A 69443-nucleotide genomic window follows, 5' to 3' on the forward strand; every position below is an offset into this window, starting at 1 on the left:
CACACACACACACACACACACACACACACACACACACACACACACTACTTCTCTCTGGCATTTTCAGTTGCATGTGGCGTTGTCTAATTTAGGCTTACGGGAGGATACTGAGGCAGAGATGATGAGGTGATGGAGAGTAGGGGCAAGGGCGGGGATGGGTATGTCCAAGATCACGTGGCAGACTTCTCCCTCTAAGGGCGGGGCCCCGGATAAATGGGGTGTGTGTGTGTGTGTGTGTGTGTGTGTGTGTGTGTGCGCGCGCGCGCGCGCGCGAGCACGTGTCTCCGGGGAGGGGATAGTCCTGGGAGCTGCCACCTCCCTTCTCAGCCAGAGGAAGAATGGGACTTTGAGAGGATCTTAGGGTCGCGCTTGGAGACAGGATACGACCCTCTCCCGAGATCTTTTAGTAACTCCTGACAGCTCCAGTCTTTTAGGGTTGATGCCGAGGAGGGACTATGGACAGCTCCTCGGAAGCCTCGCGCTCTGCTGAGGGACTCTGTACACCCAGCAGGCGGCGCTGTGGAGCCCGGGAGGAGTGCACTCCCCAGCCTTTCCGCAACTCTCGGGACCCACTCCCGGAGCCCATCTCTGCGCAGTCCTTGCCTCAGGGACTAGTCTCACTCCTCGACCCAACAGAAGGAAAGAGGGACTCCACCCTTCCCTCTTCATCAGCCTTCAGGGAGAAGGGAATTAGAGAGGAAGCCCGGAAGTGGAAGGAGGGGGGTCTCGTAGGGGTCTCCCTCCCCACACTCCTGTCTTTTGGAGTTTGGAGAGGGGGTTGAGCAAGGGCGGGATGGAGCGAGAGCCGAGTTTGTAGCTGCGGAAAGGAACAGATGGCTGGGAAGGGGAAACTGTGCGTGGGGAGGGGGAGGGAGTGCGGGGGCCGGAAAATGAGGAACGCGGAATTTCGACGCCCAGCGTCTCCCAGGAGAAACCCCCTCCTCCATCTCCACCCTCCCTGAAAAGATGAGTGGGTCGGGCCGTCTAGCATCCACCTAGGAGGCATCGCTAAGCGCCGCCCCACCCCTCCTGCCCCAACCTTTTGGGATCCCCCTACCCTACCCACACGCTCTGACTGACTCCTTGAGAAACAAACCTCTTATCTGCGTAAAGATTTCGCAGTCATACGTTTGAGCTTGGAAGTTTAGCTCGGTGTGACCTTGGGGGTGTCGTTTCCCTTCCTCCAGGCCACAGTTTTTTCATGTAAACTGTGGGGGTTGGACTAGATCATTTTCGAGTTCCTTTCTAGCTCTGAACCCTATGATCCCATTGCCCTCGAGGCGGGCACCAGGTCAGCGAAGCCAGCAGCAAGTTCAAAGGCCCAGGAACTGAAGGGTTAATGGGGCCGGCCTGGGAGGTGGGGGCTGTGGGTGGGAAGCTGGCTTACTGAAGCTGGGAACCAGCTCAGGGATCGCAAATAGCAAAAGGAAAACGTGTTAATTGGAACTTTATGCAGATGAATCGGAGCTAAGAACTGGGGGGGGGGGGGGGGGGGGGGGGAAACAGGCAGAAGAAAATATGGGGGGTGGGGGAGAGGTCAGATGGGAGGGGAAAGGGGCATGTGAAGGGGGCGTGTATCTCTCTCCAGGAGAAGTGAGTCTGAAGGTGGTCAGTTTTCCGTCCAGCGGAGTGCGTGTGTGTGTGTGTGTGTGTGTGTGTGTGTGTGTGTGCGCGCGCGCGCGCGCGCCGTCTTTAACTCTATAGACACATAGGCATGTAGCTGGGGACGTGTGATACCATACATATACATAGTAAATGAGATTATGGGAAAGCGGTTTGTAAACTGTAATGTGTTATATAAATGCAAATTAAAGCTCTGTGTACATAGTGTGACCATATATGATCTGTGTGAGAATATGTATATGGGTGTGAGGGCTGATTCCACCACCACCACCATCGATCCTTACTCCCCTCTGAGTCCTCCCTGCTGACGGACCTCTTCTGCCCCAAGGCCCAGTGACTGAATGAGAGACTGATTCAGCTGGCAGCACCCCACCCCTCTGGTTGCCTTTCTTCTCTCTGCCACCATGTTTCTTTTTGCCTCCTCTCAGCCGCTTTTTCTTCTGTCCATCATTTCCCTAATTTTTTTTCATTCTCCTGAGTCTTTATTTCATAATCCAACACACCCCCCCAAGAACTCCACCTCTTTTCACTCCGATATTAATGGTCCCTTTGTTCTTCTCAGTCCTGTCTAACTCCTTACCCCATTTGGGGTTTTCTTGGCAAAGATACTGGAGTGGTTTGCTGTTTCCTTCTCTAGCTCATTTTACAGATGGGGAAAATGGCGGCAAACAAGGTTAAAAGACTTGCCCAGAGTCACACTGGCTAGGAAGTGTCTGAAGCCAAATTTGAACTCAGGAAAATAAGTCTTCTTGATTCTAGGGCTGACACTACCCACTGCAACACCTAGCTGCCCCCAACAGACCCTAGAAAGTTGAAATAGGAAACCAGGACCGTCTTCCCCAGTTTGTTCTCTCTGATTCTCCATTGCTCCCAGAGGCCATCCCACCTGGGAATGTGGAGACAATCAGCCTACTCTTTCCCAGTTATCCATGGATCCCAGAGGCCATCCAGTCCAGTATCATATCCAGTATCACAGTATCAGAAATTTAAAGTTCAAGGAGACCATATAGTTCAACTCTCTCACTTTACAGATAAAACTGAGGTCCAAAAAGGTTTAAGTCACTTGCAAAAAGTCCCACAGGTAGTAAGTGACAGAGCTGGGATTCCAACCCTGGTTCTTGCCTCTTTGCTCTTGGCTCTGTGCTGGCATCATCCTTTCCCTGGTGCCTTTCATCCTCTGCCTGCTGGTGACTCTCTCTGTCTGCTTGTTGGTGTGTCTGTCTGTCCCTGGCTCTGTTCTTTGCCATCTGTTTCCATGGGCCTTCCCCTCCCCCCTTTCTTGCTTTCTTTTTACTCTCCAAACTCCCTTCCCCTACATCTCTTTTTCTTTCTTTCATTGCCAATCCTTGATATCTTTCCCTAGTTTCTCCCTTCTCCTACTCCAACCTTCTTCTTCCTGAATCACAGAGCAAAAAGGGAGCAGGGAGTCATGCCCTGAGCTGCCTGCTCAGCCCTGGGGGTATCTTTTGGGGGGCACCTCACCTCCCTTCTTCTCTTTCCCAGAGGCCACTTTTAAGGGAGGGAGGCAGGCAGGACTTGAACAGGAGGTAACAAGAACGGCAGAGATTAGAGAGTACTCTAGAACTGAGAGGGATGGGGGGTGGGGGAAGAGGAGGGCAGGGAATCTGGAAGACAGCTGCCCTAGTCAGATCCAAAGCAGATCTCCTGAAACTCCTTAATTTTAGGTCACTAGGTAATTCTCAAGGTCAGTTCTGCTCCCTCCCCCTTTCCCTGCCTGCTCCTCCTTCTCTAAAAATATACACCCCCCCCCAAAGTACGAGTTACCCGCAGATGTCTTCTGGTCCTTAGGGACTCTTTCATACCCCACCCCACCCCCTTCAAAGGTCATACCTATACAAAGACACAGAGCTGGGCTCAAGTTTCTGGAACATCTGACAGGCCTGGGTGGAAGCATGAAACATTTATGTAGAAAGATAACCCCAGCCTAGCCCCAGGGCCACCACCTGTGCTGCTCCTAAACTAGTGTTACCTTTCACAGCAGAAGCATGAGTTTTTCTCCATTGATAATCTGGGAGCCACCAGCCCTTCCTGCTGTCTTTGGGTTTCAGAGTAGGGAAGGGACGCATGCGTGTATGTGTGTGCATGTTGGTTCTTGATGATGTGTGGCCCTCAGCAATTAATTTTTATTCTTTCAGATTTCACTTTTCCATATCTGTAAAATGAGTAGTAATATTTTAAATTGTGAGACTATGCATGTGCAGACTTGCAGAGTTGAGCAGTGTTGGGCATTCATCTGGTTTCTGGGTGTAAGAATCCCAGGAAGGGGACCAAAGGAGGCCCTCATCTCTCTGTGGATGTCTAATAGCCTGATAGGTTTAAGAGCTCAGCCGAGTAAGCTGGTTTATCTCTCAGTCCTGACTTCTTATGCTGTGGGTGCCTCCAACAGATGCTCGCCCTCAGCCTTAGTGTCTGTGTAGGGGACAGGAGTCTGGATTCTTGTCTTGGGGCTGCAGTGGGGAAGTTAGGAAACACTGCTCAGGCGTGTGACAGCACACACTTTGTGTAGGTTTGAAGTCCAGAGATTGTTTTTTGAGAATTGATTCAGTTTCAGAGATCTGTTGTCAGGAAGTAGAAAGAGAGGAAGAGCCCCCTAGCAACAAGGGGTGAGTGGGTAGTTGGAGGGTAGGGCCTTTTGGGGAAAGGTGAAAGTTAGTGGTATTCGTGGGATATTTGGACCTATCCCAAGCATAGAACAGAGGGTTTGCAGTGGGAGATAAGGTTAGAAAGGCAGATGGTATTATGGCCTTGAATGCCAGGGTAAGTGGGCTTTACGCTACAAACAAAAGGGAATCATTGTCATTTCTTAAGTGATAATGAAAATGTCTCTTTTAAAATTCTGTGACTGATGCTTCTAGAACAGGTGTGGGGAACCTGCGGCCTCGAGGCCACAAGTGGCCCTGTAGGTCCTCAGGGGCAGAGAATCCTGTCAAAGGGCCAAACTTGTGGCCTTGAGGCTGAAGGTTCCCCACCCCTGTTCTAGAAGCCAAATCTGATTAGGAAGAGTAGGGGATATATATTACTCTTCTTTCCCACTTAGGCAGCTAGATGGTGCACTGGACAGAGTACTGGACCTAGAGCTAAGAAGACCTGAATTCAAACCCAGCTAGTTGTGTGACCCTAGGTAAGTCACTTAACCTTTGTCTGCCTCAGTTTCCTTAATTGTAAAATGGAGATAATACTAGCACCAACCTCCCAGGGCTGCTGTGAGGATCAAATGACATATTCATAAAGTGCTTAGCCTAGCACAGTGCCTGGCACAGAGTAGGAGCTTAATACATGCTTATTTCACCCCCCTTTTATTAGAAAGGTGGAAGACCATGGGTATGGAGTGTTGAGTATACTGCCCAAAGATATCAATGTGTCTGTTTCACTTAACTGTGATTTTTTTTTCCTTCTTACAAAGAGAAACTCATGGTTGGGGGAGGAGGAAATATAAATGTGTATCCAGAAATTATTTTGATGTGAAAACAAAAGGCATTATATTTTTAATAGAAAAAAAAGATTGATCTGGTTATTAGAATTATTTGTTTCTGTGTCTCACCCCCCCAACTTGACTGGGAGCTCCTTGAAGTCGGGGCCATTTTAGCGAAGCATTGGCTATCCCCCCCAGTGCTCTGAACACACACAATGCCAAATATTTGTCAGTGGATGAATGAATGAATTAATGAAAGGTGGTGAACAGGATGAACTGGAGATGGAAGAGTCTGCTGGTGAGATGAGGAGACTAGTAAACGTCCTGGAGCAGGATGGTGAAAGCCTTGGAGCAGAGAAAGGGATTTTAGTGCACTGAAAGAGCTGGTCTTGGCACTGGAAGACCTAGTGTCCAGACTCATCTCTGCTAAGTGGCTGGATGACCTTGAACAGCTCACTTCCCCCCTCAGCCGTAAAAGGGGGGAGGGGGGAGAAGGAGGCTGGACTAGAGCTCTATATTAAATGCACGCTTCCATGGTGGAGGCTGTGGCTGTGAGTCTTCCACAGGGGTGGGGGTGGGGGTGGAGGTGAGGATATGGGTGGGACTAGGAAGCTGGGAGCCGGTGTGTTCCCATTGTAGCTTTGCACGTAGATGTGGGTGCAGTATCTCTGGGTGTGGTCTCTGCTTGGATATGAGAGCAGCTGGTGGGGGTGGGTATGTGTGTGATTTGGGGGATGCATATTTTTTGTGCCCTCTTGGGGGTCTATGGGTTTACATATGTGCTATGGGTCATCTCTGGGAGTGTTTCTATGTTTGGGCACATGCCACAGCCCATTATGGGTGTCTATGTGTCCGTCTGTGCTGGTTGTGTGGGGGTGGGCTGGGGAGCCAATGCCTATAGTCTCCTTCCTGAAACTGTCTTGCTCACTCATCTTGCTCTCACGGCTGTTCTGAAATAGCATCTGGACTGAAGGCCCATGAATTTTTCACAAGGATAATTACATGGCCTGGGAAGGCTGGCTGTGATTTACCAGCACCTGCCCTCCCCTGGTCCATGGTGCAGCCCACCAACCTCATACCTACCCATCTCCATCTTGAGCCCTCCCTCCCCCAAATGCCTGCACTATTCATGGTCCCAGGTTCAGGATTCATTTCCATTCACAGCCTGTCAGCCCTAAAGCAAACCAAACATCAATCTTAGATAGCACTCTAAGATAACCTTCTCAGAGAAAGTTCTGGAGTGGCAGTTGGAATATCTGGGTTTTCTGCCTTTAACTTAACTCACTGTGTGACCTTTGATATGTCATTTCCCTTGATCTCCAAGGTCCCTCACAACATGTTCTTCTTTTTCACTTCTAAAGTCTTTTCTAGCTCTGATATTTCATGTTCTAAGTTCCCTTCCAGCTCCAACATTGTAGGCTCTTTGTTTTAAAATCCTCTCTGGCCCTAATAGTCTATATTCTATGTTCAAATGCTCCATTCAGACCTGACATTCTGGATTCTGCGTTAGAACTCTTCTGTCTCTCAAATTCTATATTCTAAGAGCCTTTCTAGTCCTAACATTCTGGGTTCTGTGTTAGGAGAACTCTCCCATCTCTCATATTCTATGTTCTAAGATCCTTTCTAGTCCTAACATTCTGTGTTCTATGTTCAGCATAGCACTGTGTATTCCAGCAGCCCAAATGAAAGTCTAGGTCATGAGGATCTGAGCTAGGAGCCAAACTTGATCTATTTCTCAACCCTGAGCTCTCCCAGCTATAAGCTTCTTCCATCTCTAGGTTCCTACCTTATCCCTACTCACTCTTCTTAACTCAACCTCAGCACCCAACCCTCAATTTCTATCCTTAACTTCTGTTTAGCTAAATCCTAATCCAGCAACAACACAGTCCACATTAACCCAGGGCTACAACCCCCTAATCCTCCTTCTTTTAGCTGCATCAATCAGAATATCTGACTCCTATTCTCTCAAACTCTAAAAGTCTCCCCTCCCCCTCTTCCAACCACCAAGTTCAAAACTTTCAGGACTGGGAGTTTCTTCCATGTGAATGTTCTATTCTCTTAGCCATTGACACATAAATCACAGCTTCTTCACACCTTAGTATCTGGTCTTGGTGAGTGGCTGGGGCCCAAAGACCCCTTGTCACCCTTGTGACAAGCTCCTCTGGTTGTCAGCTGAAGGGCACACGATCCTTAACTAGAGTCATACTATTAACCTTTCCATCTTAGTTATGGCCTTCCAGAACCAAGGGCTGTGCTAGGAACCAATGGCCACTTCCTTGCGATCTATGAGATACTTCCCTGGCACTTCCCCAAAACCAAGATCAATCCTTAAAGATAGACTAACCCTAACCCTAACCCTTCAGCCTTCCACACCAAGACAACTCTCAGTCCTAGTTTACCACCTTTGATGTCCTTAACACAGGGCAAGATTTCTTGTGTTAACCTCCTTCCCAATGATGCCTCTCGTATCACACACTCTGACACCCCAAAATCTCACGGTTCTTGTTCTTGGACCTACATGGTAGGTCAGAGTGGACAAGAGGAGGCCTAGGCCATCATGCAAATGGGAACTGCTCTCCAACCCTTAGTCTGGTGGGGGAGAAGGATCTGGGGTCCTCTTGCCACTCTTGATTATTGCTCTCTTCATCCACCAAGGGATTTTAACCTAGGGTCCAGGAATTTGGGTTTTTAAAACTCTTTCATCATTAATTCAATATAATTGGATTTTTTGTAATCCTATATATTTTACTTAATGCCTTTAGAAATATGATTCTGTGAACAGGTCCATAGGCTTTACCAGACTGATAGTCAAAGGGGTCTATGAGAGTGAAAAGGTTAAAAACCCTTGGTCTAGCCTGTCCAATCTGGTCTGTCTTTTAGTACTACCCACCATACAAGAAAACCTAATCATGGCCTGATCAAGGGAGCTTTGCAGTAGCCTCAACACTGCCTTCCTGCTTCCAGGTTCTGCCCTCTGCACCAGGCTCCCAACAGTCAAATGTCATCTCCTTGAGGGAAGTTGCTGCTAAATTTTACCTTTAACCCCATTGCTTAGCACAGTGCCTGGCACACAGTCAGAGCTTAATAAATGCTTGGTTAATTGTTGAATGGAATGATGAGAAACACAAGAATGGCATTTCTGCCCATACTCCATTATAGAGGATTTCTCTATTATATATAGTTATATATTTAGTTATTGCTTATAGCAGAAGGGTCAGGCATTGGAATATGAGAAAAATTATTCTTAGCCAGCTGCCTTCCTCAGCCTTACCTCCTTGGTAGAACACAAGTTCCTTGAGGACAGACATGGCTTTACTTTTGCTTTTGTATTGTCAGGGCCTAGTAAGGTTCCTGGCACACAGTAGGTGCTTAATGAGGCTTCTTGATTGTTCATTTGTGTCAGGTATCATGGGCTGATGTAGGACTTGGCATCTTCAATGCAAATCGATATAAAGAAGGAGGATTTTAAGGAGGAAGCTTCCCATGTGTTGGGAGAACTACTCTGACTTCATTCCCCCACCCCAGAGTTGGGAAATACATTCATCTCTTATGGCCTCAGCCCCTACCCTTTTGTGGGCATCAGCTCCTCAGTCACCAACCAAGCTTAATGTCTAGATACTAAAGATTTTCTTCCCGTTCTCTAAGTCTTCCTGGCTTTAGTAGCATCTTTGCTTGCTTGGAACTACTGTAAGCTTTGGATATAGAGTCACAGAACATGGTTTCAGTCCTAGCTTATTTGCCCCCTATGTGACCCTAGATCTGAAGTGGTCTTTACAATAGCTCTAGATTCTGAGAGGACCCTGGATTCAGGGCCTGACCTGACTTTTACCACTTGTGAGAACTTCAAACAATCCCTTTCTTTCTTGGCCTGTTTCCTCATCTGTAAAATGAAAGGGTAGAGTAGATGATCTAGAAATGTCTTTGTAGCTCAGAATCTGAGGATTTAGGGATCTATGACATTCTACCACTTGGGAACTAAAAGTGAAGGAGTCCCATAGACATATCTAAAATAATATAATTTTTTAATAAATTTGTTTTCAAACCATTTTTTTTGTTCTTTGCCGCATGGGGGCATGGTGGAGAAGAAAGGTCTCCGGGGGGCCCCTCACCTCCAAAAAATGTCCAGGAGAGATGGATGAGGAAAAATTCCTTTCCTTCTCAGGGGTTTGGGGAGGGCCAGGAGAAGCTGGGGCCTTAGGGGTCATCCCTTGCTAGGATTAGAGTGGCCTCATTTGGGGTACTTCCCCATAGTGTTCTTTGATGGGGAGCCAGGGCAGATCTTTGTCCAGCTTGTAGGTGCACTAGGAACCCTAATCCACTGGATATATCCAGCTGACAGAGACAGCTGTGAAAACTAAATATGCTCTCCCTCAAGTAATATTCTGGCCCCTGAAGGGCCCAAAGGTAGATTTGTGATCAGCCTAATCCCAGCCCTGGGAAGAGGAGGGAAGAGCCAATAGCTGGGGATAGGGGTGAAGACTGGGGAGGAATGCCCATATTAAGCATTCTGGGGTTGAGACTAGGGAATGGAGGAATGACCCTGTCCCTTGAAAGAGTGTCCTGGAAGGGGCAGGGACAGGAAATGAGTGAGAAGGTAGCAGCAGAAAGGAGTGTAGTAATCTCTGAAGGGATGGAGGCAGGAGGTCATCTAGACCAACATTACCTCTTAGCCTCCATCCTTGGCTGCCCTCCTGCCACTTGCTACCCTCTTAAGTATAAACCTGCCCGTCAGGGGCCATAGGGGACCAGCAACAAGAGGCAGAACAAAGGGGTGGGCAAACCATGATGTTGGGAAGGGCCTCCAGAGTCCAGCGAGGTGGGGCAGGCTGGGCCAGGGCACACCTCTCCCCTCCTCCGGTCCTCACCCCCATAGCCACCCCAATAGTCTTCTTCCGTGGGTGTGTCACCACCTTGGGGCCCTCTGGGGTCTTCAGCCGGCAAGTCCCGGTATAAGGTAGAGGGATCCACAGGGGGAGCTCCCCCAGCTTCTCCCACTCCGTACAGGTGGTTGGAAGAACTGTTGCCACGGGCACGGCCACCTGGTCGGGTTGGAGCAGCAGGGGGACAGGCCTCAAAGTCCGATTCCCGTAGAGCCCGCAGGTCACGGCCCTGGCGCTCAGGAGGGGTGGCACACGTGACATCTGAGCTGGAGACCCGGGCCCTCTGAAACCAGGCCCAGAGAGGGCGGGCACGGCAGTCACATGCCCAGGGGTTGTCATTCAGCCTCAGAAACTCCAGGGCAGGTAGGTCAGCCAGTGCCTCTCCGGGCAGCGATGCCAAGCTGTTGTTGAATAGATAGAGGATGGTGAGGCGGGCCAGGCCCCGGAAGGCCGCTCGGTGGACACCTTGCAGTCGGTTCCCATGCAGTAGCAGCCGATCCAGCCCTGCCAGGCCCCTAAAGACGTGTTCGGTGAGCAGTCGGAGGCGATTCCCATGCAGGAAGAGGTGACTCAAGTTGGCCAAGTCAGCAAACAGATCATCCTGGGGTGGCAGGAGATGGGAAAGAAAAAGAGTGGGTGCAAAAGATGTAATGGGTGGGGGGTGGCAGAATCCTAGAACTGGGAAATAGCTCCTGGAGGCCCATAACTAGAGGGAAGAAGTTGCTGTTTAGTTATCCAGAAGTAACATTGGTACAAGGTAAAGACTGATGGATTTGGAGTCAGAGGTCCTGGGTTCAGGTTCAGTCAAGGCTGCCACTTATTGTGTGTGACAAAGGGCAAAAGTCATTTTACTCTATGGACCTCTGTCCTCCAATGAAAAATGAGAGGGTTGGATGAGGTGATCAGTCCTCTTGTTGTTTCATCCAAACTCCCTTCTCACTGGGTGCAAACCTCAACTCTTCCTTTGAGACCTTGGCCAAGTTACTTAGCCTCGGTTTTCTCGTCTGAAAAATGGCTAGATGATCTTCAGGGCAGCATGGTACATGGTGATGGGTTTAGAGTTAGAGGACCCAGTCTGAACTATAGCTTTATCACTTACTACCTGTATGGCCTGGAGCAAGTTACTTTATTGTTCTTGTCCTCAGTTTTCTCATTTGTATGGGAAATGAGGTCAGGAGAGAATCCTCTTTAAGGTCCCTTCCTGCCCTAAATCCTCCGATCCTCTGATGCTCTTGGCTTGTCACCTTCTGGCCATGTGATTGCTCTTCTCCCAGAGAAAAGAGGTGGAGAGAGCCCCAAGCCAGCTGTTTGGGATATCATGAGGATCGCTTCCCCGGAGATCAGGACCTTGGAGAGAACCCAAGTCTGAAGGGAGTTGGGGAAGCCCCCAAGCTCGCCTGGGAGGGGGCTTTAGAGAGTGGAAGGACCTCACTGAGACCAAGTTCTCATTTTCCAGATGAGGTCCCTGCGGAAAAGGACTCTCCCTAGGGACTTCCACAGGGACTCTCAGGAAGTGTCTGAGACAGGTTGTGAAAACAGCATTTCCTGCCTCCACACCTAGTGCTCTTTCTACTGCACCTCCCAGCTACATGACCCTGGGCAAGACATTTGATCTCTCTCAGCCTCAGTTTCTTAATGTGTAAAATGAAGATAATAATAGCACCTGCTTTGGAGGGTTGTGATTAGGACTCAGTGAGATCATGAATGTAAAGAGCTTTGCAAACCTTGAAGAGCTATGTAAATGCTAGCTAATATATGTATATATATGCATACATATATATCATATGTATGTAATTATGTATATATGTGTATCTAGAATTCACATTTTTATTAGGCTTTAAGGTTGACAAGGCAATTTCCTTACAATAACTCTTCAAGGAAGACAGAGCAACGATGACTCCTCCCATTTTATAGGTGAGGAAGCTGAGGCTCAGTTAGGATAAATGACTTGCTCAGAGTGATTTAGTTGGTTAATGCCAAAGCTGGGATTTGAACTCAGCTCTCTCCTGACTTCCAGTTCGGTGTCTGACTTGATCCTATATCTGCCATTTACATACCTCTTACCAGGGGCTGGGTTGGGGAGAGAAAAGAGAGTTGGGTTTTTCCCCAGCATCCAAGACAAGTGTTTGTGTCTGTGTGTGTGTGTGTGGGTGATGCTTCTCTAGAAGACCAGGACTGGAGAAGGGCAGGAAGGAACAGGATATAGTGGCAAGTACACTGGCTCTGGAGTCAGAGGACCTGGCTTCAAATCCTACAGTATATTACCTGCGTGACCTGGTGCAGGTCACTTAATTGTTCCTTAGCTTGCTCATCTATAAAATGGCGGGGGCGGGGGTGGAGGGAGAGGGACTGAGATTTTTTTTTTTCCATCTGGAAATCTATGATCCTAATCTATAATCTGGATGAACTTGGAGTGTCCCTTGGGGGCATAGCTGGTAAGAGATACACATCTGGGCTTGTAATAGGGGGCTCTGAAGCTTTGAGAACTAGGTTGGTGGTTCTTGAGTGAGAGTCAATGAGCCTTCATCTCTGGTGTTAAACCCAACCGCAGCCTATATAGGAGAGGTAGTCCTTGGCGAAGGGCAGGGTTTCATGGCCCCCAGCCCTAACTCTTCTTTCAGAGAAGGCAATCTTTGCCCCCAAGAAATCCCATTTCCCTGAAGTCTGGTTTGAGAAGTTTGGGTGGGGAGAACCTCAACTCCCAGCCTCCACTTCCTGTCCTCCTGCTTTCTCCTCGCCCCCCTCCCATCTGGCAGGAACCATGCTTGCCAAGATCTCCTCCTCTTAACCATATCCAACCCCCTCCCCCTCCCCCTCTCCCTTGCCTCTGACACTACAGAGCTTTCCTCTCTTCAGCCTTGGAGTTTTCCACGGCTCTGTCCTCTTCTCCCCTTACAGCTCTGACCTCTCTGTTGTTGCCTTCAGCTGTTTCTGACTCTTCATGACCCAATTTGGAGTTTTCCTGGCAAAGATACTGGAGTGGTTTGCTGTTTCTTTCCCTAGCTCATTTTAGGATGAGGAAACTGAGGCAAACAGGCTTAAGGGACTTGCCTGGGGTCACACAACTAGGACATGTCTGAGGCCAGATTTGAACTCAGGAAGTTGAGTCTTCCTGATTCCAGGTTCATCTGACTTCTCTGCATCTGATCGATTGTCTACTCACACTCGTTTCTGATTCTTCTCTTTATCAGTCTTTTTTTTCCCCATCATCTCTCTGCCCATTAAGCTCACCCCATGAATGGTTGGTTACTGGATCTCTTCCCCTGTGCTCCATCTTCTACTAATTATTAAGCAGGTTGTATTATCTCAGAGGACACTGAAGAAGCTGAGTGGCATTTTTAGCAAAAGGTACTGGCTGTAGGGCCAGAAGATCTGGTTTAGAATGCTGGCTCTGGAACTTAGTATGTGTGGCCTTGGATAAGATACTTCACCACTCTGTGTCTCAGGTTCCCCATCTGTGAAATGGGATAGTAATGCTGACACTTGATGCTTCACCACAGGGCAGTCACGCTGGACAAATTCCTTTGGAAACCATAGAAATACCATAGGATTGGTCAGATAATGGATGGGGTAGCGGCAGGGAAGAGCTGTGGCCTGAACCCCTGGAAATTCTGCCAAGTCAACTAGGATCAAGGGACTCCATATAGTTTTTGGGGGGCAGGGGTGTAATAGTTCCTAATTATCTGATTCTTCCCTGTCCCCTTGCATGTCTGCAAGAGACCAGTCTCCATCTAACACATAATCTTGGGGTCTGAAGTTGGAACACCTCCCCGCCCCCCATTCAAGCTGTTGCCCAAATCCTGTATCTTCTACCACGCCTCTAAAATCCGCTCCTTCCTCTCCCCACTGCTAAAACCTCTCTCTCTGCATTAATCAGCTCTTGACTTTCACAGCCCTCTCTTCCCCCTTCCTCCCCCTTCCCCCCTCCACTTCCTGGCTTGAAAGCTTTCAATCATCTTCCATTTCTACAACCACATTTTCCTGATCTCCCTCAGTCCCCTCCCCCAACTGGTTCATTGTTCCCCACATCCATTTAAAATCTCCATTCTGCATTTCTCCCTCTCTGACTAAGTTCCTTCCCCCACCTCAAACTGAATTGTTTTTCCTTTGCTGCTTCCCAGCTCCAGTCTCCTTTTCTATCCCATTTCAGCTTCTTCCACACCTGAAACACCCTCCTCACCCTCACCCCCACCCTTGCCTTCCTCAAATAGCTCCTTTCGACCCACTGCTGTAGGGGAGGAAGGTGTCCATCCTAAGCCACACCTGCCCCCAGTGGGTGTCACCCCAGCGCTCAGGCTTCCTCACCTGCCTGTGACTTGGGTTGGCCTAATTCAGACAATCAGTTCCCAGGAAGAAGCTGCCTTTCTCTTTATTCCACATAAGACAAAAAGGCAAGGTATGGGTCCCTGAGGACAAAGATCATCACCTGAGGTCCCAGGGAGTTCCCTTGCTCTGCCTCCTAATTCCTATACCCGAGGATGGAGCCCCATGGACCTCCCTTGTCTTGTGTCTTAGAGACAGACTTTAAGCATTATATGGGAACAGGAATAGATATTAGACCTGTGATTTTGCTGGTATAAGGGTGTCCCAAAGAGAAAACTACTATCAATTCAGGCTGGCACCCTACTGCAACTATGGTCTTAGAGATTTGCCTAGGACACTGAAAAGTTAAGAAACTTGTCCAAGGTGACACAGACATATGCATCAGAGGGGTAAACGTATACTAATATGTACCACTTTCAGGTTTGCAAAGCACTTCAACCTGGGAGAAAGGTGCTGTGATTACTATTCCCATTTTATAAATGGGGAAACAAACTGAGGCAGAGAGGTTAAGTGACTTGCCCAGGGTCATACAGCTACTAAGTATCTGAGGCAGATTTTGAACTCAAGTCTTCCTGATTCCAGGTCCCATGGGCTATCTACTGTGCCACCCAGCTGCTTCTGAGCTCAGAGCTCTAAGTGCATCAGTGGAATTCAGGTTTTCCTGGCTCCAAGGCTGGTTCTCTAGCCAGTACTCTGCGCTGCCCCTCAAAACACTATATTATCCCAAGTTCACTCTCCCAATCTTTTTTTGGTGGCGGGAAGACACAGAAATGGTCCAAGGACAAGTTGCTGTCCCGCTATAATGCTTTTGTATTTAGTGTTCTGCAAACTATTTTGCGAGTATATAAAATGACATTTTTGTAACCAAATGAAGCTGTTAGGATATTGGCTTCTGAAGCCTTACTGGAAACATAGTAGTATTACTATGAGTAGAATGGCTTAAGCGTTGGCCTTGAAGTCAGAAAGTCCTGGCCAGAAGTCCTGCCTCCGATCCCTCCTGGCTCTGTAGGGATTTCAGTGCTTTGAACAAGGCATTTCACATCTCACTCTAACTCTCTAGAATGGTAAGTTGCATTGTGGGTGTCAGTCTGTACTGATGGAAGGAGTTTCTTCACCTGGAAGTTCCTCATACCACTGAAATCAACCGATCTGGTTAAGAAAAGTATTCCGAGGGACTGTGATTTTATCCCCTTCCCAACAGAGAGCAGCCAAGCTGGCAGTGAGCCTCCCTGAACTTGGCTGGGGTGAGTGCTGGAGGATAGACACACCGTTTGTCACCAAGCCCATACTGGAAGGCTTTCCAGTTTGGGAGAAAGGGCCAGTGCTTGCTATGCTCTGGCCTCACCTTTGAGAGCCCAAAGGTGTGTCCATGGTCCAGTGGGGCACTGGTAGAGGGGGTTACTCTAACTGTCCTTTGATTCTTATCTTTTGTGAGGGGCTTCATGTAGAAATGGCCTGAGGATCAAGCCTTGCCCAGTTTGATAAAATAGCTGCTTTTTGTAATTGAATAAGAGTACTGGGATCATCATCGCCATCATTACTACTTTTTGGCCATGCTTATGATTTCCCTGGCTTAGGAAACCCTGGTTAGGGGAATTCCCCCCCACCAATTCAGAGTTGCAACTCATAGACTTAGAAAGTGCCTGGGGTGCTGAGAGGTCAAGCCACTTTCAAGGGCCTACCCAGAAGGTAATTAGGGACTAGCCTGGAACCTAGGTCTTAGATTTAGAGCTAGAACAGACCTCACAGGCTATCTAGTGCAGACCCTCGTTTTATAGGTAGGAATGTTAGGTCACTAGGTATGTTAGGTGACTTGTCCAAGGTCACACAAGCATCAAAGGTGGGGTTTAAACCCAGGTCTCAGAGTTCTTTTGATTCTCTCCCACTGCCTTCCTCACTTGAAAGCCAGCTCTTTCTCACTATGCTACTCTGCTTTAGTAATTATTATGCCAATTGTTATTCTAATTAATAATTTAATTAAACATTAAAAATAATAATGCAAGATAGTACAACTATGAGAGTAATTACATATTATAAGAATCACATCAGAGCCTGTGTGGCATAATGAATAGAGTGGGCTTCAGAGTCAGGAACACATGGGTCCAGGGTTGTGTGACCCTGGGCAAGTCACTCAGCTTTTCAACAATCCAGGCAGCAACCTGAGACTGTCAGTGGTAGAGATGTTGGGGATAGAGGAACTTTCCTCATCAAGGTGCTTCCAATATTGATGGAATCCCAGGTCTGGACTAAAAAGAATCTCGATGGTTGACATGAGGGAGTAGAGTGTGTGTATGTCAATGATTCTACTTCCGGCCCGAGGAGAGGATTATGACTTAGGTTTCTATGGTCTGGGAGGGAGGTGGGGAGTGAGAGAGAATTTTTAGGGCACCCAGTCCCCTTCTGTGAGGGTGCATGTAAGGGTACAGGGTCATAAGAGCTGGAAAGGACCTAAAAGAACCTCTAATCCAAGCCCCTCATTTTAGACATGAAGAAGCCAAAGCAGAGGGAGATTGGATGACTTGCCCCAAGTCCATGCAGGACATAAGTGGCATCTAGACTTAAAATCTGGAAGCCTTGACTTACTCTTGTCTTTGGCGTCCATAGCTTATAAGCAAGCCTGCCTGATAGAGGAGGCCTCTTCCGTATATCAGTACTAACTTCCCTTGGAAAGAGTCCAAGACAGGCCCTGCATTCTATTAAGTGATGCTCTGCCGCAGCCTCCATTATATGGAGATGGCCTGTGTGGTCATCGATGGCACCAATCCCTTGAGCCTCTGCCCCAAAGATGGGAGGCCAGGCTGGGCCCTTTGTAGAAAATCCCTGCATGGATTCATACAGTACTGGAATGATTCAGTCCCTCCCACCCCCAACCTCCCTGCTGCCAACATACCCTCAAAAGCAGCAACCTTTCAGAATTTTGTTTCCCTGGGCGTGGTTTTAGGGGGTGTGTTGTGACTTCAGGGAGGGGAGGGGGTGGACAGAATGGGGAAAAAAATGAGGTTGAAAAGAAACATTAATCATTCTTGATAATAATATTATTAATAAAACTAATAATAGCTGTCATTGCTACCCCTTCAATCTCCATAGCAGCATTCTCCCAAAAGCTCACCACCATTCTAGTTTTAATTCTTAATCCTACCACCAAGACAGGATGGGCCCTAGAATGATTCTCTGCCCATTTCACAGAGCAAAAACTGAAGCATATGAAGGGCAAAGGGCTTAATACCCCACCCCCCTCCCCAAGTTACCCAGCAAATCTGAGGTGGGAAGAGGCCTTTGATGAGATCATCCTTTTCATTTGCTCTGCCCACCTCCCCACCCTACTCCCATATTCCATGTGCCAATCTCTGAAGAATATATGAGAGGGGAGAAACTATCAAAGGATTTTTGTGATGCAACCAGAGGAGAAAGGGAGAATGAAAAGAAAATTGGCATGTTGGAGGAGGAAGATAGTAAGGCACTGAGAAATACAGAAAGAAATGGGAAAGGCAAGAAGGAGTGAAGGAAAAGAGAGATGGGAAGAAGAGGAGAGAGGGGAGGGAGGGGAGGGAGAGGAGAGAAGTGGAAGGAGAGGAGGGAGGGGAAGAAAGAAGGAGAGAAGAAAGGAAAGGGGAAGAGAGGGGAGGGAGGGAAGGAAAGGAGGGAGGGAGGGGAAGAAAGAAGGAGAGAATGAAGGAAAGGTGAAGAGAGAGAAGGGAAGAAGGAGAGAAGGAAGGGGAGGAGGAGAGAGGGAAGGTAAGAAGGAGAGAAGGAAGGGGAGGAGGAGAGAGGGAAGGAAAGGGGGAGAAAGGGAAACAGAGATGGAGACAGGGATGGGAACAAGGACAGAGAGAAAGAAAGAGGTAGAGGAGACAGAAAGGAGAAGGAGAAAAGGGAAACAAGTCTAAGGAAAAAAAGATTTGAAAAGGTGAGGAAAAGGAACAGAGAAAAAGATGCAGAAAGAAATAAAAAGGGAGAGGAAAGGATGGAAGCAAAGGGGAGAAAGTGGCTAGTGAATGGAGATGGGAGAGAGACAGGCAAGGAAAGGAAGGGTGAGCTAATAAAGACAGAGATAGAGAAAGAGCCAGAAAGGAAAAGTTCAGGATGAAGGTGCATCCTCAGAGGAGTAGAGGCAGAGACCAGGAGAGCTGTGGAAAGGTAGAAAGGGCAGGGAGGCAGGGAGACAAAAAGAGACTCAATACTAAGACGAAAAGAGTGGGAGTTGGGGAGCGAAGGGCAGGGCAAAGGGGGCTCACCTGGAGGTGGAGCAGCTGGTTTTCCTGCAGGTAGAGGTACTGCAGGCTGACCAAGCCCCGGAAGATGTTGCTGGGCAGACTGCTGAGCTGGCAGCGGTACAGGTGAAGGGATTGTAGCCGTTCGAGGCCCTGGAAAGTGTCAGGGTCCAGGGAACGCAAGTGCCGGTTGTCCCCGAGGTCCAGCTCCTCTAGGGCCTGCAGGTGTCGGAAGGTGCCAGGGTAGATGGTTGAGAGATTGTTGGAGAAGAGCCAAAGGGTGAGCAGGCTGCTGCCAAAGGTGCCGGGCCGCAGGGAGCGGATGAGGTTGTTCTGAAGGAAGAGGCGCTGGGTGTGGGGGGGCAGTACCAAGGGCACTGCCGAGAAGTTGTTGGCCTGGCAACTGACGGTTGGTGGGGAGAGGTAGCAGGTGCACAGCATGGGACAGGTAGGGGCCACTAGAGGCAGAGCCAGCAGCAGGAGCAGCAGGCAGGCTGAGGCAGGACCTGTAGGGAGACAGAGGTATGGACTGGCAGGACTCCAGAGGTGTCGTGTCCCCTGGCCTGCACCTGCTCACAGAAGACCTGGATTCATATCCCACCCGTTCACTAACTGGGTAACCTCAGGCAGGTTACAACACCTCTCTGGGCCTCAGTTTCCTCATCTGCAAGGTTCCTTCCATCTTTAGGTCCACTCTTCCATTCCCTAGTGGCTCCCTGGCTGGTCCTGGAACGAGGTGTGACTACACCACTTCTCTTTCATTCACCAGGGATTAGTGGGTGCCCTCACCCACGGATCTAGAAATGATACCCATTTCTTTAGCACATTAAGGTTTATGGAGCACTTTACTCCCAAGAGCCCTGTGAGGAAGGGCAGCACATTGGACTTGCAGTTAGGACAGACTTGCATTTGTGACACTAGCTTTGTGACCTTGGGCAAACCATTCCACTTCTCTTCCTTAATCTTTAAAATGGGGATGAGGAAGATAAAAAAGTAATAGTAAAGGAGGCATCAAGGTGGCATCAAGTGGATAGAGCCCTGGACTTGGAGTCAGGAAACTCCTAGTTAAAATCATCCAGCCGTGATCTGCTTATTAGCTATGTGACCCTGGCTGAGTCACTTAAGTTCCCTCAGTTTCCCCATCTGTAAAGTGGGGGTAATAATATCTGCTTCTTAGGGTTGTTGTGAGGCCTTCGATGAAATAACATATGTATTGCATCTTGCAATACATAAATAATGTAGCTAGTAGTAGTAGTAGTAGTAGTAGTGGTAGTAGTAGCAGCAATCACTTCGAGGCTTTCAAAGTGCTTTCCATACACCATCTCATTTGATCTTTGCCACAAGACTCTGAGGTAGCACTTCTCCCTTTCTCTATTTCCTACTTCACAGAGGGGCTATAAGGATCCAGTCAGAAAATGTGTGCAAAACTTTTTACAAATCTTAAAGCCCTATTGCTTTGTCTTCTTGTCTCCATTTTTTCAACGAAGACACCGAGTCACCACACAATGAAGTGACTTGCCCAGGGTCACACAGGATGCAAGTTTCGAAACTAGGACACAGACCCTTCTCATTGCCTCATTCTACCTCTCTGAGGTTGTGTTCCTAGGAGGTTATCTGGATCATCGTGTATTGGTGTGAATTTGCAAATGCCTCCATGGCTGATGGAGGAAGGATGTTCCCATCATCACCATCACCACTACCACCACTATCATACATTCACATGAATGTAGTAGAGATTTTAGGTACTTGGTTTGCCACTTCATATGTGCACATATTTGTGGTCTCTCCTGGCCCACTTGTGCCAGGTATACCATCAAGGTGTACATATTTGCCATCTATGATGTTGCCAATCCAGCCAGATGTCTATCTATGGCATCACCCACCCCCAAGTGTAACCTCGCAGGTCCTCATCCCGATTTATCAGTGACATGGTGGAGCACCATAGGATGAGGAGTGTGTGAGACATCAGTGCTCCAGGCTTGTGGATCATTGAAGGTAGGGGTCCATGGCCGTTGGACAATGTACCTGGATAGGATCCAGCACCTGCGTTGGAGCCCCACTAGGGGTCCATGCCCATACATGAGTGTGCATGTTCTGGATGTCCCCCATCATCCCCCCTCGTGTGAGCGAGTGCTGGGCCCCGTGTGTGTGTAGGCAGGGGTGTGATGTAATACTCAGTGACACAGGCGGCGGCTGTTCCATTCCTTCACACCACCTCCGCGCTTCTCGGCCCTTCTCACCCCTCCCCCGAGCAGCGTTTCACGATCACTTTCTCCTCCCCACTTCTCCTGAGCCGAATGGGGTGTGTTGGGGGGACAAGTCTCTCACCCCCTCTCTATTACTCCTACAATGGAGTGGCTAAACCCCCTAGCCCAACATGGGACCTTGGGTGGGTGTGTTCTCTCATATTGGCCCAATGGAGACAAGCCCTGTTACTTTGTTCCCCCTCCATAGCGCTGCTTCCCCTTGGGGCTGATGCTCTAGGAAGCCAAATTCCTTTCCTGATCCCTTAATCCCACCCAGATCTAGAGGCTTGCCAAGGCTCTCCCGGATTAGAAGCCCTCTCTCTCTCTCTCTCTCTCTGTCAATCGTCACAGAGAGGAGGAAAGAAAGGGCATGTTCTTGCTCCTGACAGCTCCAGTCCTGACTGTATCCAGTATCTAAGGGCATGGTTTGTTTAGGAGAGAGAAATGGTGGTCAAGTCTTTCCTCTTCCTCCCTCATCTCATAATTCTGTCTCATACACCCCAAGGACAGCTGTCTCCTTCTCCTCCCTACTTCTTCTCTCCTCCCTCAAGGAAAAAAAGGCAAAAGGGGAATTTCCCATCACCTCAGTTTCATAGAGATTTGCTGGACTGTAAGTCACAAGGGGCCATCATTTAGTTCAACACACTCATTTGACAGCCGAGGAAACTGAGACCCAGAGAGGGGCAGTGACTTGCCCAAGTTAACACAGCAGCATAACTGGGATATTCCAGACTCAAGATTCTTTGCCTACATTTTGGGGCTTCTTGGCCCCGACTTCCCCAATGAATAGCCACACCCTCTGCCCTTCCTAAAGTACCACTTCTCATCAACCCTGAAAAGGGACTGGGTTCAGGGAGCCAGGACTAGGCTGGGAGAGGGAATGGGGGAGACGAAGGGGGGCAGAGGCTGGGGGAGGGGTGCCTTGGCGGCCGCTGCAGAGCTGTGGCTGATGCCATTTCTAGTCCTTGCCCGTGTACAGTGGCTGTAACCCAAGGAGCTTCATCCATAATTCAGGCTGCGGGCTTTCACTGGAGGCCGGGTGGAGGGAAAGGTGGGGGCTTCTAGCGCCTCTGCCCCCAGGCCCAGCTCAGCTGAGCTCCTGGTTAGAGGCGAGAAGTGGCCCCTTCTCCCCACTCTGGTCTTGCTCCCTCCTTTTCTTGTCTTCCCCTCACCCCAGAGTCCCCCTCCTTTCCATCCTCTTTCCTACCTTTCCTTCTATGCTTACGTTTTCTCTCCTCTTCTCTTCTCCTCTCTCTCTTGCTCCCTCCAATCCCCTCACCACCCCCCTTTCCTTTCCTTTCCTTTCCTTTCTCGGGTACTCTCTCAAAGGACTGCTATGACAATTCTGCTGTTGCCTTAGTGTCCTGGGGAATCTTGGACACAAGACAGCAGGTAGGATGGAGCAATGATAAGTTAGCTGCTCTATCTTTTCACAGCAAGGAAAAGCCCTTCCAGAGTCACCCAAACACTGCATCCCTCCTTTTTTTTCATGGCCCCATTCTGGGGGGGAGGGGATAGAGATTAAGGATTGGTTATCAGATAGAGGAGAGAATAAAGATGAGAACCAGGAAGAAGCCTGCATGGGGTAGTAAGAACACAGGCTGGAAGTCAAGATGCCTTGACTCACGTCTGAGCTCGATAACTGGAATCATTGGACCAATTAGAACCCACTCCATAGGCCTCAGCTCCCTCATCTGCAAAACGAAGAGACTGGAGTGGTTGCTCACTAAGGTTTCTTCCTGTACTAAGTACTATGATCTATTTCTGGTCTTTTCATTGGAGACAGACCAACCCTGAACTGAGATGAACAATGCCCATGGAGACAAGGGGGTGCAGAACCTGGGCTCCACTACAGACCCAGGGGGCAGTGCAAGCTACCATACTGAGCTGGGCTGGCAGAGCAGAGGGAAAGGGCCAAGATTCTTGGGTTTTCTTTTATTTTGTATCTCCCTGGGCTCCAACAATCAGACAGGAGCCATCAGGTCCAGTACGGGATGGCCAATTTGGGAATCTACAAACTATCCTTTGTGGGACTATGAGAATGGCAGGTGTGCCCTTGGTGGAAGATAGCGGACAGAAAAATGGAATTGGAGTCAAGAAGGCTTAGGTTCAAATATTACTATAGACTCCTACTAGCTGTGTGACCCTGGGGAAGTCATTTAGCTTCTCTGGGCCTGTTTCTTCATTTATAAAGTGAGAGAGCTTAACTTAATGGCTTCTAAGAACCCTTCCAGCTTTAAATCTGTGACCCCATGAATCCTCTAGCAGGGAAAGCCAAGATCACAAACTCTCAGAAAATCATGGAAGATCCCAGAAAGTCAAGGCATGGGGAATGTGGCCATCAGAGTGAGGACACATGTCGCTAACAGATGGATCTCAGACACCAAGGCTTGGAAGCTTTGAGAAAATCCTAGAATTCAAATTCCACCTTTAGCTTCAAAGATTCAAGACCCTTGAGACTGGGATCATGGAGGTAAAGAAAGAAACTTGGCTGGAAGAAAAAAGAGGTAAACCTCAAGTATGACTGAAGGAAAGCCAGAGATGTTGAGAAGAAAAGAACAGAGAGCTAGCTGGTGGCTCCAGAAAAGGGGGTAATACTGAAGAAGAATCCCATTCAGTCCCTGAGTCTAAAGAATGAAGAGCATGGGGTCTTGATGGAGCAGCTTCAGAAGCTCAACTGGTTGCTGAAGATGGCCTAAAGGCACTGTTTCTAGGCAGAGGCAGGGGGTTAAGGGTATGGGCTGCTGCCAGGCAGATGCTGAGGGGGTAAAGGAGGTGGGAAAGGAGTGGGGACTGAGGTGGAGGTGGTGGCGCTGACGCATCGACCCAGGAAGGCAGTGACGCTGGTGCGGGTGGTGAGGTTCAGAGCCACCGCAAACAGTTTCTCACTCTGCCAGAATAGAATACCCCCAAATAAGCAGCCACCCGAGGTCCCCAATAGTGCGTAGTCTGATGAGGGGCTGGGGATAAAAACGGCAATGCTTCAACCACCAGGGTTTCTGCCCAGCTCTGGGGCTCCACCACCCTACCCTGCTGTCCAGGCCCAGTCAGCCCACTGCCAAGACCCTGGGCCTACCTAGTTCCTGGACCCTGGGCCTTGAGCTCTGGGACTTGTGTGATAATGAAGATGATGAGGAGGATAGTAACAGGGTAGGTAGCCTTTTAAGGGCCACAAAAGGTTTGCCTCACCTGTGAGGTGGGGGAGGCGGGGAAGCCCTCCCCAAAGGCATTGCATTGGCACTAAAGTGCGGTAAGGGCTTTTTCGTTCTCTGTATCACATCCTCTCTTGACTTCCTGGCCCCTGCGGCCCTAGTCTCTCTTGCCCATTCTCCTTGCTCTCACCCCTTGGCTTCACTGCTCCTACTGCTCCTAACCCCCATCTCCCTGTCCCCATGTCTAATCTCCTCCCCAACCCCCACCCCTGCCCTGCCTCAGTTCCTCTGTCTGATGTCCCCCCACTCTGTCTTCTCCTCTTACTGTCCAGTGTCGTCTGTCCCACTGTCTCCCCTCTGTCCCTGAGTCTCCGGCTCCATGGCTGTCCCCTCACTCCCCCGCAGCCGGCTGCCCCCTGTCATTCTCCCGCTAGATTTCTTGCCCATCTGGCTGCCTCCCTTGCCTCTTGCCAGTCCTCATCCTTTCCTCGGAACCGATCCCCTCCATCCAGTCCCTCCTAGGTGATCGAAGGTGCGGAGCCGAGAGGAAAGCCGCACGCCGGCCGCCCTGGAGTTGCTGAGTTGGCGTTTTCCCGGGTCGGAGGAGTCCTCTGTGCCCCTCTCTGCACTGCCTCCACCCCCCAGCAGGCGAAGCCGGGACGGCAGAGCCTGATCTTCCCTCCCCTATCCCGGCCAACCCCTGGACCCAGCCCTCCCCGGCCGCCCGCCGGTAGCCCAGGGCTCCACGGTCACGAGCTAGCTCCCCGCCCGCCAGCCTCTGCGGGCTCAGCTCCCCCGCCGCGGGGCGGCCGGCCGGCCCAGCCCCCAAACCCGGCGGGGCGGCCATAGAGGCGGAAGCGGGGCTAGGCTGTGCCTCGGTTACGTCGCGGTGCTCTACTAGCTCCTGGAGCGAGTTTGGGGGTGACCAGCCAGACGCTCGGTCTGGAGGAGCTCACCCCATCCCAGTGCCCTCCTTCCCCTTGGGCTTCTCCTGCCCCCTCCTCCGTCTCTTCCCACTCCTCCTTTCTCCATCCCTCCCGTCCTCCTCTGACCCCCCTACCTTTCTGCCCTTTCTCCTCTTCTTCCCTCCCCCACAACCTGGTTCCTTGGGTTGCCCCCTTCCCCCAGCCCCGTCCAAGCAGGGGATCCTTACCTTGCAGCAGGCGCCGGAGCCAGGCGAGCATCTTGTCTCGGAGCTGGGGGAGGGGGACGGGGCGGGGCAGGGTGGGGAGCAGTGGGGGGGAGGGGGGGCTCCCACGCTCTCCCTCGTCCCCTTCGGAGTCTACGGTTTGGGGCGACCAGCGGGACTGGATTCTGAGCCTCTCGACTGGGGCGTGGTGGTCTGGGCTGTCCGCTGGGCTTTTACCCTGCGCCCCCGGGGCTCCGTGGCTCAGGGGGAGCCATCAGCCCCGACGTATAAGACACAGGACTGGACAGGATGAGATGGGACAGGCGGCGGCGGCGACGGCCGAGTGCTCGGTCCCCACCCCCACTCCAAGCACGGCGGTCGGATCCTGGGCTTCGTCCGCCCCGACCGCTAGCCCTGGGAGTGTGAGGACAGCAGGGAAGTGCTTCCCTACCCCGCACCCCACCTCCCCTCCCTCTGGCTCCTCCTTCGCTCGACTACTTAACCCTTTAATGGCAAATCGGGGGGGGCGGGAGCAGGGCCCCCCTCCCCACCCTGCCCATCCCATCCCATCCTACCACCAAGTCTCTAACCTCTTCCTACAGCTGCCAGGGACCTAGGGGACGTTCTTTTCTATCCAAGCTCTGCTCTTATTGGGAAAACTCTTCAGGAGGTGGGAGGAAAGGGAGGGAACCCTCTTTCGGTCTAACCCGGTTAGATTCAAATCCTCCCCCGCCCCAACTCCATTTACACACACCTTCGTTCCCTAGGGGCTTGTGGGAGGTGGGATGGAGTCCTGATTTTTACATCTCTCAGCTTTACCCTCCACCCCATCGTAGATATCCCGTATCTCCTCCTTTCCCTACCCTCCCCCCAGGAAGATCTGATTTGGTGGGGAAAGATAGATGAGACCTTCTTTTCTGGGACCCCAGCCTATCTCTCTGGCCCTGTATAGGGGAAAAACTCCAGGGTGTGTGCCTGCTTTCTTTCTCCTTTTTAAAACAAAACAAAAACGACTGAATTTAGAGCTAGGAGAGGCCTTAGATATCCTCGGGGCCAATTTCCTGATTTTGCATTTATTAGAACTGAGACTTAAAACAGTAAGATGACTTGCCCAGGGTCACACCAGGAGTATGTAACGGAGTCAGGGTTCGAGCCTGTGTCTCAGGCTCCAGAATTCTTCATATTCCACAGTGTATGTTATCTTGTCAATCAGACCACATTCGATTCCCTGTTCCCTTCTGTAATGGCAGCATAATTAGTATTAATTGGTATCAATGCAGCTACGTTGATCTCGGGCCTTTCTCTCTAGTTCCTCGTTGTCGGTTTACCGGAAAATTCTTTCCCCACTATCTGCTACAGTAGAGGCTATTACCTCAGGTTGGGGTGGAAGGGGCAGGCAGGGAGGCTGAAACCCCGAAGCTCGGTCAGCCACTCAGGACCAGGAGGAGAAGAGGAAGGTTGCGAACTACCTTCAGGCCTCCCAGGGGCCCGGGTCAGCCCTCCCCCTTGGCCCCAGGACAGCCAGCTAGGAGCGTCCCGGGGAAGCCGGCCGTTTCCGCGGGAGGGGGAGCCAGGGAGACTGGGGGCGGGGGGGCGGGGAGGACTGGGGAGAGGAATGGATGCCAAGCGGCGCCCAGACTGGGTACGGGCTGGGACTGCCAGAAGCCAGCTGCTGCGCCGCCCCATTCCCCCCTGAGCTCAGAGACCCGCCCAGCCTAGCCAGGGCTGCTTCTCGGGGTGCAGAAAGGAAACTCCTCTTTCCCTCCTCTTCCCCCACCCCCGTTCCTCTCCTGGCTCTCTACTCCTCTTTCTTCTTTTACTCCTCTTCCCCCGCTTCTTTCTCTTCTTCCTCATTTCTTTTCTATCACTCCTTTGCCTATTGTCCTGTCTTTTCCCTCTTCCTACTCCTCTTTTTTCCCTTCGCTTCTGTATCCCTCCATCTGTGTGTCTGTCTCTGTTCTTGCCTGTCAGCCTGCCCACCTCCAGTCTTCATTTCTTTGTCTCTATCTCTCCTTCTCGTCTTTTCCATTTTCTAATTCGCCCTTCTTTTAGTCTCTTTTATTCTCCCTGTCTCTTTTTGCCCGACTCCTCCTCCTCCTCCTCTTCTTCTTCTTCTTCCTTCTCTTCTCTCTCTCTCTCTCTCTCTCTCTCTCTCTCTGCCTCAGTTTCTCCCAGCTCCCTGGTACCTTAAGCCCTGCCACACAGACTCACTCTCCATGGGGCGCCCCCTGCTGGTGCATTAGGCGGATTCCATTCCCTGCCCCCTTCTTGGACTCGGCTACCTAGCTTAACCCCTGCCCCTAACGCGTCCTGTCGCCTTTCGTGGGTCCAAGGAAGTTGGGGGTGAAGTCAGTGGGGGAAGCCCCCCCCCAATCTTACAGCACACGAAACTGAGGCCGGGGTCGGGAGAGAGGGAAGAGGCGGGGAGAAGAGGGGGTGGCAGTGGGGGGTGCGAGGGCTGGGGGTGGGGGGATTTGGCGTCCTTCCCCGGAATGAGCCACGCCGCAATCTGTCGCCGGGTTTGTTTGCCGAGCTGCCTCCGGAGCGCAGCGGAGCGGGCTCCCGGGAAGCGAAATACCACAAGATGGGCAGACAGACGCTGAGGGGCGGGTGGGCGGCGGGCGCTGACTCAGGTGTGCTTGTCACCGGCTCAGCTGGCCCAGCGCTCCTCAGAAAGGGGCGGGGCCCCTCTGCCTACCCCCCAGCATTGGCTTGGACGCGCCTAGACTTGTCAGGGACTCCCCCCCAGTCCGGCCAGTGGAGTTGGTTCTTGGAGAGGCGTCTCTGCTGCCAGGGCAGTTCCCACAACCTCATCACCGATTTCCCTGATCATAGCAACCCCATGGACCCCCTCATCTTGGGTCACCCACCATAGGGTTGTCCTGTTTGGGTTAAACAGGAGAGGAAGAAGTAAGAATCTGGGTTTGGTGTCTGGGTTCAAATTCTTACCATTTCCTGACTGTGTAATCCTGGGCAAGTCTCTTCCTCTACCTGGGCCTCAGTTTTTCCATCTGTAAAACGGGAGGACTGGACTATATTATGGACAGTCTCCTCTCTCTCTCTCTCTCTCTCTCTCTCTCTCTCTCTCTCTCTCTCTCTCTCTCGTCGAGATCCTGGGAGCAGAGGTGCTTCCATTCTTTGAAAACAATTACAATTAAACACGAAGAACTTGTAGGGAAGGGTGAATTAGTTCGTGGACCATAAGTAGAAGTAGAAAACAGAGCCTGGGCAAGGGAGGTCTCTTCGACTTCGGGTGACCTAGTCCCAGCCAGCAGCTGCGTGGCAGGCACTCCCTCTGGCGGTCAGAGGAGGAGATGAGTCGCTGAACACCCCCCACCCCCACCCCTCCCCCAACCCTGGCGATTGTGGCTTTGGACTTTAGGTTATCGGGTTTGAGGTCGGGGACATGGGATGAGATCCTTTTGCTGGGAGACATAGTTCTAGGGTTTGAGTAACTGCTTCGAGGAGCAGATGCCCCTGGGTGGGATGAATCACCTTCCCAGCCTTATCTCATCTTGCTCCCCTAAACCCGGGCTATATCAGGCTTTGTCCTACCAAACAAACCCCACATTCTCACACTTCCATTTCTTTGCTTTCACTGTACCCTATGCCTGGAATGCCTTCTTTCCTCCCCTTCTGTTGGATTGAAACTCATCCTTTAAAGCTCAACTCAAATGTCACCTCCTCCAGGAAGACATCCTCTAGGGGCTTAGCCTGGGAGTAGTGCCAGGCTCTATGGGGAGAGAAGTCCATTCCTTTTGGTTCCATTCATAGGATTTTAAGATTTAGAACTGGAAGGGAGTGACCTAAGAGATCAATTGGTCAAACCTCATTTTACAGAAGAGGAGCCAGAGAGGGACCTTACTTGCACAGGTCTCTCTCTTAATCCAGACCCTTTGACTTCAAATCTGTGACTTGTTATGCTATGCCAACTCAATTCAATTGAAATCAAATCAACAAACATTAATGTTTTCCATCTAGCCCTTTCTTTTCACTTCTAGGTCACAAGTCGAGTTCAGGTCATCTTTGCCTCTCACCCGAAGCATTGCAACAGCTTCTCCATTGATCTCCTTGCCTCCAGTCTCTCCCCTCTCTAGTACATTCTCCACACAGCTGCCAAAGTGATATTAGCAAAGCATAGGTCTGATCATGTTTCTCCATTGCTCAAGGAACTTCAACGATTCCGTCACCTCTAGGCGAAAATACAAACTTCACAAATCCCTCACCAGGCTTTCTGCACTCTCTGCTTCACAAACTCTAGTACCCGCTAAACTGAATGACTAGATAGCATCATGTTTTCCCTCCCATTGCCTCTACACTGGCTGGCCTGACAATCCTAATTTAAAGCCCTGGCTGAGCACAAAGTGGGAATCCCAGCCCCAGGGTCTCTAGCTCCTTAGAGAGGCAATAGGAGTTCCATGGAGCTAACAAAAACATCATGGGGCTGGGAGTGTGGAGAGTGATGCTTTCTCCAGGGGAGATTTGTGCTTTGTCTCTTAAAGGCACTAGCTAAGTGTGTCTGGGGTTGTTCACAAATGGGCGTCAGGGTTATGATCCAGCACCCAGAGCTGGCAGTTTATTTATCCTGCTTTTTGGCACAGAGCTCTGGGCTGCCAATCAGAAAGACTCATCTTCATGAGTTCAAATACAGCCTCAGAAGCTTATTATCTGTGTGACCCTGGGCAAGTCAAAGTCACTTAACACCTTTTGCCTCAATTTCCTCACCTGTAAAATGAGATGGAGAAGGAAATGGCAAACAACTCTAATATCTTTGCCAAGAAAACCCCAAAAGGGTTTACAATGAGTTGGACAAGGCTGCCCAACAGCAACAATGATGACAAAACAGAACCCTCTCTTTTCCCAACCCCTCACTAGGGAGTAGGTTCTTTCCCAATGTCTTTCTGCCTTAAAGGTACAGGATTCAATTCCTGACCCCTTTTAAGGGAAGAGGAGAGGGGAAGGGAGGTGAGCATCGAGATAAGTTTCAAAGGCCCATCTCCTCTTTAAAAGAAATTAAGGTTGGCTCAGCTCTCCTCCTTTCCACATGATGTGCTTTTTCATCCTCCCTCTGGCCTCTTAAGTCTCTGTTCCTTTATCCATGAAACAGAATGCCCAGTCTTTCCAGAGGCCAGAAGAGCAGAATGTGCTGACAGAGGTAGAGAGTGCGGTTAGGCCAATGCCTTCCCCTGAGGGAGCCTAGCTAGGGATGGGGGGTGGGTAGAGGTGGTGGTAGTGCGCTTCTCCAGTTTGTACTGAGATCCGAAGGGCTTCTGCTTTGGAAGCAAGATGAATGATGAGATCAAGGACAAGAAACATTGACCACTGGTTATGGAAGCAGAGAAAGAGTGGAGGACATGTAACTGTAAGACTAGGAGGTGTCAATCAGCGGAGAGTTCTTACTCCCCACCCCCACCCCCCTTCTTTGGACCTCTTTAGCAGAGGCAATAACTCCTGAGAGAATGACACTGTGCAGGCATAAGAACACTAATTATGGAGTGAGGGAACTGGGCTTCCAACATCAGCACTGCTACTTGCTAGCTGTGTGACTTCAGACAAGCATCCTTTCTACTTTGGGGACTCAGTTTCCTTATTTGTAAAACGAGGGGTTTGGACTACATGATCTTTCAACTTTCAGCACTGTGAACCTCTAAGATCCCTTGCTCTATTTACCTAGCTCAACTCCCCCCACCCTACCCAAGAAACCAACCCAGTCTGACATTAGAACTGATATTTATATAGGTTTCAATGTTTGCAAAACCTTAAAATCTGTTTTTATCTTATTTAAAACTCACAACATCACTAGGAAGTAAGAGCTATGCCTCAGGCAGATAAGTGGCTTGCCTAGGGACCCATAGCTAGTAAGTGAGGTGAAATTTGAACTCAGGTGTTCCTGAATGATAGTCCCAGACTAGACTGCCTCCCCGAAGTGAAGACAGAGAATATTTAGACAGAGAGAGTGAAGAGTAGGTTAGAGGGAATATGAGGTGAGAGAATAATTCAGAGGGTACAGGAATTTGTGAGGGGAAATTAGAGGAGAAATGAGTTTGTGAAGAAGGGACTAAATTAAATATGGTAGTAGTTAGTATCTATATAGCACTATAAGGTTTGTCTCTTTACATATAATAGTGTCCCATTTACCCTTCATAATAACCATATGAGGCAGTCAGTGGAAGTATTCATATACCCTTTTTACAGAAGAGGAAACTGAGTTTGAGAGAATATATGTGGCTTGTACAAGGTTGTAGACCCACCATCAGTCAGGATTGAAGCCAAATAGGCAGCTGGAGCAGCTAGGTGGCCAAGTGGATAGAGGACCAAGCCTGGAGTCAGGAAGACTCATCTTCCTGAGTTCAAAGCTGGACTTTAGACACTTACTAGCTGTGTGACCCTGGGCAAGTCACTTAACTCTGTTCTCAGCTCTTCACCTGTAAAATGAGCTGGAGAAGGAAATGACAAACCACTTCAGTATCTTTGCCAAGAAACCCCCATAAGAGGTTATGAAGAGTCAGACAGGACTGCAACAAGAAGTGGGTGGCTAGATGCACGGTGCTGGATAGCATGCTGGAAGCCCTGAGTCAGGAGGACCTGGGTTCCAATTCTGCCTCAGATACTTACTAGCCGTGTGATCTTTGGCAAATCGTTTAACCTGTAAGGCCTCAGTTTTCTCACCTAGAAAATAAGGATAACGATAGCACTTACCACCTAGAGCTGCTATGATGATAAAATGAGATAATACGTGTAAAGTGCTTTGCAAACCTTAGAGAGTCATATAAATCCTAGCCATTACTAAGATTATAATTATTAACAACCACAGATCTTCTGACTCCAACTGAAACAATCTCTCCACCAACCTCAGCTAAGGGAGGGGCAGAGAAACAGAGCAAGGTGGGGGGGGGGGACTTTTCCCATATAGGCATACATTCAGACAGGGTACAGATGAACCAACATCTAGACATATACTCACCAACTAGCCAGAGACGTTCACACTCCCCCACTATACTTAGAGCTCCATCAAGAACCAGCTGGGCCAATGCATAGAAGGTGTTTTAACCAGGCTCTGTCTATTGCTTCATGGGTAAAATGAGAATTGGACAAGATGACTGGAAGGTTTCCTGTGGTTCTTAATTTTGTGATTCTACTCCCCAGAGACAGTTATCGCAGGAGCTGCTAAGGCATCTCTTCTCCAGATAACACATTCCCATTTCCCTCAGTTCTTCCTCATATAACATGATTTTAATTCTCTTTACTGATCTGAGGACTTTTCTTTAGACATGATTCGATTAATCTTAAATTGCATCACTCAGTAGTAAGTGACTGGAAACCAAACAGCTGCCTGTCCATTAAAGAATAGCCAGACAAATTGTGCTGCAAGAACATAATAGGACATTATCTTGTTCTAAGGAATACAAAGAATCAATACAGAGAAACTTTGAAAGAATTATATGAATTGATACAAACTGAAGTAGTTCAAGAAAAACAATCCTACACAATGACTCCAACAATTTAAGTGGAAAGAACATCCACACAATAAACCAAAATGAATGGTACAAATTTACAAAGAACATGCATGGCCCCAGAAAAGAGATTGGAGGAGACACCTCTCTTCAGTCCTATTTCAAATGGGTTCACAAAGAATGGGACATGACTAAACAACATTTTGCAGATAAGGAACTGAGGCAAAGAGTCAAAGGACTTGCCCAGGATCACGTAGATAGTAAGTGGCTGAAACTGGATTTGAACTTAGGGAGATAAGTTTTCCTGACTTCAGGCCCAGCACTCTATCCACTGTGCCATATCACTGTCCCCCAACATACAGCAAGCACTTAATAAATGCTTAATGAATTAAATGAAACACAAGTCCACAAGCACTTATTAAATGCCTACTATGTGCCAGGCACTATGCTACAAGCTGGGGATGCAAAGAAAGGTCCCCAACCACCCCTACCCCTGAAAAAAAATAATGCCACCCAAAGAATTGGAAATTGCGGTGATGCCCATCAATTGGGGAATGGATGAACAAGTGGTGCTATATGAATGTAATGGAAAACTATCGTGCTATAAGAAATGAGGAGCAGGCAAATTTCAGAAAAATCGGGAAAGACTCACATGAACTGATGCTGAATGAAGTGAGCAGAACCAGAACATTGTACACAGTAACAGCAACTTTGTACAGTGATCAACCGTGATAGACTTAGCTCTTCTCAGCAATACAATGATCCAAGAGAATTCCAAAAGACTGGTGATGGAAAATACAATCGACATCCAGGGAAAGAACTGTGGAATCTGAATGCAGATCAAAGCAGACTATTTTCACTTTTTTTGCTTGTTTTTTCTTTCTCAAGATTATTTCCTTTTGTTCTGATTCTTCTTTCACAACATGTCTAATGTGGAAATATGTTTTATATGATTGTATATGTATAACCTATATCAGATTGCTTGCTGTCTTGGGGAAGGGGGAGGGAAGACGAAAAATTTGGAACTCCAGATCTTACAAAGATGAATATTGAAAACTATCTTTACGTGTAATTGGAAAAAATGCTATTAAGTGCAGAAAAAAAGAAAATGAAAGACAAACAGCAAAGTAATTTTTAAAAATTATGCCACCCCCACAATATTTCAGAATTAGTCTGACCAACCTAGAGGACAGTATCCTGTCTTGTCAACACTGTACATCTATTAATGCAACCTCAGATCACATTAGCTGGGAGCCACTTCACACTCTTGTCTCATATCGAACTTTCAGGCCACTAAAACCCCTGTCATTTTTTTCCCTCACATGAATTTCAGTTAAGCTATGTATTCCTCATCCTGTGATTGTGCCATTTTTTCTTTCTTTTTTTTTTTCTTAACCTAGGTGCAAGATTTTATGTCTGGCTAAAAATGACAGAACACCAGGATTTTAGAAGAATCAAAATTGCAGGTGACTCAAAAGGCCATGGAAAGAGATAAACTCTTTCCTTTGGGGGTGGCAAACCAATGATTATTTGTACGTAGCCAGAAGTGTCATAAAAAGGTACCATGAAGGATAATTATGTCCCATAAAGTGGTTGAATGTTTGGGCTACTTATGGGGTGAGATTGAGGTATAGAATATGAGAAGGCCAAATATTGTTCTCCTATCCAAAAATATTAGAAGAAATTAGAGGAAGACCTCTAACACTTTGGGTGGATTTTCCATGCAACATTAATGGAAAGTTCTAGCTGAAACCTGCCCATGATGGGAAAGCATAGTTGGATCTGGAACAGCACTGGTAGGTAAGATAACAACATTAAAGAGAAGGAAGAGCCATCGGAGGGTAAAAATAAAGAGGGGTGTGTGTAGGGGGGGAGCAATGCTCCTGTCTGATGCATGGCATACTGGAAAGAGCACTGACTTTGGAGGCAGAGGTCGTGGGTTCAAATCTCAGCTCCATAGACTTTATTACCTGTGTGACCTTAGGTGAGTTATGTAGCTTTTCTGAACCCCAGTTTCCTCATTCCTTCTAGCTCTAACCCTATAATCCAGAGGTTTTTCAGGTTGCTGATTCCAAAGCATTAGCTGCTGTTCTTAACTTTGTGCCATCCATGGATTTAGTTATCATATCACCTGTGTCTTCAGCATAGTCATTGATAAAAACGTTGAACATCATAGGACTAAGAACAGAGCCTTGTGGTGTATTAGTAGAGACTTCCCTTTAGATCGACACTGAGCAGCTCTCTGGGTCGGGTTAGTCAATGAACTGTGAATTTCCCCATTGTTTGGCTCACATTTCTCTGGCCATAAGGTAGTTATCATCAAGACATTGCCAGATTCCTTGCTAAACTCTATAAATAGTATGTATTTGTGTATGTGTGTATATAAGTATACATGCATATCTGTACATGTGTATGGCATGTATGTATGTATGTATGTCCACAGTATTTCCCTGCTCTCCCATTCTAGTAACTCTTTCAAAAAGAGAAATGAGTTGGTCTGGCACAATTTCTTCTTAGCAAACCCATGCTGTCCTTCATGTCATCACTGATTATCTAAATTGTGAAAGGGCTTTACATCCAGTTCACCTGTCTACAGTTTGTGAAATCTGCCTTTCCCTCTTTTGTGAAAATCTAGATGTTTGTCCATTTCCAGGCTCCTTTCTATCCAACACCTCTCTATTCCCCACAATTTCAAGATTCTACAAAGATTCCTGGAAGTGGCTTAGAACTCTTACCAGGCAGTAAAAGCTTCTCCAGGGCAGAGACAGTTTGGTTTTTGCCTTTGTGGTCCTAGTTCCTGGTGGGCAGCTAGGTGGCGCTGCAGTGAAAGAATGCCAGTGCTGGAGTCAGGAAGACCCATCTTCCTGGGTTCAAATCTGACCTTAGACACTTCCTAGCAGTGTGACCCTAGGTAGGTTGCTTCACCCGTTTGCCTCAGTTTCCTCATCAGTAGAATGAACTGGAGAAGAAAATGACAAACCACTTCAGTATCTCTTTGCCAAGAAAAGCCCAAATGAGGTCATGGAGAGTCAGACATGACTGAAATGACACAACCAATTCCTAGTGCCTAGCACAGTGCCCTGGCATATATCAGGTGCTTGCTTAATCAATGTTTGTTGCATTGCTGAGTTCGCTTCCATTCACCTCCTTCAGGATGCTAGATTGATTTACTGTTTCCTTTCATGAACTATATGCCGAATGTTATACAGAGCCTAGATTTTGTGGTGTCTCTCCTCCCTACCTCCCCCATTAGACTTTAAGTTCCTTGAGGGCAGAGATTACTTTTGCCTTTTTTGTGTGTGTCCTTAGTGCCTAGCACATTGTGGGTGTTTAATAAGTGTGTTGTATACACAGTGCTGTGTGCACAGTAGGTGCTTAGTAAGTGAGTCAAATAAGTCACATTGGCAAGATCCCTGCTTTTTAGAAGCTGAACTTCAAATGAGATCTTGCAAAGCAGGATGTTATTTTTTTCTCCTTTTCTGCCTCTCTTTTTAATTGGAAGTCATGGGTTTGGGATAGTTACATGGTATGGTGGAAAGAATACTACTGGCTTTTGAGTCAGGAGGTCTGGGTTCAAATCCCAGCTCCAATGCCTACTGGTTTTGTGATCATAATCAAGTCATTGATATTTAGGGCTACATTATTGTTGTTGTTGGCTAGTCGGTTAGTCATGTCTGACTCTCAGTGACCCCTTTTCATGGCAAAGATATAGGAGAGGTTTGCCATTTCCTTCTCTAGCTCATTTGATAAATGAGGAACTGAGGCCAGCAGGGTTAAGCGACTTGCCCAAGGTCACACAGCTAGGAAGTGTCTAAAGCCAGATTTGAACTCAGGTCTTCCTGACTCCAGGGCTGGTGCTCTATTATGATTATGATTATATATGACTATAACCTTAACTCTATCTTCTCAGGTCTCAGTTTCTTCTTCTGTAAAATGGGGGTAATAATATTCCTATTATTACTTCATAGGATTATTGTGAATAAAGGGTTGTATAAGGTTTAAAGTGCCATAAATGTGATATATATGCCTGGAGAGCTTCTTTCAGGATGTGGGGTGAAGCAGGCTTATTGAGATCCCCCTGGTTTTAGGGTTTTGTGACCAACAAGAAGTGGGTAGGCTTCCTGTTTTGCTAGTTCTGAGGGCAGGAAAGAGATACAGGAAGCCCTAGCCTGGTGGACACAGGATTTCAGATCACTTTAAAAAAGGAAAAACACAATCTTCATCCCATTTATGTTAAACCTTTGCCCTGTGGTGGAGAGGTGAAGCTGCCACTGCTGCCCTCCCTCCCAGGAATGGGAACTTCTATCCTGCTCCTGCTCTTGTCTGTGCATCTTGTAACAAGTGACCTCAGCCATTGCCTGCCAGCTCTTCTCCATAACTACCCACTCAGAGCTTGGCACTCCATGGCTCTACACAGGTGGGATATTCTTGAATAACTCAGTCAGATGAGGCCATTTGGAGCTGTGTCTGTTAGCTCAGCTGAGCCAGAGCCTGGTGCTAATGAGGTCAAGATCAGCATCTCCATCCCCTGAAGGGGTCACTCAGCTTAAGTCTAGTCTATGGCCACAGATGGCATTCCTTAGTTTGGGCAGCCATCTCTAAGAGTCACGAGGGGAGGCATGAGGGTGGTGTAGAGCTCTCTGAGGGTGGAGATTCAAATCTTGGCTCTGACAATCTGTGGGACCAGTGACAAGTCACTTAGCCCTCTGTAGAATGGGGAGATGGTTCCCAGCAGCTTGTTCCCTCAGCAGCTTGGAAGGCAAGCCTACCATTGAACAAGAGCAGTTATTATCTATTTTAGGAACCGTTATTACTATTTTGTAAGTAACACTCCCAAATTTGCCATGTGTTTCACTTACATAATTATGTATTGTGCCTAATTGAATGGTCTCGCTGTATATTTAGGGATGCTTTTAAGGAAGGAAGGAAATAAGCATTTATTAAGCACTTACTATATGCTTGGCACTGTGCTAAGCACTTTACAAATACTTTCTCATTTGTGACTCACAGGAATCCTGTGATTTAGGTGCTATTATCATCCCATTTTACAGTTGTGGAAAAGGCACATGTGACTCGCCCAGGATCATGCAGATAGTGTCTGAGGTAAAATTTGAACTCGTGTCTTTAATTTGAATTCGTGTCTTTCTGAATGTAGGCTCAGTCCTCTGTCTGCTGGGCCACCTAGGTGCCTTAAGGACTGAGGTTGAATATTAGCTTTTTTTTCCTTTTGGCCAAATTACCTTTCAAATATTTATAAACAGTTATAATTATGAACAGTAGAAAGATAATGATAATAGCTAGCATTTAGAGATGACTTTAAAGTTTGAAAAGCACTTTTTATATGTTGGTTTATTTGAGCTTCATAACAACTCTGTGAGGTAGGTGCTATAATTATCTCGATTTTAGAGATGAGGAAACTGAAGCTGAGAGAGGTTACATAGCTAATGAGGTGTCTGAGGCTTGACTCTAATTCAGTTTTCTCCTGACTCCACTGCGCCACCTAGTAACCTATTAGTAAACTCATCACACCCCTGCTAACAAAACCACACTTTGTCATTCTCCTATGATCTTTACCACCTGTAACACCAGCTAGGACTCTTATTATCCTTTGCTTTATAGCAGGGCTATCTGAGCACTTCGTATATCCCCTACCAGGCTGAGAAGGTACATTAGGGCAAAGATACTATTTTATTTATCTTCGTGAGTCTACAGTGCCTTGCACTGGGCTGGGCGCATAGTAAATGCCTGGCAAATATATGTTGAATGAGTACAAAAGCCTGACCTACTGAGGGAGGCAATCTGATGTTGTGCAAATTGGGAAGAAGACCAGGACTCAGGTCCTGAGTATGCCTTGGGTAAGGCAATTCCTCTTTGTGGAACTCATTCCCTTATCTTACACCACAAAGGGATTGTACCCAGTGATCTCTATTTCTATCCTTTCTAGATTTAACAAGCTATGTTCTAAATTTTAAGAATTCCAATGCCCCCACACTTACCCCAGATTTTTCCTCTTATATTTTTACATTAGAAGGTTTCTTCCATCTTTGATAGCTTATATTTTAAAGTCCTTTCTAAGGTCCTTTCTAGGTTCTGCCATTCTGGTTTGTATTATATATTTGAAAGTCCCTTCCATCTGTGACATTCTGCCTGTTTGACATTCCCATATACAACATTCTATTCCTCATCTCTGGGCCTTTGTGCTGGCTGTTCCCTATGCCTGGAATGCCTTCCCTCCTCAGCTCCACCTCTTAGAATCCAGAGCTTCCTTCAGAACTCAGCTCACAAGCCACCTACTACATTAGGCCTTTCCTGCCATGCTCCCTATCCCCTATCATCTGCTAATGCCCTAGATTACTTTGTCTTGACTTTGTACACATCTTCCATTTGCTTATGTGAATCCCTATTGTTTCCCTGTGGTAGAAAGTTATCTACTTGAGAATGGGGCCTGTTGACTTTTTGCCTTTGTATCTCTAGCCCCTACAATAGTGCTTTGGACTTAGTTGATACTTAAAGACTGCTTATTAATTATCTATTGATTCTAAGGTCCCTTCTAGCTCTGGCCTTCTATATTCTAAGATCCCTTCTAGCTCTGGCCTTCTATATTCTAAGGTCCCTTCTAGCATTGACATTCTATGCTTAAGGTCCTTTAACCTTCTGACCTTTTATGTTCTATGGTTGAAGGTCCCTCTTAGCTTTGACATTCTAAGTTCTGTGTTCTAAGGTCTCCCCCAGCTCTGACATTTCATGCCTGTGTTTAAGTTCCCTTTTGGCACTGACATTCTATGTTCTAAGTCCCCTTCCAGCTCTGACATTCCATGTCTTTGGTTAAGGTTCTTTCTGGCTCTGACATTCTGTGTTGATATTCTAAGCTCTGACATTCTCCTTGTCAGAACTACAGGTCAGTAGCAGCATCTTCAGATATAAACTACACCACCATAGTTATTTTCCACTGTGTTGTGATTCCCACTCTCTGAAATGTTCCTTATCCTCTGCTCTGGTACAGTCACAGCCCACCCCCTTTCTGTTCAGTAAACAGCAGCAATGAAGGAATGACCCTTCCTCCTTATGCAGTTAGCCCTTGGTACCTGTATGAAGAAGTAGCTTGCTAATTTTGCAGATGAGAAAACTGAAGCAAATAGGGTGAAAAGACTTGCCCAGGATCACACAGCTAGGAAGTGTCTGAGGCCAGATTTGTACTTAGGTAGTGGAGTCTTCCTGACTCCCAAACCAGGCATTCTATCCGCTTCACCACCTAGCTGCCCCTTCAGCAGCTTGTAAGACAATTTGAGAAGCAGTGGGAAGAGTTCAGAGCCAGATGACTTGATTTCTAAAACCTTGCCTTTGTCACTAATTAGCTACATGTTCTTGGGCTGGTCACTTCTCTCTGAATTTTATTTTAGTTTCTACTAGCAAGTATGCTCAGTACTCAAAAACTCCAGTAAGTTTGGGATCTAAACAATGTAGAAGTTCCCTCCAGGGAGGGAGATTTCGACCCATCTGCTGTACCTGCCCATCTCATGTGAACTTTGTCCATGTCTACAATTGGACATCCCCCCCCCCCCCCACCAAAAAAAAAACAAGAGTAAAATAAAGGAGATGAAATAGTCAAAACAGGATTGAAATAATCGTACATATACACTCTTATCATATATATGCCCATTACACATGTAATTACAAATATATGGTATGTTGTCCCGTGATTGCATTCATAGGGGGAATTTACAATGAGGAAATGTCCTCTGCCAATGCGAATCACCAACTGCTTGTCAACCTTTAGAGAGTTCCCTGGAGAAACTTAGACATTCAGTGAGTTGCCCAGGGTCACATAGCTAGCATGAGTCAGAGACTGGACTTGAACCAGGTCTTCCCCGATCCCAGGGCAGATCTCTATGCAGGAGATTCTTTTATGCTGCTGCCGGGGCTGTTATTTACCAGTTGCTAAAAGAAACAAAAGCTGAGCTGCGTGGGAGGAGGAACCCAAACATAGTGATAACAAAATTACCTTATGCCAACAAATGGAACTTTGTTGCCCCTTGGTGCTGTCCTTTGTGGGAGTCTTTGTGTTTTCACACTTCCCATTTTACTTTCTTCATTACCCATCAGTTCGTATAGAATCATAGGATTTATAGACAGAAGAGACCTCGCAGGTGAGTATGGACTAGACTGACCCCTTTGTTTTACAAATGAGGAAACTGAGACCCAGTGAGGAAAAGTGATTTGTCCAGGGTCACACAAATAGACAGGTAGAGAGCTGGGAATCAAACCCAAGACTCCTATTCTACCACACTGTTCCTCAGTTTTTAGGAGTATCCCCTGCCCTGGGGTTCCCTTCCCAATCTGCCTCTTCAGGGGCTGAGGTAATATCAGTAATGATATCCACAACAAGAAAGTACAAATCAGCAACAAGGATTTTCACTTATTTTTTTAACAATCAAAAAATAGGCTATAGATATCCTTGTATTATATGTTCAGCCCTACAGTCGGTGCTCTAGGGATAATGAGTTGGACTCTGGTCTTTGGGTGCTGAGGGTCCCCATGGGGAGATAAGAGCAATCCAAGGCTTAACCCATGAAGTGAAACAGGAACTCAGAGAAGGGAGAGGTCAGTGAGGTTTCATGGGGATAGCCCTTGCACTGACCCAGGAAGGGAAAGGGATTTGAAGAAGAGGAGGGTGTGGCCTCTAGCAAATGGGGAATTTGACAAAAGGTCCAGAGAACAATCTAGCCTTTGGAGCATAGGAAATGGAGGAAACTGGCTTATAAGGAAATTCACAGATTCATTTATCCTGCAGGTCAAATCCTGTTCCCAAGACACATAGTGATGATATATGGCTCATCTTTCTCACCAGAATAAGGAAAGCCTGCAATTCAGCTGTTATTCTTGTCCTCTAAGACCAATAATGTGCTACTATTAATAACACCACACTTAGAGAGCTATTTACAGTTTACCTAGTGCCTTACTCGCTATATTTCTGGGAGGTAGGCGGGGAAAGTATTATTATCCCCATTTTGCAGAAGAGAAAACTGTGACTGAGAGAGATGAAGTGTTTTGCTTAAAGAATCTGAAAGCAAGAGAGAGGGAAGTGACTTCCCCAGGGCACTGAAGCTAAGAAGTAGCAGAGCCAGCACTTGAACTCAGGTCTTTGGAATTTTTTAAAATAAAATTTCATCTTTTTCAATGAACAAAAAAATTATTTTCTCTCTGCCACCTTCCCCTCCCTCTCATTGGAAAAAAAGAAAACCCTTGTTACAGACACATATAGTAAGGTAAATCCAATTTCTGCATTGTCCATGTCCAAAACATCTCTGTCATTCTGCACCCTGAATCCCATACCGATCTGTCAGAATAGTGGGTAGCATGTTTCATCGTCAGAACTCTAGAATCATGACTGGTTATTGCGTTGATGCAAAGAAGTTTTTATAGCGTTGTCTTTATATAAACTGTCTTCCTTTGGTTCACTTCACTCTGTATCATTTCATACAAATCTTCCCGGGTTTCTCTGAAGCTAGTTCTTTCATTATTTCTTATGGCAGAAAACATTCCTTTCCATTCACATACCATAATTTTTTCAGTTGTTGTTGTTCAGTCGTTTCAGTTGCGTCCAACTCTTTGTGACCCCATTTGGGGTTTTCTTGGCAAAGATACTTGAGTAGTTTTCTAATAACTCTTCCAGCTCATTTGACAGATAAGGAAACTGAGGCAAACAGGGTTAAGTGACTTGCCCAGGGTCACACAGCTAGGAAGCCACGTTTAAACTCAGGGAGATGGTTCCTCCTGACTCCAAGCCTAGCATTCTCTCTGCTGTATCACCTAGCTGCTCATAATTTGTTTAGCCATTTCCCAATTGATAAAGAACCCAGGTCTGCTGATCCCAGTCTAACACTCCTTTCTCTTTTATAGACTTGTCTAGTTTGATAACTTCCAGAGTTGAAATTTGAACCCAGATCTCCTGATTTTTAATCCAGTTTTCTTTCCATTATCTCTTCTGACCTCTTTCAGAAAGGTTTTGGAATAAACATCTAGAAATGCATGGTTTCCTGCAAGTGGATGTCTTATTTCATCCAACCCACACTACTTAGCAGCTACTCTGTCTAGCTGTCTTATCTTGATTATGTCTGTCTGAGACTTAGCAAGGAGAAACCTCATGCTCCATTATCTGCCTTTGCCTTTGTCCTATGGCTGCAGATAACATATTCCCTGAGCCTCTGGTGGAAGGAGATTGGCAGTCCTGGGCAGCCACTCCCAACTTGCTTAGAGGCCCCAGCTGGCTTCGGAAAGGAGTCTTCTTTCTCCCCTTCAGAAGGTCTATACTCCAGCCAAATCAGATGATTAGTTGTTTCTTGATTGCTTCCTGCCCTCTCCCACCCACTAGCTTCTATATAGGTTTTGTCCTCTGCCCCTTGACGTATTGCCTTCTTATCTCTACTTGTTGAAATTTTTCTCTTGCTTCAAGACTCAACTCAGGTGCCAACACCTCTGGGAAGGATTCTCTGTTTCCTCTAGCTGAAAGTGTTCTTTCCTGAATCCCAGTTCCCTAATTATTTTGCATGACTCTGCCCCATTACATTCTAACTTGGAGCATAGTTTATTTGTCTAATTCCTCCCAGCAGATTGTAAGCTTTCCCGGGTCAGGGACTGTGACATTTTCCTTCTTTGTATAGATCCCCCCCCCCAAAAAAAAAAAACCTTATTAACTAAAAGGGGAAGGGGGTTGGAAGACAAATACAAATAAGCATGGGTCAAGAACCAGAGAGACTTTTAAGAAATTTGAGGCGGGAGAGATCACTTTCACGTCTGGGAATGGGATCAGTAAAGAAACTTTCAAGGAAGAGGTGGCACCTTAGTTGGGCCTTAAAGGAAAGAAGTGCATTCGATAGATGAAGATAGGGCCTGGGAGTGAGAAGAAGTCCATTCCAAGCACAGGGTATAGTGTGAACAAAGGCTTGGAGCCTGGAGAAGAGGAGATGAGGTTGAGTACTCATTAGCTCTCCACAGAATTACTGAGATGGGTTTTTCATTGTTCACCCGGCTGCCACGTTCCATACAGCTGCCAAAACAATTTTTTGAAAGCGTAAGTACGTCCATTTCTCCTCCTACTCAATAACTCTCAATGGCTCCCTTTTAACTCCAGGATCAAATATAAAATCCTCTCCTTAGCATTGAAAGCCCTTCAAAACCCGGCCCCTTCCTGCCTTTTCTGCATTCTTCTACTTTACTCCTTTCTACCCAATTTATCATCCAGAGACACTGCCTTTCTGGCTGTTCCTCTCCCATGACATCCCATCTGCTTTGCACTGGCTCAACCCCATGCCTGGAATGCTCTCTCTCCTCACCTCCGCCTCTCAGTTGCCTTGGTTTCTTTCACGACTTCGCTCATATCGCACCTTCTGCCGCAAGCCTTTCCCTGTCTCCCCAGCTGCTGGCTCTTTCCTAACTTATTACCTTGTGTCTGCTTTGTATGTGTCTTGCACATACCTATACATGTACCAGTTGTCTCTCCCATTAGAATGTAAGATCCTGGGGGGCAGGGACTTTTTTTTACCCCCACCTTTCCTTTTTTTGTATCTCCAGGGCTTAGCACAGTACCTGGAATATAATAAGCAGATAATAAATAGTTTTTGATTGATTGAGCAGAGTAGGTACTTAATTAATGCCTTTTCATTCATTCATTCATATTCGTTCAAACAATCCAGAAGATGAACAATGTGAAGGAGCCAGGACAGGTAGTTTGGAGTCAGATTTGATAGATTTGGACAGAACACCAGAATTCACCTTTTATTTTATTCCATGTGTAGAAGGGAGACACTGAAGGTTTTTGAGTAAAGAAGTTCCATGGTTATCTTTCTCCTTGTCAAGTTTGGCCTAAAGGTCAGAAGACCCAATCTGTGTTCCTGGTTTGGTCCCCGGAGCTGTCACAAGACCCTCAATAATACCTGCTCCCAGCCTCCTCTTCACCCCAGGCTGGTGCTTTAGGGGTAAGGTGGGGCAGTGAACACCCAAAAAGATACTGAGAGGGAGGAAGTTGGTTAGGAGCTCAAGAAAAAGTTAGGTTCCTTCCTTTATGGTCCCTGACTTCAAGGCTGGGAGGTCACACAGTCTTGTATAAGAAGACAGGATTCTGTGCCCCTATCAGCTTCCTGGGTCTAACTCCGACCTCTTTTTTTTTCAAGCTCCTTTTGCATGGGGCCCTGTGCAGTATGTGTGGCTCTTTCCCTAGGGTATCCCTCACAGATAGAAGAGGCCTTAAATGATAACAGATGCTAACTCTTCCCCAAGGGTGTTTGCATTACGCTAGAGAGCTCTCCGAGGGTGAAAAGCCTTCAGGCCCTAGAAAGAATGACTCTCCAAAAGGCAGCTGAATTGAGAAGCAGTGTGTGTATATAGCAGGTAGCAAATTCACCTCAGAGTCAGGAAGACTGGCAGGGGCCATCTCCCAACATCCTGATCTATATCTGGCCACTGGATCTAGGTAGCTCCAGAGGAGAAAGTGGGGCTGGTAACTGGGGACTTTCCACAGCCCTCCCTCACTTAAATCCAATTCACTTGCAAGTCATGGCAACACCTCCCTGGTGTCCCGGTCCTCTTTGAGAATAAAGGACAAACAACAACAGGAGGACTGTCTGTGTGACCTTGGACAAGTCACTTAACTTCCCACTGCCCCAGGTAGTAATCTTTTTAAGATTACAAGTTGGTATTAACCTGCATTGGTGGAGGGAGTTTTTTCACTAGGAGTTCCCCGCACCAATGGCATCACAGATCTGGACCAAAACAAAACAAAATTAAAAAAAAAAAAACCTTATATCATAGAACTTGAGCTAGAAGGGCCATCTACTCTGGCCATCCTCATTTTACAAATGAGGAAACTGAGTTTGAGGAAAGTTAACGGGCTTGCTCGAGATCACACTGGTATTTGCTGGAGAGTTTGGATTTGAATGCAAGTTTGAGCACAGCAGTTGGCTTTCCCGAGTACCACAATGCCCCTCTCTCCACTCCAACTTTTGTACGTCTTTTGTATCCTCCAAAAGATACTTTGTATATTTTGTACCAAGAGTGCTACAAGGGAAAAGGAGCTCAAGTTGGTGTAAGAGGAACTGGTCAAATTCTAGCTGTGTCGGTAACTACTTGTGACTTTGGATTAGTCATTTATCCTGCCAGGGCCTCAATTTCCCTCTTTGTAAAATGAGGGATGTCAAACTAGATGACCTCTAACGTCCCGTCTGGCCCTAGATTTTTGATCTTGTGATCTGAGGCAACAGTATTGATCCAGCCTGGGCTGAGGCTCTTTTTGTTCTCAGCTTAAATCTCTGGGTAAAGCCTTTCAACTGAGGGAGTGGAGTCTGTGATGTGTGAAAATGTTATTAACGGCAGAGAAAAACTCAAATTCCTGGCTGCTCCCAAGTGAATGGGCTTTGGAAGGAGGGAGCCATTAACTTGTTTTACATGTTAAAACCAAGGGGCTAATTTAAGAGAAATTAACTTTCTCTATGAAAGCTACCTGGAGCTTTGGTAAGTTAGCTTCCCACACCCCGGCCAAATTCCTGAATAGAATCCTCCAGGGTCAGAATTGGCAAGGACTTTAGTACGTGAGAAACACAATATTAGAAATGGAGCGACCTTAGAACATGGAATGTCAGAGTTGGGAGGGTCCTCAGAATATGGAATGTCAGAGCTGGGAGGAGCCTTAGAACAGTAGTATAAATTTCTAGAGCTCATAGACTACCCTGATTTTATAACCATTGTATCTAGATCTGTGTCCAGCACATAGTAGATGCTTAACAAATGTTTATTGACTGATAGAATGTCAGAGCTGGATTGGCTTTAGAATACAGAACAGAGAATGTCAGAGCTAGGGCTGACCTAAGAGATCTAACCCATTTCCCTCATTTTGCAATTGAGTAAACTGAGGCCAGGAGAGGGGAAGTTACATGCCCAAGGTAAAAAAAAAATATATCCACCACCTCTTATACAAAATTCAAAAAGCATAATTTAGGACAAATACAAAGGAGGAAGACTTTATACATCCTTTACATAGTAAGTTATGATACTTATTGTGGCCAAAGGTGGAAAACACAAATATACGTTCAGGCAATGTTCAAATAAATTTACGTATATTTGAGCCATATGTGATTATTTAGAATTAGTCCTTAGAATAGAGACTGTCAAAACTAAAAAGGACAGATTAGAGAAGAGACTCCAGAATGGATGGGCTGAAAAGGACCTTAGAATAGAAAATGTCAGAACTGAAAGTGACCTTAGAACACAAAATATTAGAGGTGGAAGAAACCTTAGAACTTAGAGTATCAAAGCTGAAGATTTTGTCAACTTCAGGGCTGACAAAGGGAAGGGTATCATCTCCCATCAAAAAACTAGAGATACACCCAGCCCCTCTCCCCACACATCCACCGCATACACATGCCACCTCTCACTTGCCTACAGTGATTCATACTTCTCAGAGCACTCTCACATTTATCATCCCACTGGGTTCTTACTATAAATCTGTCAGGGAAGTAGAACTGATATTATTTTTTTTTTCCATTTTACAGATGGGGAAACTGAGGCACACAGAATTCAGGTGCACACAGCAGGGATTAGCAAAATATTCACTCACTAATCTATGTGGAGGAAGTAGACTGTGAATTTGGGAAAAACATCTTCTCTCCACAAAAAAAAAGTAACCTTATAGATCAAAGAAACAGACTTCTCAGGTCATGTAAATGGTAATAGATCCTCAGGCTGGAAAGGACAAAAGGAGCCTTACTGATTTGTATCTTGAAAGGGACCCCAAGTTTTATAGAGATTTTTTTTGCCAGAATATCTGATAAGATGAACTACAGAGAAAACATCCCACAGGAGCAAACCTAATCTTTATGCACTCCTGAGTCCTCAAGGCTAACCTATTCTTCCCCAAATTATCTGACCTTCGGTCCCTATAACTCAACTTCCCAAATAAGGAAAGTGGCTAAGGAGCTTCACCTGAAAGGTTTTTTTTTTTTTTTTCTACTTGTAATGTCATCCCTAAGGCTATGAAAAACCTTAGCTGTTGCATTTCCCTTTCTTCCAGGTTTTGAAATCCACCTAGCAACCACGCAACAACTGATGCTAATTAAGCTTTTGGTCTTTTAGCATAGACTTGATTTGTTGACTTCCAGGCAAATAGAGTTGGGAGGAATTGCTTTCTGGGAGGATCTCGAGGACCTCTGCGTGGAGGAATTCCCCGATACCTCAGGGTTAACTGATAAGGACAAAAAGTGTTCTCTGATCTGATGGAGAAACTCATGCAGAAGGTCCAAGTTAGAAGGGATCTCAGAATCCATCCAGGGGTGGGAAATCTGTGGTCTCGAGGCTACCAGGGATCTGACTGAATCCAAACTTAACAGAACAAATTCCTTTAGTGAAAGGCTTAGTTCTGTAAAATTTAGATTCAGTCAAAGGGCTGCACTTGAGGATCCAGAAGGCCACATGTGGCCTCAAGGCTGCAGTTTCCCCACCTCCTGGTCCATCCTGTGCCCACCCCCAAATCCCGCCTATAATATGCCTGCCAAGGGGTCATCCAATTTTTGCCTGGAGACATCCACTGATATGAAACCTGCTACCCTCTGAGAAGCCTGTTAGAACTCCAGAGCTTGTTAGGATCCAGAGCTTATTCAACTGATGAGGGCACAGTCTCTGGGAACCTCCTTGAACCTGGAGTACAGTCTCTGGGAGCCCCCTTGAACTCTCCTTGAGTCTTCCAACTGGATCCCCGAAGGCCATGGGCCTTGCATTATCTTTGGGCCCAAGTCTCTGTCTAGCCTAGCCCTCTATTGTCCAGCTGTTTCCCTGCACTTAATCCTGATCAAAATATCTATACCCTAGCTCTGCTACCCAAGCCCTCTATTGTCTGTCATCTCCATGTAGCCTTCAGCTATTTCCCACCCTGGAATCTGACCTCATCTCTGTCCCATCAAGCTCCTCCTTAGACTCCTCCTCAAGTCCCTCCCTAAACCCCTCCTCTAGTCACCCCAGACCACCCCTCAATCCCTCCCATAATCTTTGTGTATATAATCTCCATCTTGCCTCCATGAAGGCACTCAGATTCAATCTGCCTCGGTAGATTGAATCTGCCCCGTTTGTGGAAACAGATGTCACAAAGGGTGGGTTTTCTTAAGACAATCCATTATGGCACACCCTTAATAAACTTTGTCTTTTCCCCTGGCTGAGAAGGCTTGAGTCGAATTCTTTCGGCAGGACCTGGCATGTCGGTATTTTGGGGTCATGAGCACCCCTAGAAACCTATGGTTCCCTACCATATTCATTTTGATTACACCTCTTCACAACCTCCCTCTGTTTTACAGAAGAAGCTGAGACTCAGAAGAGTCAAGCAACTTCCTCAAGGACACACAGTAAATAAGTGGTAGAACCAGGACTAGAATCTTAGTCTAATGTTCTTTTCACTACATTAGGCTATTCTCCACTGGTCTGGCCCAATGTTGTACTGCTTAGGTTGTAATCCAATGTAATACTGGGATAATATGGTCAGAACTCTTAAGGGGACTTAGCCTTATCCTGAGACAAGCAGGAAAAAAGCATTTCTGACTCCAGAGGTGTCTCATCTTCTCCTTGTAGATTCTGTCTTTCAGCTCATCATATTTTGCTGCTAGATATACAAATTATCTCTTAGAAAAATAGTTGAGGGTCTATTCCACTTTTTTATTTAATTTTTTATTTTATTTCTCAATTATATGTAAACAAAAAATGTTAACATTCACTTTTTAAATATTTGAGTTCCAGATTTTCTCCTTCCTTCCTTGAGAGGGAAAGCAATTTGATATAAATTATGTATGTGAAGTCATGCAAAACATTTCCATATTAACCAGGCTACAAAAAACAAACAAAACAACTGCAGACCAAAAAAAAATCCTCAAAAGACTAATATAGAAAGTTAAAAAAAAAAAAGAAAGAAAAGTATGCTTCAATCTGTATTCACACTCAATCAGATCTTTGTCTGGTGATGAATAGCATTTTTCATCATAAGTCCTTTGGAATTGTCTTGGATCATTGTATTGTTCTGAATAGCTAAGTCATTCACAGTTGATCATTGTACAATATTGCTGTATACAGTGTTCTCCGGTTTTGCTCATTTCACTTCACATCAGTTCATATAAGTCTTCCCGGGGTTTTCCTGAAAGTATCCTGCTTGTCATTTTTTTGTAGCTGTTCTATCACAATTATATAGCACAACTTGTTCAGCCATTTCCCAACAGATGGGGATCTCCTTAATTTCTAATCCTTTACCAACATAAAAAAGAGATGCTATTAACATTTTTGTATATATATGTTCTTTTCCTTTGTTTTTTTTCTTCTTCAAATGTCTTTGGGATACAGACCTAGTACTGGTATTGCTGGATCAAAGGATATGCACAGTAGCCCTTTGGGCATGGTTCTATTTATTCATCTTTTCAATTTTTTTTTGGAGGGTGGAAGACAGGGCAATTGGGGTTAAATGACTTGCCCAAGGTCACACAGCTAGTAAGTGTATCAAGTGTCTGAGGTCTGATTTGAACTCAGGTCCTCCTGACTCCAGGGCCGGTGCTCTAGTCATTGTGCTATCTAGGTGCCCCATTGGGCATGCTTCTAAATTGCCCTCCAGACATTACACTTTCTAAGGATTGTATCATTTCCCTGGACCAGTTAGAGGGACTGGAAGCTCACTCCAAGCCTCTCAGCTTATAAGAAAGAGAGTCGAGGTGGGATGGTGGGATTGTCTCTGAAGTTACCCTGTCTTTTCAGCCTTATCTTTTACCGCTCCCCTTTATGGACTTTATCCTCCCCTACATAGCTGCACTTTTCCATCTAGAGGCCTTTGCTATTCCTCACGCCTTGAATGGCCTCCTTCCCAGGTCCTCCAGTTGAATTCTGATTCCTTAAAGTTCAACTCAAATGCCACCTTTTCCATGAAGCCTTCCCTGATTGCTCCCTATTAGTAATGCTATGACCTCTTCCATTCTCCCCAGCTCCCCTACCACTTACACAGCACTCATCATGTATTCTGTGTTTTCTCTTCTGGTTATTTGTAAATTTTATGGTATTCCTCTGCTGGACTTAAATTTTACAAGGAAGAGCAGAGACTCTTTCCATTTTTGTGTCTGTAGCAAAACAGCTAGCATAGTGCCTGGCCTTTTCTTTTTTTTGGTCCAAATCCATGATTTTATAAGTATAAGGAACTCCCAATGAGGGAAGTCCCTTTATTATTTACATCTTGGTTTGTTGTTCTGTCATTTTTCAGTCATATATGACTCTGTGTGATCCCATTTGAGGTTTTCTTGGCAAAGATACTAGGGCAGTTTGCCATTTCCTTCTCCAGATCATTTGACAGATAAGGAAACTGAGGCAAACAGGGTTAAGTGACTTGCCCAGGGTCATATAGCTAGTAAGTGTCTGAGGCCAGTAAGTTGAATTTTCCTGACTTTAGGCCCAGCGTTCTATCCACTGTGTCACCTAGCGTCCAAGGCGTGTAATTAGGGGCCTGATAAATGCTTGTTGATTGATTATTTAATGAAATATCCCACTCACTCATTAGTTCATCAATTCAAATACATGTTCAGTGACTACTGGGATTCTAAACTTTTCATCTCCAGATATTAGGCTGACTTATCTTACATAAAGTACCTACTGTGTGTGATGTACGTAATAGTGCTCTATCTGTGTTGGTGTCTAAGCTCCTTTCTAGACTCCTGTGCTTAAATAAATAAATGAATGAATGAATGATGAAATGTTGGTGGAGTTGGAGTCATTTAAAGGCCTGATACAGGCACAGACAGCCTTTTGTAACCACTTGTCTCTGTCATCTATTGAGCTTTTTATTATTTCTTCCCTTTTTAAAAGTGCTTTACAAACTTCTTTTTTAAAAAATTATTTTGTTTTAAATCCTCTCCCTTCTTGCAGTCCCTCCTGCAGCCACCGAGAAGGTCTTTCTTCCTTTAACCTTCTTTTAAAGCCAGACTTTTAACCCTGCCTTAGCTCAGGGAGTCAGTAGCCTATGAAAATTTGGAGTCAGATGATGTGGTTTTTCATCCCAACGCTTCAGCTTATGAGGGATGTGAAAATGGGCAAAGCTACCTCATCTCCATGGGCCTCAGTTTCCTCATCTGCAAAAGAAAGGCACAGGACTGGATTCCTTCATGTCTCCCCTCTAGCTCTAAATCCTGGATTTTAAGAGGAATTCGGGATGATTCCACAATCCCAGATCTTCCTTGCCCCCTCCAATTAGCCCCAAAGGTTGTGTGGGGTTGGGATACTAAGAAGTTAAATGACAAAAGAAATATAACACATCTATAGCAATCAATTGATAAACATTTATTAAATGCTTACTGTGTACCAGACACTAGGTTAAGTTAGTGCTATAAGGTTTATCATTACTCACATTTACAAACTACTTTAGAGTTTTACATAAAGAGTGTCCCAAAAGTTTTAATGTGGTTTTAAGCAATTAAAGCTTAACATGGCACTAGGACTTTTGGCTCACCCTGAATATCGTCCATCTTGATCTTTACATCAACTCTGGGATGTAGGTGTTAGTATCATCCCTATTTTACGAATAAGAAAACTGAGGTAGATCGAGGGTAAGTTGCTTGCCCAGAGTCACACAGCTAGTAAGTGTCTGAGTTAGACTGGGAGCTCAGGTTTTCCTGCGCCCAGCAGTCCAAAGGGCTTTCCTTGGGACAATGTTGTGAAGGAAACGGCACCGGAATTCTGGGACCCAAGGCCAGTACCACAAATTAGGCCCAGGGCAAGTGGCATCAATGGTGACCTCCACTGAGGGAGCGGGGGAGGCAAATACTTTCCCTGGCAGCTCAGGGGCAGATGCTGAGGAAGGTGGGTTTGGGGAGCAGGGCAGTGTCTCACCCTATTTGCTATCTCTATTTTAATGAATCGTTCTTGTTAATTGCTGCTGGAGGCAGCATGGCATAGGGATAGAGACCTGGCCTTGGGGCCAGGCAGACCAGTGTTCAAATCCTGTCTCAACAAATCCTAGCCGTGTAACCCTAAATAAGTCACTTAACCTCCGTATGCCCTAGGAAATTTAAGACCGTGAATTCAGGGAAAGTGCCAGCTTTCATAGGCAGAGCGAGTTTACTCACCTTTACACCAAGGAAATTCACAGAGCCAATCCCTATGCCCTTTCTTTCTAACTAGAGGCTGAGCTTCCTTGTTTGCTCAGTGCCCTGGAGCATAGTTCCAGATGCCTCTCCTTAATTACTGTCTCTCAAAATTATCATCTCTATCTTATAGATAAGAAAACTAAAGCTACCAGCCATAGGGGAACTTGCTCTGGGGCAAACAGCTCTGCTAGGGATTGTTAGAACCAGGATAAAAACCCCAGGGCTCCATTCTCTAATATTAATGTCTTTTCCCAATACTGGTAATTCTTCCCTTCCTTTCCCCCAGCATTGTCTCTTCCCCCCCACACAGGTGAGGATGCTGTGAGCTCAGAGGGAGCTGGGCCAAGGCTGCCCTCGCTCTTGAGATAGAGTCTCTTTGCAGCATCTTGTTCTTTTCTGGAGGATCCAGTAATAGCCTGGCTTGTGGTTTGGCTACTCCAGAGAAGAACTAAATGCATAATCTATAACCCACCAGTCATAGGCTCTGCTGCCCTTCCGGCCTGCTGTTATTCAGCTCCTTAGTAGAGGGTCCCCAGATGGCAATGGAGATTTCTGAAGGAGAGGAAGGGTAGGAGAGACAGAGAGCGGGAGAGAGACAGAGAGAGACAAAGACAGAGACAGAGAGACACAGAGACAGAAAGACAAAGAAACAGAGATAGAGAGAGACAGAGAAAGAGAGAGAGAGAGAGAGAGAGAGAGAGAGAGAGAGAGAGAGAGAGAGAGAGAGAGAGAGAGACTGAGAGCTGGATGTAAAGCCTGAGATCCCTTTTAATGTAGGTTTCCTGTCATCTTGTGGGAGGAGACTCAAGGTGAAAAGTTCATTGTATGCAGGCCCCCCTAGCTTCAGGCATCTGCCTATATGGGGTGTGTGTGTGTGTGTGTGTGTGTGTTCTAAACTATACAATAGGCATCTCCATACTGTCTATTCCACTAGCATGGTGCCTGGCATCAGACGGGATCACAGGCTTATGCATTTAGGGCTGGTGTCATCTAGCCTAATGCCTTCATTTTTAGATGAGAAAATAGAAGCTCAGATAGATTCATTTACTTTTCAAAGCGACAGAGACAACAATTGGCAGTCATCATGTGAACTCAGATCTCGTGGAGGGACAAATAATGAAGCTGAAATACTTTGGCCACATAAGACCCAGCTATTGGGAAAGATTGAAGGCAAAAGGCAGAATAACCTGAATTTGGACAGACTTTGGGGGATTGTGGAGGCTTCGACCTGTGGTCCATGGCGTGACTCCTGAACCACAACAATGGACTCTCTATCTGGTAACAAACTTATGATGCCAAGCTCAGTGCTCTAGGTTCTTGCTTTATCTTCATCTCTCTAGAGCCTAACACTGTGCTTGGAACAGAGCAGGCACTTAAGTGTTTGTTGCACAAAAAGAATTGTAAACAAAAGCAAAACAAACAAAAACCCCAAGGTTCCCTAACTTCATTCCTTACATTTTACTTCCTCTTCATTATCCAGTTTAAAGGTAATTGATTAATTAATGACAACTGGAGGAAAATATAAAAAATGATTTCCAGCCAAATCTTTGCAATGGGGTGGCAAGATGACTTTTAGTAAATGCATAAAATGTTTGTAAATAAATGTAGGGAACAGAATGCTGCTGCCAATTGTCAGTAATGAAGCCAGTTTTAGATGGAGGAGCATTAGGTACCTTGTCCCCAATTTACGTTGTATTTATTTGTATAATTTCATATAAACTTAACATGTGTACATGTTGCTGTAACCAGAATGGCCTTTGTTTTCTTTGAGTGACTCAATTTATCTCAGTGAGCTTTACTAGGTGCTAATCCCCAGGCCCAAACCTTATTAGGTGTTAACGTAATCCATGTGGATGTGAACCTCCCAGGGTCCTAAGGGGAGGGGCCAACCCAAGAACCAATCACCGGAGCCTGAGCTCTGGTGATTCAGGTGATGTTTGATGTCTGAAGCCCTATAAGAAGGGAGGACAGAGCCATTTGTGCGGGGCTCTGGAGATGGTGTTGATGAGGAGACTCTGGGCAGCTGTAGCTAAGGAGCCCTCCAGCTTGTAAACCAGGATGTTGAGACTTTGTTGAACTCTGGTAACTATGTGTTGGGATTGAATCAGACAAAGTCTGTTGATGTTTGAAATTTGTTTGCATTTTGTTTTGAAGTTCAGGATGCTGCACGGGGGGCAGCTAGGTGGCGCGGTGAGTAGCGCACTGGCCCTGATGTCAGGAGAACCTGAGTTCAAATCCAGCCTCAGACACTTGACACACTTACTAGCTGTGTGACCTTGGGCAAGTCACTTAACCCCAATTGCCCTGCCTTCCCTCTCTAAAAAACAAAACAAAACAAACAAAAAAAAGGAAATACATGAAGTTCAGGATGCTGGATTTTTCCCCTGAGCTAACTGAACGATATTTGAATGCTGAATTAAAAGTAAGCTCGTCAACCCCTTCACCTTGCTTTCCTTAATTAAGCAGATCAAAAGAACCTGTGCTGTTGGCAGCTTTCTGGGTGCTGGTTGTGGGTGAATCTTATACCCCCACAGAAGCTGCTAGCCAGATTGTTGAAACAGTTGCTAACCTCAATAGAATGCGAACACCTTGAGGGCAGAGACTGTTCCATTTTTTACTTTGTATCTCTATTATCTAACTCTGCTTGGCACATTACAGGGGCCCAATAAATTCTTTTTTGATAGTTGGCATGGGTGCCTGAAAAAAGGAAAGCCCCAACATGGTGAAGAGAAAGGATTTGGGTTTGGGATGATAGTAATAAAATTTATCTTGATAGACTGGAGAGGTCTCTAGGAAGAGAACTCTTGGGGTAGATATAGGACACAGCAGGTAGCTAGGTGGTGCAGTGGATAGGGCGCCCCATGCCTGGAGTCAAGAAGACTTATTTTCCTGAGTTCAAATCTGGCCTCATCCCTTCCTAGTTGTGTGACCCTGGGCAAGTCACTTAACTCTGTTTGCCTCAGTTTCCTTATTTGTCAAATGAGCTGGAGAAGGAAATGGCAAACCACTCCACTATTTTCCAAGAAAGCCCCAAATGGGGTCATGAAGAGTCAGACATGATTGAACAACAATAATAATAAATGTGTGTTGGATGCAAATATGAATGCGTTCATACCATACCATCTGCTAAGGGTAACTGACATGCCTGAAACCCACTGGTGACTTGGGGGGTGTCTACCCAAGCATGTGAAGAGACTTCCCCCAAGCAAATGGATGATAACCATTTGTTCCAGTGGCCATAAGGGCAGCTGAAGGTTGATCAGACATCAGAGATGCCAAGGTCATCCACTACAGCTTGAGCCGTCGCCAGTCATCCTGACTTTTGTCTTGCTGTTGGACTTCAATGACTCTGGAAGAGAGAGTGAAGCTGATGACTTTGAGCACCTCACTTAAATCCAATTCATACATAAGTCAAGACATCACCGTGTGATGTCATTGGTCCTTTTTAAAAATGAAGGACAATCTGCTTAACACCACGCCTTTCCACCATCTATGGGCTGGTTTCCATTTACCACCAAACCACTAATATGCCAGGAGACTTTTTCCTTTCTCCTTGTCCCTCCTGGCCACCTCCATCCCCATAGTTCAATGGAAATAACGGTGCAATCTTAAATCTGTGAGACGGAGGGGACCTCGCAGGCTATCTAACTGGTGGTAACAGATACCCCTCTTCAACATTCCTGACAAATGGTTATCCAACGTCTTCTTAAAGACCTCCAGAGACAGGGAACTCATCACCAAAGCAAGTCAGCTTTCACTAACTTCAGAATCACCTACCTTAATCCTTTACTTCCTGAACCAAAGGCACCAAAATGTCTTGATACTTAGGTGGAGATTAAGGGAAACCAGCCTTTCTTAGGCATCCTCCCTGCTTGGTTGGCATCAAGAGGATTCTCCAGGCGTGGTTGGGAGGCATCTCCTTGATCCCCAGTCCAGATTTTTGGTCTTGTGGCTCAATTCAAAAGCTTCTCCCCACTCTCCTGACTCCAGTCCAAACAGCTAATTCTTATGTCTCCAAGTCAGATATTGTTAGGAGATGTCTGCATCCCCAAACTGGATGCATTCCCATATATTGCCCCAGTGGTCCAGTGCAGAGAATCCTAGATCTGGCGTCAGAGGGCCTGGGTTCAATCACCCTAGTTCTATCACTTCCCTCCCATATGATCTTGTATTTCTTGGCATTACCCAAGCTTAACATAGTGTTTGGTACATTGAAAGAGCTTAAGAAATACTTAATGACTGGCTGACTTTCTCTTTATAAGCCTCAGTTTCCTCATCTGTAAAGTAAAGAGGTTGGATCAATGACTTCTAAGGTCTCTTCTAGCTCAAGATCCGCAGTCCCATGATCCATCCGATCTGGAGCTGCCGACTCTGGGACGGTCGATTTCCTCAAAAACATGAACATCAAGGGGCCCTCTGGTAAATGCTGACAGGGGGAGAATTTGACACGTCCTGGTTTAAAATATGAGAATTTGGACTCAGGAAACAGAGAGCAGAAGCCAAAACCTTGGCCATTGCTCTCTTCTGCACCTGGGGAGAAAATAGCTGATTGAGAAGAGTAGAGAGTGAAAGTAGGGAACCCAGCCAACTACAGGCAGCCTTGGCCCTGGGCATGTGACAGGAAGGGCCCCATATAGACCCCTGGGACCCTGGAACCTGCATTGTTTGCTCTGGTGGGAAGAACAATGAACTTGGAAGTTTATAAGGCCTGGGGTCTAATCCCTTCTCTGCCACTCTCTGGCCTTGTGACCTTGGGTAAGTCATTTATCCTCTCTGGGTTTCATTTTCCTCTGGTGAAAACAAAGTGGTTTGGACTGAATGATCCTAAGGTCCCTTCTAGCTCTAATATTCTGACTTTCTTGTGCTGAAAACATGAATTATGAGGGTCCTGTTGGCAATCTGGGACCTCAGATGCTGGGAACAAAGATCAGAAGCCCAAACCTCGCAATCCTGCTCTGTTTTGATCCCTTGCACTTTTCTGGGGTCATGTTAGCTGACTGAGAAGAGGAGAAAGTAGAAAAAAGATGACCCAAGCTGGGCTGGTCCTGACCTCCCCTAAGCCCTTACTCCTTTCTCAGAGATGGAAAACATAGGTAGAGGCCTGCAGTGCAGTGTACTGGGAGACATGAGGGGTTTTTTCCCACCATGTATAAATCCTCTTAAAATTTACACTTATTGAAATTACTGATGTCTTATGTTTTTCACATCATCTTTATTTTCCAGTACCTATCTCTTCCCCCTAACTCACAGTTCATCTCCCAACTCTGGCAATTTTACTGTCTCCTTTTATAGCATATTTATTTTCTAATATATCTCTTCCTCCTAACTCACACTCCATCGCCTGACCCTGGCTATTTGCCCTGGCTGTCCCTCATCCTTGGAATGCTCTGCCTCCTCATCTTGGCCTCCTGGCTTTCATCAAGGGCCAGCTCAAATTCCACCTTCTACAGGAAGCCATTCCCAATGTCCTTTAGTTCTGCTGTCTTCCCTGTGGTAGTTATTTCCAGTGTATCTTGAATGTAGCTTATTTGTACCTTTTTAGATGCATGTGATCTCCCTCCTCCCATTAGACTATGAGTTGCTTGAGAGCTAGGACTGCCTTTGGCCATTCTTTGTATACTCATAGCTTAGCACAATGCCTGGCACATAGTAGGTGCTTAATAAATGTTTATTAACATTGACAGAAAGTTTTTTTAAAAAGAGAAAAAAAGTAGTTTAGCAAACCTAATCAATGCATCAACTGCGTCTGTGTGTGCCTATGTATATTTATGTATGTGTGTATATATGTATGTGTATGTATATGTGTTTGTATGTGTGAGTATGTATATGTGTGTACACACATGTGTATATACATATGTGTATATATATGCACATATATGCATACACACACACACACGCACACACATATAGTGTTCCATACCCATAGTGCCTTACTTCTGCAATAAAGGAAGGGTGGAGGCACATGTTCTACATACCAGGAAGTTCTACTCTCCCTGGCCTGTAAATTAGCCTCACAGATGGGAGAACCCATTTGTTGTATCTAAGCAGCTGCGTGGCCTTCTTCAAGTCATTTGCTTTCTCCAGGCTTTGTCAGATGTAATATAAGAAACCTGGACTCTGATCTCTGAGGTCCTCTCTAGCTCAAATCCTATGGTGCTAAGGATTTATATTGTGGGTCTCTTTGGGTGACCTCCTTGCCTATCTTAAGCACTCTTTGGCTTCCAAAGGCAGTTTGCTGCTACCCTCCAGAAATCACTCGGGGGATACTGACTTCAGCTCCCAGTTTCCTTGCCCTGACCCCTCAGGAATTTGGATAAGATTTTTTTAAACATGCTCAGGTACTCACAGATTATGGAATTTAGTCAAAGGACCCAGGTTCAAATTCTGACTCTACCATCTGCTGGTTGCATGACCTGAGGAAAGTTACTTTAACCTTTCCGGATCTCAGCTATAAAATGAGGAGACTGATCACTGGATAACAGATTTAGAGATGAAAGGGACTTTGGAGATAATCTGGTCTACTACCACCCCGTTTTATGGATGAGAAAACTGAGGCCCAGAGAAATGATGTTATTAGCTCACACAGGTATTAAGTGGGAGAGCTGGGATTCAAACCAGAGCCTTCTGCAAAATCCAACATTCTAGTCTCTGCCCTATGCTGTCTCTCTTGCCATTGTGAATGAGTACCAAACTCCTCCCAATGCCTTCCTTTATAGAAGGCAGAAACTGGACTCTCAGATCGCTCTGCTTTGCATCTCCTGCCTTGCTTAGTTTCAATTCCCTGGAACAAGATGCCCTTGCACAGGGTATTCCACTTCCTGCCCTCTTTTGTCTGCTGTCTCTCTCTTGAGACTCTAAGCTCATTGAGGGGAGAGATGGTCTTTGCTTTTATTAATTGTACCCTTAGCACAGTGCCTGGCACATCACAAGCTCTTAATAAAGGTTTAGTGTATTCGATTGGATTGTCCCCATCCTGAACTCTCTCTATTGGGGACTTTAAGCTTACAAAATGATTTTCTTTTTTGATTTTCACAGCAGCATTGTGGGGATGGGTAAACAAAGAAACTGAGGCCCAAGGAAGTAAAGTAGCATGTCTGTGTTTTCATAGCTAGTAAGGAGCAAAATTGGAACCCAAAGCCTTGTCTTCTAACTCCCAAAGCAGTGCTCTTCCCACCATGCCCCACTGGCTCTAGAATATATCAGAAAGGGCACTTGTGCTCAGAGCAGGTAGGTCTAGATGGACTTTGAGGTCCCTCCTCCTCTGAGAGTCAATGAGGAAATCACAAGATCCTAGAATTTCGGGGTTAAAGGGGACCCCAGATGATTTCTCGTCCAACTTCCACTTGGAAAACAAAGGCCAATTCAACACAGAGGGCAAGTGGTCATCCAGCCTTTGCTTGAAGACCTTCAGGAAAGGGGGAACTTGTGTGTCTACCCAAAGTGGCTCTTCCCACTTTTGGATAACTCAGACTGTTAGATACCAAGCCTAAATTTATCTTTGATCCTCCATCCATTGCTCCTATCTGCTGGGGTCAAGCCTAAAAAATCTGTTTCTTCTCTGACATAACAGCCCTTTCAATAGTTGAGGCAGCTCTCAGTTTCCCTCTGACTCTTTTATTCTTCAGTCTAAACACTTGGCTTCTCTTCAGCCCATCCTTTGATGGCATGGACTTGAGACCTAGGTAGTAAGGACCAGGCTTGGAGTTAGGAAGACCTGAGTTCAAATCCAGCCTAAGACAAATGCAGCCTACGTGGCCCTGGGCAAGTCACTTAACCACTGTTTGCCTCAGTTTCCTCATCTGTGAAATGGGGATAATAATGGCACCTACTTCCCAAGGTTATTGTGAGGCTCAAATGAGATAATATTTATAAAGCACTTAGCACAGTGCTTGGCACATGGTAGATGCCATATAAATGCTTTGTTGTTAGCTATTATAATTATTCTTAGCTCTTAGGCCTGTCCTCATCCTGGCTGCTTTCCTCTGGATGTTCTCCAGCTTATCAATGTCCTTCCAAAACTGTGGTTCCCAGGACTGAACATGATCCTCCTGAAATGAGTAGTCTTTAAGAACTATTCTCCCTTTCACACCAACCTCCCCAGGATCCAGAGGTCGATGGTTTTATACCCCATCACCTTATGTAATAATCATAGGATTTATAGAGCATGATAAGGTTTGCAAAGCACTTTGCCTGTGTTATCTTGTTCCATCCTCACAATATCCCTGTGAGCTAGGTGCTATTGTTAACTCCCTTTTACAGATCAGAAAATTGAGGCTAGAAATTGCTCAGGGTCACACAACTAGCAAGGGCATGAGTCAGGATTTTAAACTCAGGTCTTTCTGATTCCAAAAATGGGATTTGAAGGTAGCTAGCAAAGCCAAGAGATAAAGATAAGGAAGGAGAACATTCCAGGCTTGGAAGACAGCCAGAGAAAATGCCTGGAGCTGAGTGAGAGAGTGTCTTGGGTGGGGTATAAGAAGACTGAAAAAGTAGCAGGAGAGCAGGTGATAAAGGGCCTTGAATGCCAAATAGGACTTTATATTTGCTCCTAGAAGTATTAGGGAGCTACTGGAGTTTATTGAGTAGGAGGGTGACATGGTTGGACCTATGCTTTAGAAAAATCACTTGGCAGCTGAATGAAGAAGGATTGGAGTGGGAAGAGACTTGAAGCAGGCAGACCCACCACCAGCTATTGCAACAGTACAGGCCTGAGGGGATGAAGGCCTGTGCCAGAATGGTGGCATGTTCAGAGGAGAGAAGGAGGTGTATTGGAAAAATGTGGTAAAAGGTGAAATTGTCAGACCTTGGCAACAACTTGAATATGGCAGGTGAGAGATAGCAAAGAGTTGAGGATGACAGCTAAGTTTTAAGACCAAGAGACAGGGAGGATGATGGTGCCCTAGACAGTAATAGGGAAGATTGGAAGGGTAAGGGGCTTAAGGAGAAAGACAGTAAGTTTAGTTTTGGACAAGCTGAGTTTAAGATGTCTATAGGACATCCAGTTGGATGTGTCTAATCTGCAGTTGGAGATGTGAGACTGGAGGTCAGCAAAGAGGTTAGGGCTGGATTAAGTAGATTTGAAAATCATTGACAAATAAATCCATGGGAGCTGAGAAGATCACCAAGTAAAGTAGTATAGAGGGGGAAGAAAAGAGGGGCCAAGATAGAACCCTATGGGACACTCACAGGAAGTAAGTATGATCTAAATGAAGATCCAACAGGAAACTGAAAGGGAGCAATCAGATAGGAAGAAAGAGAACCAGAGGAGAGTGGTGTCCCAAAAACCTAGAGAGAAGAGTTTTTGGTATCCTCGGTAATGGAGACACCTAAAGATGCTTAATTTCTTGTGCATCATTTCTATTTCAGAGAGGTTTGAGGGGTTATGAACACCAGAGAAAATGTTTTGTCCATACAAGCAAAACATATTGATCTTGAAGACAGGGTGCTCAGAGATAGCTCAAAGATTACAGGTCTTCCACAAGAACATGGAAAATAAAAATAAAAACCCTAAGCATAAACGTCAGAATTCAAGAAACAATCGAAGAAAGCTGCCTAGAACTTTTGGATAGAGAATAGAAAGTGCCAATTGAAAGAATCCCCAAATCACTTCTTGGAAAAACCTCATGCTAAAAACTCTAAGACATATAGTGGTTACATTAGACAATTCCAATGACAAGCAACAAATTTTATAAGTAAGAAAAAGATCTTTAAATATAAAGAAAACAAATTCAAACAACATAAGACTCCTCTGCACTCACCTGAAGCCGAGGGAGGGAATGGAATAATATGTTCTGAACAACAAAAGCCTCAAGATATCTCACAGAAGTGTCATATCCTGCAAAACTGACCCCAACCATGAAAGAAAAAGAGGCATTCAGAGCTTTCCTAGGAGAGAAAAACAGATCAGATTTGCTTTGATTGTCCCCGGACAACAGAAATACATAAAAGGTAAATAAATACAGTAACCAAGGATACTAACAACAAAATTACAATAGAGAGGCCATTAAGAGATTTTTTTCTAAAAGTTCACAAAGAGACCAGGATGAAAGCAGGCATCAGATGTAAATGATGGTGGAGAAACAGTAGTAGCTTTGCAAATCTTAAATCACTAAATAGATGCTAAGAGAAAACAAGGACTAACCCTTTCATCACCCACTTTCAGGTAAGTCAATGTTTTTGTGGGATGAAATTACAGAGGGGAAGGTGTCTACAAGAGGAGAGGTGGGGAAAGAAGGTAGAGGGGAATGTGTGATATCCTCTAATCAAAGCAAAGGCTAACAACTGAAGAGCAAACAACTGCTGTGGACTCTCAGGAAGAAGAGGCTGCTGGAGAACAGATAAGGAGGTGGGAATGGATTGAAACAAGGGCAAAGGTACATATTGTTTTAGTGTTGGGAGGAATATGGCAAATGGTATCATGAAGAGAGATAATCTATAACGGGATCTATTCTATAGGGATCTTACAAAGGACATACCTTATAGTGATCTTCTAAAATAATTTGCATCAGGCGAACCCCTCAAAAGTAGTTGCAGTCACAAAACAAAAACATTCACTACTTTAAAAAGGAAGAAACAAAAGCAATAATAGACATTATGCTGAAAGGAACCTTAGAAAGCAAACCAATATCAATATTAAATGTATATGCTTCAAATGCTTTAGCATCTATATTCAAAAAGGGAAGATGAACTGAGCTATAAGAAAACAAAGACGTAAAAATGCTTAGAGAGATCACTCATCCTGCCTTGGGAAAAGGTGAATCTGAGCTCCTGGTGGCAATTGGCTTCCAGAGGAATGGAAGGACAAGGGGTCCAGGGAGGAGATTTCATGGCAAATGGGGAGATGACCATGAGGAGGGCAAAGTTCATAATGGATTCCATAACCAGGAACATAGGAAAATTCCCACCATGGGGCAATATCCTCTCTATTCACCCTCAGGAACTGATATTTCTAAGAGCGAGGCACAGCAGAGGAAGGGAGTCCGGGGATAAGAACTACTAGGCAATAACACAGAAATTTTAGAAGAAGGAACCCAAAATAGGTTCCTTAGGAACTTTAGTTCTAGGAGGAATAAAAGAGACTAATGAAGGACTCAATAAATATAAGAGCCATGATGAACCAAAGAATAGAAATCTAGAATAGACAGAAAGGAAAGATAAATAAAGAGGAGAATGAGGGAAAGAAATCTTTTTTAGAAAAATGTACAGAATGAAATTCTAAAAACTAGCAAAATGAGCTGAAGGGGTAGGGAGAAAGGGAGCTTTCACTTGACTATTTAATTGAGAAGGGAAAAGAGAGAGGATTAATTAAATATATACTAGATTTGAAAAAAGAACTAATAAGTTGAACAAAACTCCAAAACTAGGAAAAGGGGCAACAAATTGGGTGGGTGGGTGGGAGCTGTTGAGGGCAAGAGAAAGCAAGCTGATGGGAATGGGTTGCCTTAAAGTAGATTAAGCTAAAATAACTGAAAAGACAAAGTTATGTTTACAGATGAAGAAGGGGAAAAGCCCAACTTGAAAAAAAAGAAAAATATTTGAACAAATGGAAGAAAATATTAATCTAACTCTCATAACTTTAAATGTGAATGAATTAAACAGTCTAACAAAAAGAAATGTGACGGATTGGATAAGAAAACAAAGGCCCACAATCTTTTCCTTACAAGAAATATACATAATAGTCAAGGGCATATACAGAATAAAAATGAGGGGCTGGAAAATAGTTTTCCTTCAGGTGAACCCCCAAAAGTTGTTGTAATTATAAAGTAAAAGCAAACTTCACTACATAAAAAGAAAAAAAAAACCAAGGAAGCTACATTATGCTGAAAGGAACCATAGAAAACAAACCAATATCAATTTATATGCAAATGTATATGCTCCAAATGCCTTAGCATCTAAATTCAAAAAGGAAAAATTAACTCGACTATAAGAAGATAAAGACACAGGAGGTAATTCAACAGTGGTGGGAACCTTCAATACCCTCTCCCTCTACCTTTCCCCTTCATCTCCCTTGGATGGGGAAGTGAGGGGGAGAGCACCAAGTAGGCACAGTTTTGAAGTCCAGTAGCCAAGAGCAGTTCCCAGAGGGGAATGAAGGCTGGCCTGGACACTTCCACAAAATGGAGAATCTAGGAGGAATTCACCAGTGGAAGAGGAGGGTGAGCCTCACAGAGGGAGGTCTTCCTTCAAGTGGAAGAAACTAGATGACCACTTGTCTGGTGTTTTCTTGTGGGGATTCCCTTTGAGTATGGGTTGGACCAGATGGGCTCTGAAGTTCCTTCTGGTTATAAAATTCCCCAATTCTGGAAGGAGACTAGAGTCTGAGAGATGAGTTTGGAGGCTGTTGGATGTACCAGGTTGAAAGTGCTACAGGGATAATTGGATGTTCCAGAGCAAGGAAGTACTAGTTGAGGGATGAGATAGCATGCTTTTGAAGTCCAGGAGCCAGGAACAGGACTGAGAGAGAAATGAAGTCTGAATTGTGTCCCTCCATAAAATGGAGGCTCAAGGAAGAATCCACTGGTTGAGAAAAGGTGCTGGGCCTCATAGAGGGAAACTGTACAATTGAACAAATTACTAGAGAAACAAAAGCTAAAAGACTTATGGCATCTTCTAAATGGTACCAATAAAGAATACACACATTTCTTAGCACCACATGGAACTTTTATAAACTATATAGTAAGGCACAGAGATATTGTCAGCAATGTATCCTCAACTTGCTGTTCAAAGTAAAGACAAAGATTATGACTCTGACCCTATCAGTCTTCTTTTAGACTATCTTTTCTCTCTAGCTATGAGGATGACTAACTGGAAAGCTTGCTCAGCCATCACACAGAGTCAGAGAATTTGGGACCTATAATCATGACTGAGTATAGACATTATTCTAGAGATATAGCACATTTTAGAGGATTACAAACAACAGCTCTAAAAAGTGGTGAAGAGTCTATGATCAAGGAGAAGACTTAGTCTGCTGGATCAGAAGGGAATTAAGGGCAGATGGTTGTGAGTCCAATGATGGGCAAGTTAATGAGAGACTTAGGAATGCCATTACCTGTATTACACCTCCAGAGGGAGGTTGCTGTGTTTTGCTCTTATAGCAACTCAGGGAGTATAGAGAGAGTGGATTCACATACCTAACTTTTCTGTTCTGCTGGTTTACTGTGCTGGATTGATAATCTCCTGAGGGAAATAGAGCTGGGATGACTAATAGCCAACATTTCATGGAAGTTTGGGAGGTTGTAGTTTGGGAAGCAGAAAGCAAGTATATTTGCTTTGTTGATATGTACAGAATGCTTCATAGCAAGATAATTTCCAGAGATAAAAAAAAGAATAACTGTGATTGAGATTGATGCAGAATACAGGACTACTTATCTCTTCCATTAGTCTTGGAGGGGTTTCCCCTCCTCCCTCCTATCCTTTGGCTATTTCCTTCCTGCCCTTCTAAGACAAAATGGTGCATAGTGTAGCCAGAAGACTCCAGACACATACAATACTTTCTTCAGCCAATGTCCCTTTATATTATCATGATATTGCCTGATTAATTCTGGTTGGTCTAGGAGATTTAGAGGAAAATGAGTGATTGCAATTTGAGGTTGAATAGAAGATGAACCTGACCAGATTCTAGGAAATTTAATGTGGTGGTGGGGTAGCATAGCTCTATGTCCCAAAGTAATTTCTAACTCTAGAATTCTATATTATAATGTTCCTTCCAGATCTGACATTCTATCTTCTATATTCTCAGACCCTTTCCAAGTCTAAAATTCTATATTATAAAGTCTATTTCAGGAAGGAAGAAAGCAAAGATTTATTAAGTGTTTACTATGTGTTGGGCACTATACTAAGTGCTGAGGATACCAAAAAAGCAGAAGGAAAGACAGTCTCTGCTTTTGAGGAATTTACATTTTAATGAAGGAAGACAGCCCACAAAAGGGAGCTAAAAGGCTGTATTGGGGGGAATGAAATTACTCATTGAAGGCTGTACCTTCCACTCCTCACTCCCTACCCTTTGGGATTTTAAAGTGTAGAAGTCAAGAACAGGATCAGGAGGGTTTTGGTTTTAGGTCCCTTCTAGTCTGATATTCTATGTTCCAAGGTGAGTTCTAGTTCATGTGTGTGTGTGTGTGTGTGTGTGTGTGCGCTTGAAGGTCCTGTCCAGTTGTGACAGTCTACGTTCTACTTTCTAGCTCTGATATTGTAGAGAGATGATAGACAGGTAGATAGAAGGATGGATGAATGGATGGGTGGGTGGATGGATGGACAGACAGACAGGTAGGTAGGTAGATAGATGGATGGATGGACAGACAGATAGGCAATAGATGGATGAATGGATAGGCATTTACTAAGCTCTTGCTGTATGCTAGGCATTGTGCTATTGATACAAACCCAAAAACAGACAGTCCCTCCTCTCAAGGAGCTTACATTCTAAGACAAGAGACAACATATAAATGGGAGCTGGAGAGTGGGGTGGAACACCATGGTTTGGAACTGCAGCCTGGGAAGGAAGGTAGAGGCTTGGTTCTGAGGAAGATAAAACAAAAAGGGCCAGAGTCCAGGGTAATTCCAGGGATAACACACAGGTTTCTGATAAGGATGACTGCAGAAGTGGAGGTGACATGGCTTGGAGTGGGTGGGAAAGAAACCTTTCTTCTGTGGTGGGTTTCATCTGTAACATACCATACTTTATGCTTTAATGTTCCTGGAATGTTCTGTGTTCTAAGATGCTTCTCTGCTCTAGCATCCTCTGTTCCATGTCCTAAGGTCCCTTCCAGCTCTGACATTTTATAGATTCCTAAACTAGTCCTAAGCTAGGGAAAAGAGTGCAAGATTGTTTCATATCATAAGATTTGAGGAAGTGAGCAGCAAAGTCTGGAAGCCGGCTTGGTTAGATTCCATTAGCCCAAAGTGTAAAAGCTGGCTGCTAGACAATCACTTCCTCAAGTTGCTTAGATGGGGGAGAGGAGAGAAGGAAGCCTGGCTGCCTTCATTCCTTAGTCCAATAACTCCTCTGAATGTGGCAGGCGTTCTCTGCCAACTATAGGGAGAGGAGGGATTTAGTTGAATAGCATTGGTCTGCGTTAGCTGCTCAAATCAGGAGTCAGTAAAATAGGAGTTTGGCTCAGAGTCTGTTGATATTTCCTGTTTTGTCCTAGTGAACAGTTTTTAAAGAAAACATAGAGCGTTAGCAAAGGCTGCAGGGTCTGCAACGATTGCTGGGGAATCCCAGTAGCCATTATGACAAAGGACCTTGCATACCAGGGACTTCAGATGTGCCAAGTAAAATCCAGTGAATCATTGACTTGCTAATCACTGGATCACAGATTTAGCTTTGGAAATTAGAGACCACCTAGTCAAATCTATCATTTTTTGTGTGTGTCCATGTATTTATTTCTCTCAAGCTGGCAACACACATGCATTGCATGGGGAGCCAGTCTAGAACTGGGCTCATTTTGGTGTTTGGGGTACAGTTATATGTTCTTCGAAGAATAGGTGTTCCCAAGGGGTGCCAATCAACACACTGCAAGGTAGGCTGTATTAAAATGTGGGTCTTGGGGTATGTGACTTGGGTCACCTAAATCTTGGTCAAAGAGACAGCAATTGCCTCACTGCCTGTCTTGACAACAGGGAGAATGGACATTTTCCCAGACCTGTCTGAGCAAACACAATGAGCAGAAATATGCCCGTTAGCCCAGGATAAGGAAAATCTGGAATGAGAAGCATGAGGGAAGCTCTGAGACAATGATTACTAAGAAAAAATCATCTTTCACATTCCTCCATCTGCAAATCTATTATCAAGTCTTCTTCAGTGGAAGAGAAGAGGGGTTGACCCCAGCAAGGGCTTTTGAGATGTAGAAGAGAGGAGAGGGCACTCAACCCCAACAAATCCTAAACTGTGTATGAATTGAAGTCTTTTCACAGTAATGTTGAGGTGAGGTCCTTAGCTGAGAGAGAAGGGGTGGGAAATGGAGTGGGACACTTGCAGAAAGAAGTTTGGAACAGTGTCTGTGGGGAGTGGGATAGAGAATCAATTGTTGTTGTTGAGTCATTCAGTCATGTTGGGCTCTTTGTGACCCCTGGACCATGGCCTGTCACTTTTATTCTCCACTACCTCTCAAAGGCTGTCCAAGCTGGTGATCATTGTTTCTGATAACATCTATCTGGCTCCTCTTCTGCCATCCCCTTTCCCTTTTGCCTTCAGTCTTTCCTAACATCAGTGTCTTTTCCAATGAGTCTGGTCTTCTTATAATGTGGCCAAGGTACTTAAGTATTTGACCTTCAGTATCTGACACTTTAGTATTTGACCTTACAGTGAATAGCCTGAATTAATTTCTTTAAGTATCAATTGATTTGATCTCCCTGCTGTCCAAGGGACTCTCCGGTCTTCTCCAGCACCACAGTAGTAAGTGTCAATTCTGTGAGCTCAGCTTTCCTTATAGTCCAGCTCTCCCAGCCTTGCTGTGGGGGTCTGGGTAAAAGTAGATACCATCGCTTTATAGTAGACTCAGTATGCTTGAGTTAGTTTTGTTACTTCCTCCAGGCTCATTCAGCAAGATAAACAAATGAATGAGTTAAATGCTTACTATGTGCAAAGTGCTGTGCTAAACACTGGGGATACAAATAGAAAAGTCAGATAGTCTCTGCCCCCAGTTCTCTCTTTCTAATGGGGGAGATAACACATACAAGTCAGACAGAAATGTCCCATGGTCCTTGCGATGCAGCAGCATAACAGATGGTAATGCCTCTTTTTAAATGTCATTCCTTTACGACTGGAGGAAAAAGTGATGCTGTTGACTCTGCACAGCTCTCCCCCACTTAAATCCAACTCACATACGTATCATGGCATCACCTCCCTGATGT

General features: G+C 45.8%; 1 protein-coding gene across 1 annotated transcript; it reads right to left on the reverse strand.

Annotated features, from left to right (window-relative positions):
- Positions 1-9138: 9138 nt before the first annotated feature.
- Positions 9139-25052, reverse strand: RTN4RL2 (reticulon 4 receptor like 2). Its single transcript, XM_036764031.1, has 3 exons — positions 25022-25052; positions 18495-18976; positions 9139-10537 (listed from the first exon to the last, which is right to left on the reverse strand). The coding sequence occupies exons 1-3, from the start codon at positions 25050-25052 to the stop codon at positions 9785-9787; spliced, it is 1266 nt and encodes a 421-aa protein (XP_036619926.1). The 3' UTR covers positions 9139-9784.
- Between the last annotated feature and the right edge of the window lie 44391 nt (positions 25053-69443).

Source organism: Trichosurus vulpecula, chromosome 6 (assembly GCF_011100635.1).
Source record: "Trichosurus vulpecula isolate mTriVul1 chromosome 6, mTriVul1.pri, whole genome shotgun sequence".
In the NCBI taxonomy this organism is placed as follows: domain Eukaryota; kingdom Metazoa; phylum Chordata; class Mammalia; order Diprotodontia; family Phalangeridae; genus Trichosurus; species Trichosurus vulpecula.

What these genes read in the sequence shown, in the direction of transcription:
- RTN4RL2 (XM_036764031.1), bottom strand. Translation starts at nt 25,052, where the DNA reads ATGCTCGCCTGGCTCCGGCGCCTGCTGCAAG. An exon ending in GCTCCGGCGCCTGCTGCAAG is followed by an intron (nt 18,977 to 25,021) that starts GTAAGGATCCCC and finishes GTCTCCCTACAG; the next exon opens with GTCCTGCCTCAGCCTGCCTG. An exon ending in ACCAGCTGCTCCACCTCCAG is followed by an intron (nt 10,538 to 18,494) that starts GTGAGCCCCCTT and finishes CTGCCACCCCAG; the next exon opens with GATGATCTGTTTGCTGACTT.